Source organism: Alternaria ventricosa (genome assembly GCF_023758065.1).
Source record: "Alternaria ventricosa strain BMP 2768 chromosome Unknown scaffold_35, whole genome shotgun sequence".
Taxonomy (NCBI): Eukaryota; Fungi; Ascomycota; class Dothideomycetes; order Pleosporales; family Pleosporaceae; genus Alternaria; species Alternaria ventricosa.
Genome location: NW_026055715.1, coordinates 5,918 through 66,865, shown reverse-complemented (window position 1 = coordinate 66,865; position 60,948 = coordinate 5,918). Strand labels below are relative to the sequence as shown.

At 38.4% G+C, this 60,948-nt stretch overlaps 13 protein-coding genes across 13 annotated transcripts; 9 read left to right on the top strand and 4 right to left on the bottom strand.

Annotated features, from left to right (window-relative positions):
- Positions 1–332: 332 nt before the first annotated feature.
- Positions 333–2,283, top strand: J4E93_010749 (uncharacterized protein; the record flags this gene model as incomplete). The annotated part of the gene is made up of 2 exons (XM_049348626.1): positions 333–999; positions 1,046–2,283. The coding sequence occupies 2 exons, from the start codon at positions 333–335 to the stop codon at positions 2,281–2,283; spliced, it is 1,905 nt and encodes a 634-aa protein (XP_049194191.1).
- A 3,871-nt stretch (positions 2,284–6,154) lies between these two features.
- On the bottom strand, positions 6,155–8,138 carry J4E93_010748 (uncharacterized protein; the record flags this gene model as incomplete). Its single annotated transcript, XM_049348625.1, has 5 exons — positions 6,155–6,267; positions 6,322–6,438; positions 6,489–6,654; positions 6,702–6,774; positions 6,943–8,138. The coding sequence occupies 5 exons, from the start codon at positions 8,136–8,138 to the stop codon at positions 6,155–6,157; spliced, it is 1,665 nt and encodes a 554-aa protein (XP_049194190.1).
- A 765-nt stretch (positions 8,139–8,903) lies between these two features.
- On the bottom strand, positions 8,904–10,005 carry CHS7 (Chitin synthase, class 7; the record flags this gene model as incomplete). The annotated part of the gene is made up of 3 exons (XM_049348624.1): positions 8,904–9,095; positions 9,146–9,717; positions 9,771–10,005. 3 exons carry the CDS (start codon positions 10,003–10,005, stop codon positions 8,904–8,906), a joined length of 999 nt encoding a protein of 332 aa, XP_049194189.1.
- A 702-nt stretch (positions 10,006–10,707) lies between these two features.
- Positions 10,708–11,796, bottom strand: J4E93_010746 (uncharacterized protein; the record flags this gene model as incomplete). Its single annotated transcript, XM_049348623.1, has 2 exons — positions 10,708–11,323; positions 11,375–11,796. 2 exons carry the CDS (start codon positions 11,794–11,796, stop codon positions 10,708–10,710), a joined length of 1,038 nt encoding a protein of 345 aa, XP_049194188.1.
- Positions 11,797–12,488: 692 nt separating this feature from the next.
- On the top strand, positions 12,489–13,464 carry J4E93_010745 (uncharacterized protein; the record flags this gene model as incomplete). Its single annotated transcript, XM_049348622.1, has 2 exons — positions 12,489–13,095; positions 13,157–13,464. The coding sequence occupies 2 exons, from the start codon at positions 12,489–12,491 to the stop codon at positions 13,462–13,464; spliced, it is 915 nt and encodes a 304-aa protein (XP_049194187.1).
- A 2,518-nt stretch (positions 13,465–15,982) lies between these two features.
- On the top strand, positions 15,983–16,449 carry J4E93_010744 (uncharacterized protein; the record flags this gene model as incomplete). Its single annotated transcript, XM_049348621.1, has 2 exons — positions 15,983–16,085; positions 16,136–16,449. The coding sequence occupies 2 exons, from the start codon at positions 15,983–15,985 to the stop codon at positions 16,447–16,449; spliced, it is 417 nt and encodes a 138-aa protein (XP_049194186.1).
- Positions 16,450–17,015: 566 nt separating this feature from the next.
- On the top strand, positions 17,016–17,648 carry J4E93_010743 (uncharacterized protein; the record flags this gene model as incomplete). Its single annotated transcript, XM_049348620.1, has 2 exons — positions 17,016–17,121; positions 17,170–17,648. 2 exons carry the CDS (start codon positions 17,016–17,018, stop codon positions 17,646–17,648), a joined length of 585 nt encoding a protein of 194 aa, XP_049194185.1.
- Positions 17,649–18,159: 511 nt separating this feature from the next.
- On the top strand, positions 18,160–18,833 carry J4E93_010742 (uncharacterized protein; the record flags this gene model as incomplete). The annotated part of the gene is made up of 2 exons (XM_049348619.1): positions 18,160–18,274; positions 18,325–18,833. The coding sequence occupies 2 exons, from the start codon at positions 18,160–18,162 to the stop codon at positions 18,831–18,833; spliced, it is 624 nt and encodes a 207-aa protein (XP_049194184.1).
- A 1,619-nt stretch (positions 18,834–20,452) lies between these two features.
- J4E93_010741 (uncharacterized protein) lies at positions 20,453–21,480 on the top strand (the record flags this gene model as incomplete). The annotated part of the gene is made up of 7 exons (XM_049348618.1): positions 20,453–20,536; positions 20,589–20,625; positions 20,672–20,725; positions 20,776–20,909; positions 20,962–21,070; positions 21,118–21,203; positions 21,253–21,480. The coding sequence occupies 7 exons, from the start codon at positions 20,453–20,455 to the stop codon at positions 21,478–21,480; spliced, it is 732 nt and encodes a 243-aa protein (XP_049194183.1).
- Positions 21,481–21,868: 388 nt separating this feature from the next.
- Positions 21,869–22,775, top strand: J4E93_010740 (uncharacterized protein; the record flags this gene model as incomplete). Its single annotated transcript, XM_049348617.1, has 3 exons — positions 21,869–22,210; positions 22,294–22,580; positions 22,658–22,775. The coding sequence occupies 3 exons, from the start codon at positions 21,869–21,871 to the stop codon at positions 22,773–22,775; spliced, it is 747 nt and encodes a 248-aa protein (XP_049194182.1).
- Positions 22,776–23,663: 888 nt separating this feature from the next.
- J4E93_010739 (uncharacterized protein) lies at positions 23,664–25,501 on the top strand (the record flags this gene model as incomplete). Its single annotated transcript, XM_049348616.1, has 2 exons — positions 23,664–24,329; positions 24,386–25,501. 2 exons carry the CDS (start codon positions 23,664–23,666, stop codon positions 25,499–25,501), a joined length of 1,782 nt encoding a protein of 593 aa, XP_049194181.1.
- A 151-nt stretch (positions 25,502–25,652) lies between these two features.
- J4E93_010738 (uncharacterized protein) lies at positions 25,653–27,137 on the bottom strand (the record flags this gene model as incomplete). The annotated part of the gene is made up of 2 exons (XM_049348615.1): positions 25,653–26,083; positions 26,135–27,137. 2 exons carry the CDS (start codon positions 27,135–27,137, stop codon positions 25,653–25,655), a joined length of 1,434 nt encoding a protein of 477 aa, XP_049194180.1.
- Positions 27,138–27,340: 203 nt separating this feature from the next.
- Positions 27,341–28,279, top strand: J4E93_010737 (uncharacterized protein; the record flags this gene model as incomplete). Its single annotated transcript, XM_049348614.1, has 1 exon — positions 27,341–28,279. The coding sequence occupies one exon, from the start codon at positions 27,341–27,343 to the stop codon at positions 28,277–28,279; it is 939 nt and encodes a 312-aa protein (XP_049194179.1).
- Positions 28,280–60,948: the final 32,669 nt, after the last annotated feature.

Sequence of the window (60,948 nt, the reverse complement as noted above, 5' to 3'; positions counted from 1 at the left end):
CGCGTATGTTCGGCAACTCGAGAGCAGAGAGCAATCCTTAGACTCCAGGGCGGAGCGAGTGGGTCAGAGATCTTAGCTACTGATGGTTTAGTTCCAGCGGCTCGCCCCAAGTGGGGTACATGTCCATCCCAGTTCTGAATGCATAGTCCGCAGCTTCCTACGGATATGGACAGCCGTTCGAATTCCTACACGAACTCGAGTGTATGAAGGGAAAGCTGTTCCGACGGCACAGCGATACATCTCATCATGGCTTCAAGTCGATATTTGGCTCGCTCAGCGCCTTCTACCCGCCATCCTTATCATACCGACCAACTCCTTGATACTTTTTCAAGATGGCTCCCGCAGTCCGCCGACCCGTCCGCGTGGGCGGTGCCTCAGGCGGCTTCTCCGACCGCGTCCGAGCTATTGCATCCCTAGCCAAAGACGACGTCGATGTCATAGTAGGGGACTGGCTCTCCGAAATGACAATGACCATGCACGGTACCGGAAAGCTAAGAAACAAAGAGCAGATGCTGCAAGCTCGTTCGTTCGAGGAGAAGCTCAACTATGCCATGTTCGCTGAGAACTTTATGGACTGCTTTACTCCTGCAATACAAGACATAGCTACCCGTGGCATCAAAGTCTGTGTTAATGCCGGTGCATCTGATACCGAGCTGCTGGCTCAGCTTGTGGACAAGACGTGCAAGGAAGCTGGGTACCCACTGAAGGTCGCTTGGATTGAGGGTGATGATGTTACGGGAACCGTTAAGAGTATGTTGGATAAAGGCGAGGGCTTCAAGAGTTTGATGCACGACAAGTCGGTATCCGAATGGGGGCTGGAGCCTGTTTGTGCTCAGTGCTATCTTGGTGGTTTGGGTATCGCCAGAGCACTGACGGAAGGCGCTGACATCGTCATCGCCGGTCGTGTCTCGGATGCTTCGCCCATCATTGGTGCCGCTGCATGGTGGCACGAATGGACGAGTGATCAATTTGACGAGCTGGCTGGCTCTCTAGTAATTGGTGAGGCGTTTGCGATCATGTTGATACCTCGGACTGACATTCTCAGGCCATCTCCTGGAGTGTGCCGCGTACGTATCCGGCGGTTACTGCTCTGACTTTCGCAGTCTTCTGGCCCAAGGCAAGCACATCAACATGGGCTTTCCGATCTGCGCAATCGACAACAGAGGCGAGGGGGTGATGTACAAGGAGAAGAATACTGGCGGCTGTATAACAGTCAACTCAGTCACATCCCAGCTTCTCTACGAGATCCAGGGCCCGCTGTATTACAACTGCGACGTCACCGCAGACCTAACCGACATCAAGATCGAACAGATCGGCGAGGACCAAGTCAAAGTCTCTGGCATCAAAGGCCTGCCACCACCCCCAACGACCAAAGTCGGCATCACAGGCTTCGCAGGCTGGCAAGCCGAATACCACATCTACCTCGTCGGCCTGCACATGGAAGAAAAGTGCCAATGGATCGAAGAACAAATCCGATACGAACTGGGCCCAGAGCTGATCAAGAAGTTCGACGTCCTAAGATTCATGCAAAACGGTTCCTCCGTCATCGACGCCCGCAACCAAGACGTCGCCACAGTCGATTTCCGCGTCTTCGCCCAATCCCGCGACAGAGAACTTCTCAACATGCGCAACCCCAAAGGCTTCTTCCGCATCTCCATGGTAAACTTCCTCATGTCGTGTCCAGGTGCGTCACTGGGTAACGACGTGCGTCAAGCGGAGGGGAAACCATACTACGAGTACCATCCCTCGCTTCTCCCGCAATCTGCCGTCAAACAACGCGTTCATTGTATCTGGGACGGTGAAGCAACCAACGGGTTTGGTGACGGCAAGAAAGTGATCGATATGCCCCTCGCACCCGAATTCCGCGAGTACCCGCGCCAACAACCCTCCTACGAAACTACATCACCCATCCCACTCTCCCACTTCGGACCTACAATCCGCCTCCCCCTCGGCTCCATAGTCCTCGGTCGCTCAGGCGACAAGTGCTCCGACGCCAACGTCGGTTTCTTCGTCCGCCACGCCGATGAATGGGAGTGGTTGCGCAGTTTCCTCACCATCGACAAGGTGAAGGAGTTGCTAGGGCCGGAAGAGTACAAAGGCAAGCCGATCGATAGGTTTGAAATGCGGAATGTCAAGGCGGTGCACTTTTTGTTGCATGATCATTTGGATCGTGGGTATGATGCTTGTAGTACGTATGATACGCTGGGCAAGAATTTTTGTGAGTATCTCCGGGCGAGGAGCGTGGATTTGCCGGTTAGGTTTGTGGAGAGGGGGGTGCTGTAGATTGTGGTAGATCGTAGCACGGGGTGCTGATATGTCATCTTGCTTTCAGGGTTTCGATCCAGAGTCGACATAACAAGGCTATGGAAGAATTTTGATGGTGGGAGTGATGGTAGACGTGAGAAGATCGCCATCACTGTCAACTACAAAGCCCGTACATCGCTATCATATCACTTGATTTTAGGTATTTTGTATCGATTTTAAGTCTGGTCCAGACACATGCTATTCGACTCTGGCGCTTTTGAAGTTTGAGAGTCACTTCCCAATCTCTCCAATCACATGCAGCAGTCGTGTTGGCTTTTTTGATATGTGTTGAATAGGTGACCGACGCGCTCACCCCATGAAGTAGTCTGACCATCGTTTTTGTGAAGTCGAGAAAGCAATCTCATAATTCGGAGCGATTGTAAAACTGCAGAAGTCACTCAGACTTTGCTCATTAGATCTTGAGTATGATCTTTTTCGAAAGGGCTATACGTTGACCCGAGTTCATCGTCAAGGGAAGCACGAACGCCATAGCCTGTAGGCGCAAGGATTTTTCGTTTGGGGAAGGGAGGCCACCGGAAACATCAGTCCATTTTGCTGGAAATTTGGAAAGCTAGAGAGCGTGGATGCAGGGAGAGAGTATGTCGCGCGAGAACAGCATTTATACTTGCTGCAGTGGCCCTAGCTTTTGGACACATCGCCGAATACCGGTGTCGCAGTCATGGTGACAGATGTACGCGTTTTGAATAAAAGAGAGCCTCTTCTGAGCTGGCGCAAGCCCGAGAAGACGCCATGTTACGACTGTGTTTAGTTTTGTAGCCACATGAAGAGACATCGTGTGGACTCTGGGGTTTTTGATAGTAGTAAAGATTCCACGACTAGAGGGAAAAGCATGGAAGGTGTTTGTGACGACTTTTGGATATTAGATTGACATCTGCGTCTCAGCGATATCTTTTCGGAGTTCCATGTGCTGTCGTGAAGAACACATGTATAGTATTTGCAGAGAACCATTTGTAGCGATGGAAATGTCTTTGGCATTGCGAGAGGTCTCATGTAAGCTGGTCATTATTCTTTTATTTTGGAGGCAAGGCGCAGAGCGCAGAACACATCTCGCTTTCTCATCGCTTTTTTGTTTCTAACGGCTACATGGATAGTGTCTTTGGACGATCGTGGGTAGCGATAGCAGTGTTTTCGGCAACGCGAGGGAATCTCATGCGTATGGTGTTTGGCGGTTTGGGAAGAAAGAAGCCGACCGCAGCAGATATCATTCCAGCTTGTTTCATTTTTGGTTTTGAGGAGAGAAAAAGTGGTGATGAGGAGACTGGAAGGAAATATGCGAAAGATCTGACTTTATATGAGTGTTCGTGGTGAGGCGCAAGTAGTCCTGGCCAGAAAGCACATCTACGGTCTGAAGCTGCCGCCCACCATCACCCGTGATGCTGTCAAGAGGACATGACTCCCGAAAGATCTTATTTTGTGAATTGAGGGGTTAATTTTGCAATTTTGCTCATGGTTGCTTTCAGGCATGGCGATCGTTCCATGGGGTCACTGGCGCCAGGGCTCGTACAAAAGAGCTTTTGGTAAAGCCATGGAATAGTCGCAAATGTTTTTCGTGGTCACAGATGTGTAGCGAATGCCCAAGCGCAGCGAAAAGATACCAATGCTCGTCAAAGTCGCGAGAGGTACAAAGTAAGTCGTGACGACAATATGACGCGCACATGATGCAAGCGAGGAAAGCGCACCGACCTGCACCATCTACACCATCGTTCCTGGGCCCTCGCCTTTTATTGATGGTAACGAAAAGTCAACCGAGGTTCGTTCCGAGCTCAAGCCACCAAGCACCCTCCAAAGAGGCTGGTGAGCCACGGCAACCCGTGAGAATGGAGCCCATGTCACCGGCACGGTTGTCCCCACCCACACATTACTGTACCCACCAACATCGGCTTTGGAATTCCCATTTGCACGCACAAATCCGATGCCGCCTACCCACTTCTCTCGGCAACGATACCCAGAACCCCTGTCCCGTTGACTCGAGATCGGCACTCGATTCGCACGCGGCTTACTTCGCCGCAGCACCCACTCCACAACACCGAGCATCCTTATATCCGACTACCGCTTTCGGAGCCTTCTTTGTACCAAGCACCTACGGCAGCGGTACTCAACGCCAGCCAATGTATCTTTTGCTGAGAAAGATAGTCGTGGTCGACGGGACGCCTAGCGGGTTTCGAAATGTGCTGTTTGTGGTAGGTGTGGAAAGTAGGAGGATTGCAGCGGAGAGAAAGACCGAGGATGGATTTGCTGCTTTGGGTAGGAAGAGAGAGGGTGTGGAAATTAGGAGGGGCCCGCGGAGGTTGAGGCCGCTTTTGGGTTTCTGGTTGTGGTAGGAAGAGGAGAGGTGTTGAATGTAGTGAAATCGCGGTGTTTTGCTCCATCCAATGGGTTTGGAGACCGTCAATGAGCGATGCGGTTCATGTCATGGTCGGTTCAACGCTCTAAGCGATGGACTTGATCATGTATCTTGGCACAATGCTGTTTTGAAGGCCTTGTGTGCTGTCAATATCATCACCACGTTGCAGGACGATTTTGGAAAAAGGACGCAGCGCTCCCATAAATCGAAGGATGTGCTTTTTCGTGAATAAGGCAACGCTCAAGAATATAGCACAAGAGACATCCTCGAAGCATTTACATAACATGCAAGCAAGCCTTGCACATGAGTTTGCGCATGCCATATTTGTTAGAATGTCTTCGGGAAAAAGCATACATGGAACTTTCATGTAATATTCGTAGATTTTGAAGGCCCTCAGGCGTATACAAGATGATACCGCATATCCAAAGTCGCGATCATGACGGAGGCCAACAGCTCATGACATTTGTATCGAAGACTTTGGAATACCATGGGCTCTTTGACTTCTGCACTCATGCGATTGTAGTGATGTAAATTCGCTCAAAATCTCATGTATCTTTCGAGTACCGACTTTTGAGCACCAGCTCCATTAACCGCCACTGGCGATTCTTTGGAAACAATGAAATGAAGGGCGAAGCTGTCATTCTGGAAGTCATCAGGCTGATATGTAGAAGAATATAAAGTTCGGGCAGCAGAAGAGAACATGACTACCCCATCGTAGGCTTTTGGTAAGGTAACGTGAAGAGTGAAGTTGTGGAAGTTCTGCTTTCCATTTGCGAGATATTTATATTTTCAGAATGCCACTAGCGTTAGAGTGAAGCGACGAGTACAGCTCATGGACAAGGCAGAGGACCGAGAGAACACATAACCTAGTTTTGCGAGATTTTGATAAATATTGCAGCGGTACTCCGCCCACACAACTCATCGAAAGCAGAGGAAACCTTTTCGAGATGGCCAAAGAAGGGCAGAATCACATGCAATCATGAAAGGATGATTTTGGTCTTCATGCGAACATCTCAAGACCACGCAATTTCTCCAAGAGTGGTAAAACATACTCCGAAAAAGACCATATGTGAGCGACTATCTTGTTCCTTTCCCACATGCACTGTGTGAATTTATCTTTTTGCAAGAGCAACATGTGTTCGATGAATGCGGAGTTTTGGACGTTCTCAGAAAGCAGAAGTCATAAAAGCGGTGGCGATGATTTTGAAGTAATGGAAGAAAGGCGAGCTGCCGAGAGACATGTTTAGACGTTCACGAAGTTTTGGAAGATCGAGACTGCTCCATAACTCTCGAGGGAATGAATTTTAGAAAAGACCAGCAGCTCCATACGTTTGTGATGACTATGTTTTTGATAAATGCAAGGTAAAGTGATGGAGGATAACTTGGAGAAAACTTGGAGTAGTATTTGTACTCGCCAGTCCCGGCGACTTCCACGCATTCTAGCTCCGCGACCGGCGCCGGCGAAGCTAATGGCCATCAGGTAGATCATAACTTCGCGGATGCGCCCGCAACCAGTGTGGACGCCTGTTCGACCAAGCAGTCTGCAAAGAAGCCAGCGATGCCGTCGAAGTCGGTCAAGGTCGTGACTTTGGATACATCTACATGTTGTCAGTGGTGTCTCGCAGGTCCACAGTCACGTCACGACTACGTACATTGATCAGGTCTCACAATGATGACTGCGCCCACATCGGGGCTCACACCGTACTTCTCGTAGGCATGTCCGTGACCGGAGTTGTAATGATCATCATCAACGAACGTCTTGTGAAGATCTGTCGCATTGTCAGCGCGATGATAGAAAAGATCTGAGAGGGCAACATACCGCGTATATTCCACTTTCCGCTCTTTGGCCAGAAGTAGTCCGGTATGCTTTCTTGTTCAGTTCCCGCAAATTTGCTGCTCAATATGAGGATTGTCTCGATGACACCGTCGATGTGTTTTCCAGCAGGTGTATATCTGCATGCGATTGCTTCGAGTGCTTTCGCCAACTGCATGATGTTAGGATACGAAGACTATGGGGGCTGGGCGCGCATACCTTGGCCAGTCGCTCGCGATGCTGCGCTTGGTTGACATCCCCTCCAAACACCACGACGCGCCACCTCCCATCACTCCTCAGCACACTCATCAACTGCACAGCCTTACAGTCGCAAAAACGTATAACCTGCGCACTTGGAAAACGCGTCCCCACCGTGACCGCCGTAGCCGCACTCTTCTCTCTGTCCATCCCCTTCGTAATAGCGGTGTCTTCGTACCTCGCCGTGAACCCCGCCATATACCTTCCACTCTTCCTAAAGTAGTCCGCAAACTCGCCTTCATACCGGTCTTTCCTGCTGATCATCTTTGCTAGCTCTTTGTCAAAAGCAATGAGGTCAGCTGCCGTCTTGCTGCGCTCGGTGATGTATGTCGACAGTAGGGAAGGAGGTGAAAGACCAGAAAGAACGGAGCCAAGCTTCCAGCCAATATTGTATCCATCTTGGAGGGACACATTCATCCCCTGACCTGCCTTCGGCGAATGCGTATGACACGCATCGCCCGTCAAAAAGACGCGGTTATGCGCATGAAACACTTCAGCAAGGCGCTGACCAATACTGTATGCACTCCACCAGAAGACATCAACAAAGTCCATGGTATACGGTGCAAAAATTCTACGAGTCTGGTTTTGCAAGTCGGTCAATTTCACTGTCTTGGGCTGCGTGCCGGCGGGAAGCTGGATGTAGAACCGGACTAATTGACCACCCTCGCGGGGAATGATGATGAGGTTCCCGGCGGTGCTGTGTATCGTGCATTTGCGGCGGATGTCGGGGAAGGTTGTAAGTGGGTAGATGTCCATGACGCCCCAAACGGTATCGGAAGAGTCGCCGAGCATGCGGATGTCGAGGGCTTTGCGAATGGTGGAATGCGCGCCATCGCAGCCTAAGACGTATTTCGCTTCCCAGACTTCCTCCTTGCCATCTTTCTCAGCGGTCACTTTGACGCAATGCGCGTTCGGATCATGCTTTCTCTTCTCGTCTATTTCCACGCTCTTGACGGCCCAGCCGTATTCGATCCCGTTGCTCGTACCTTCTCTCCATCTTCCCTGCTCTTTCAAGATGGTCTCCATCTTTCCCAGCATGAGTCCGTTCATGCGCGCTTGGTTCAAGATCACATGCGGTAAATGACTCAGGCCCTTCTCCGTATCGATTGATCTACTCTTCCTCTTGATGCCGCCCTGCTCATTGCCATTGCCATCTTCATCGACACCCCAGAAGCACACTTCCAGGATATGGTATGCCTCACGCAACAAATCCTCCGATAGACCAAATGACTCGTAAATCTCTACTGTGCGCACCTGAACGCCATCTGCTTGACCGATCTTTAGTGGACCAGGACGTCGCTCCAGAATCGTAAATGGGATATTGTAGATTGCCAGCCAAGTTGCTGCGAAGACACCAGCTGAACCGGAACCGGATATGAGAACATCCGTTTTTGGCATCGCGTTAACGTAGTATATCGATTCGTTATCGAATTGCTGGAGTTTGGCGCACTAATGGGTGAACCCGTGGACGGTAAAGATGAGATGAAAGGCGATTGTATGCGATGAATGCGTCGATGCTACTCCCTACAGCGACGCTCAACGATGCAGTAACAGTGAGAGACGACATCGCGAAATGACAGCATTGCGAAGTTTATACTTGCCGAATGAAGCCCCGAGGGTGCATCGGACATGCTGCGGGGATGAACATCGACCCGCGCACTAGCGTATCATCAGTGCAGCGAATCCGGGGAAGGGGCCGGGATAAGGTTCTCCCAAACTTCGAGCGGTGAATGTACGACAATCATGTGAAGACAGTATTCCAAGGTTGTCTGCCGCAATGGTATTCGCATTGCTTGCCAGATGGAGATGGGATGGGTTGTGCTGCTGCGGCGCATTCCACGCAACCCCAGGAAGCCTCGGCTCGGATAAGACGCGTCGACGGGGAGGCACTTCGGTCAAGTTTAGAGAGTTGATATTACTATATAAGCGCTAAATATGTCATGATCTCGTCTGCAAAAGGCGGCAAAAGAGCACATTACCAAGTGCTTTTGCAGGTCCTAGTTCCTCCAAATCCGAAAAGCCACCGTTCACAAGCAGTAGTACAGTGCTGAAGCTGATTGCCGAAACTGATATGCGCCATAAACTCCACCCAATGCCGTAAAATGGTATGCGCAAAACATGTATCGTCGAAGGTAAAAACAAGAGCGAGGGGTTGTCGTGAGCTTAGTGGCCGACGGCTGAGTAGTGCGAGTTGCGCGTGTACGGTTGCTGGTATAGCGATGGAGCGTAGTCGGAGTCCTGGTACATGGTGCCACGCTTCTGGTCCTCCTCGAGGAAAGGCTCCTTGACCTCCCAGTTGTGCTGCTTGACGCCGACGGAGAATTCGAGATCTTCGCGAGTGATGGAGTCCCAGTACTACGAAAAGTTAGTGTTGTTCGATTAGATGTTGGTTGTGACAAGCGTACCTTGTAGACCATCATGACAGCAAGCAAGTTGCAAATAGTTGCGAAGAAGAGGCCATCAATGTAGTGTTGAACCTGGTCGCAGATAGTGTCGCTGAAGACGTATAGAATGACCTGGCCAATGACGAAGAAGAAGATGCCGAATGAGATATCACCAAGCGGCCAGCGGTCTTCTAGTGTTCCAACGACCAGGATGATCTGGCTGACGGTGTATACGAAAAGGCAGATGGCGTTGACGATGTAGGTAACGACAAAGATGCCAACGGGGTTTCCAGGTTCCAGTCCAGCCCAGCCCTTGAACGTCAAGAGGTTCACAGCACCGCCGATTATGAACATGGCGAGCGAAGAGAGACGTAGGAGCCAGACGGAGAGTGTAGTGCCATCTTCGTAGAGCTGGAAACCGACGAAGCCGTTGATAAGCAGACAGGTGCATAGCGCGGAGACGAGGCCGTTCTGGGCGGCAGCGAAGTATGGGTAGGCGGCAGAGCCAGGAGCAGCGACACCGGCATCGAGGACGAGGGATATGATGGTCAAAAGGAGGTAGATGTAGAAGAAGGATGTGATTTCCTTGCGACCTGCTATGCATTAGTGAACTGCCCCGGGTAGGCATGGCAATGCGCAAACGTACCGACAGCTGTGAACTTGGAGCGCACGTGGATAATCATGACGACGGTCATGATCATGGCCAAGATGTGCATAAAGTCGTTCGCCGCCTCGAAAATGAGGGTATTAGCAATCTCAATCGTGCGCGCATAGCACTCTGTCTGGATGCCCACGCCATCGTTGATCTCCTGGTGGCCCACAAGCGCGCATAGTGGTATCGGTGCCTTTTCGCATATCGTCTGGAAGTCGCCGAAGCCCATGTTCGCGAATATGAAAGGTGTGGTGTCGCTCGGGTTGCGGCGGGTCTGGCGCGGTGTACGGCGGTAGCTGGGTGTCGATGACGGTAAGTGAGTGAAGTGTGATAGCGGAGGAAGGTGCGGACGATTAGCGAGTGAATGTCCGCAAGGTAAACAGAAACGAGAGAAGGCGCGGTGGGGTGCGACGAGGGTCAGGGATACTATGGGGGCGGTTGTCAGGAGTGAATGCGCACTGTTGACACTTCCCGAGCCGCACTAGTCCCACCCTGCAGGTCGTATCCACATCCAGGCTAGTCCGTGCTATTTGCGTCTCCACGATTTTCTCCGGGCAACAAAACGATACGACCTTGTGATGCCGCCACTCGCACCAAAGTCGCGATCCTCCTCCTTTGTTCAAAACCTTATGGAACAAAATAACCTCTGTCCATGTCATACCATGTCAATAGAAGGCACCGCAGCGGCTCGTAGTGGCACATAAGAGAGCATGCTCGAGCACCCCTCGGTGAAGTAGATACCCTAGATGTCTACATTGCCTCAGGGTTCTGTCATTTCTTGGTTTTTTCGCTAATGTAGGTTGCAGAGCATGCGATTTGTGCATATGTGGTTTAAGAGCGATAGGACACATCGACAAACCCGCCTGATGGAAGCTGGTACTTGGAAACTAAATTCGTTGCGCCGCTCGGGTCGTAGGGTAATTCACCTCATTCAAGGAAAGTCTAGACACCCTTTGGTCACGAAGTCACAGCCGTTTACTGATCTATTCCTGCAGTAATGCATGTAAAGGGAGACAGGGTTCTTCCCGATACCATTCGGTGCCAGTAGAGAGGTTCCAACATCCGACAGGGTAATAATCCTATGATCGTTGACAGTGTTGATAGTCGAGAATGTAGCCACATGTTTTAATGGCGCCATATTGATGATTTCTTCCCTAGTAGGCTGTCCAGGCTGTACTCCTGCAGGTACCCGGTCGGTTGCAATGAGATCACGATGTCGTATCGCTAGATCAGCGGCGGACCTTATTGCTCCTCTGCTCTCTTGTTCGTCGTCGCTGAACAAGCTATCGCTTGAGCTATCGTTCTCATCACATATGCCGTTGACATCGAAATCGCCAGTGGCGATTTGGGGTACGATGTCCGCAAAGGTTATGTCCTCGTCATTGCCGAGAACGCTGTCGACGTCGCTGTCGTTGTCGAGGCCACCGCTGTTGCCGTATTCGCCAATGGCGCTTTGGTGCAATGGAGACAAGGAGCCGGTCCGCTCATCGAACAACACGCGGGGCATCTCTGCTCGTGCTTTTCGGGCGGCTTGAACCCGATCTATCCTGCTTGCTGGGTTCAGTCCATATTTAGCGCAGTAGTCACCGACCTCTTACTGCGTCGCCTGGACCTTCCGCTTGGCAATAGGCTCCAGTTCATCTGGAGGTGTGTCCATCAAAGGCGTGGTGAATGGGTCGTTGTGCTGATTATATACTCGGGGAGCCCAGAAGTCGCGTTCTTCGGCACCTACATACTTGGACGTCTCATCTCGGTCCAACGAGTGATGTAAATGGCCAAGGTATGACCTTGCTAGACCCTCGTCCCTTGTAGAAGGGATGATATGCCCCAGTCTCGATATGTCTTGTGCGGCGCCTCGTCGCAGATCGTGGGCACGAATAGTGACGGTGATACCAAGCAATGTAGCCGCCTCGACGAGGAAAGGTCCGATTTGAGATGTATTTGCCGGTTTGTCGGGCGTCATGACAGAACCAGAGTACCCAGCAAGAACGGGTCGTTCGGGAAACTTCCACTGGACCATCTTGTCCGCTCGGCTGGCTGCTCTCGCTATCAAATCTTGGATCGTTGCAGTGTCGCGCACGTTGTCGAGGCGAAGAGCCCTAGAAGTCTACATCACCTCAGCGTTCTGTCAACCTTTGACTCTGACACTAGTGTAGACTAAAGCGCACCTGTTGAGCCTTTTACTTATGCAAGGTGCAAGTGAAGGCTTCTTTGCGATCTGTGAACACATGACTGCAGAGAGAAGAAGTACCTGGACAAACCCGCCTGATGATAGCTGGTACTAGGAAATTCGATGGGTTGCCCCGCTCAAGTCTCAGGACAATTCGTAAAACCGTGTCTTGTTGGACCAGGCGTCAACATTCCGCAAGAGGCGCGTTCTATGCCAGGGTAGCTGAACCTTTGGGTATACACCTGGACCATAGTGTAGCATTTCATGATCAGCATGTCAATTGGTTATTCCTATACGGCCAGGCAGTCGTTAGAATGCGTAAGTTCGTTTTCACTCACTTTCACTATCCCTTTGCACCTGAAATCTCTTCTCAGCGAGCGCGACCACGAATTATCACTACCACTAGCATCACCACGCTCACACTTGTTCCCTTCAACCGCTTGCTCTGATGATCTGAGAGCTTTCAAGTCCTGAGTCGCCGCTCTTGACACCCGATGTCCTCTACCAAGAACAAGTTCCATCTCAACTCCATATCACGCGCGATGACCGACCATCCTCCTGACTTCTCCCGCACCGCCAACGACGCAGTGTCGCGACTGCACGACTACCAGGCGCAGAATCCTCTTCGCGTCACGACTGGACCAAGGGGCTACTCAACTTCTCCGTCGCCCGGTCTAGCTTCCCCGTCCATGTCTCCAACCACATCCGTACGCCAGCTATCGCCGCCTTCCCCGAGGGTTCCCAGCTTCCAGCCTTCGCGTATGGCTATACCTCCAACAGCGTACGCTCATTCTCACACCACTGCGCAGCATGCTCTGCCGAAAGGTCCCCCGCCCATTATCGGCACGCAGTCGAAGTCGCCATCCCCGCCGTATGCTCCGCCGACAGTTCACATGCCCATTATTGGTACACAATCGAAGTCGCCATCCCCTACGTTCGCTCCACCGACAGGTCACATGCCCGTCATTGGTACGCAGTCCAAGTCGCCATCCCCAGAGCCATCACCAGGACCGTATGTGCCGCAGATCTATCGCGAGCCGCTCACTTGTCTCACGCGCGAGATGCTCTACGATCGCATATACCTAGTTCTCCGGGATACCTTGACTATCTGGTGGGCGGAGAATCCGGTGGCAATACATCGTCTAGTCTGTAAGTTATCTTTTCCGCTGCACCACATGGTTTTCCCTCCGCTGACTTAGGATATTTCCAGACTATCTGTCCGACTATGTCATCGATCTTGGCGTACACGGTATCTTCGGTCCCAATGGTATACAGTCACTCTGGCAACTCTGCATGACCATAGGACATGAGGGCAGACGTAGCTATGTGTGTCTGGCTGTCCACCCGGAACACGGCCGCACTGGGGGTCCCACGATCGTTCTCAAGGGCAACCTGACCGAAAAGGAGGGGAATGACCCGTTGGTAGACGAGGAGGTCTTCGGATTGGCCAAGGACGGTTTTGAGAAGGCCGCTATGGACTTGCATGCAATGATCCTTGCCAAATCTCCAAGGACTTAGCGATGGGAAAAGATGTTGGAGCAGTTGGGACTCCTCAGACAAGGAAGAACCAGAAAAGAGCGAGGAAGCGTGCAGCCTACGATAGGACAATGAGAAGCAAATGGCAATGCGTAGCGTCGATGTAGGCTCCTAAGTGTTCCGTATTTCCCTTGAATGGCTCCACATCTTGTAAGCTATCTTAGGTAGTTTCGACTCGGTAGCTGGCGTGGGAGCGCGCGGGCATGTACATAACTGTATGTAAGCACGGCCACATCTCCCGTCGATGAAAAGATACAACGCCTCATATGGATGCTGCACTCCTCTTTACGATTGTCGTTGGACGCCTGATGTCAAGCTCGTCAGGCATCTGCGGGTTCGACATCTCATGATTGGTCAGCTCGTAAAAGCACGTGATGCTTCCCGGGCGCTGATGTCATGATTGGCCGTCGCCCGTCCGCCACACTCGCACCGTCGTCGCGTACCCTATCCGACTACACTCACGCGTTTCCATCATGCAGTCACGCTGTACTCTTCCCGCCATCTCTGGCCTGCATTCAGGATGTCTTCGACGAGCGGGGCGTCTTCCCAAGCCCGCAAACGGGCTCCAAAAGTGAAGACAGGCTGCAAAACGTGCAAGTACGCGGTGGACACCGTAGCATGTGACGGAATGCTGACATATCAATTCCAGAGTGCGACGCGTTAAATGTGATGAGAAGAAGCCAGAATGCCTCAAGTAACTATTGACTCACCATTCTCGCGGGTCATGCTTGACTAATGTAGTCAGGTGTACGCGCACTGGTCGCAAATGCGATGGTTAGACCACAAACGACGCAAACTTCCAAGTCCAAGTCTGGAGTTATGGACGAGTTTCCGATCCCCCAAACGCCATCTCTGCCTTCAGTGGTCTTGGAGATAGTGCACGCTATCTGGACTTCTATTATTATTGCGCCTGCCCTGCACTCTCTACCAACTTCGACAAAGAATTCTGGTCGCGCATCGTACTGCAGATGGCCCATTCAGAACCGGCCGTGCGCCATGCCGTGATAGCTCTAGGAGCTCTTTGCCGAACCGAGCCTGGAGATATGAAGCATGCATGCGCGGGCTCCATTGCCAATCACGAGCGCAAGGTCATGTTAACACATTACAACAAGTCCATTGGCTGCTTAGTCAATCGAATGAGCGATGCCACTTACTCACCGGAGCTTGGACTCGTTATCTGTCTTCTTTTTGTTTGCATTGAGTTCCTCCAAGGCAGCTACCACGCCGCCTTCACCCATTTTAGGAACGGCTTCAAACTAATGTACGCGCCCCGCATGGCACTACCGAACTATCGGCACTCATTACAAACTACGTATACCCCCAAGGTAGCATTGGACGGGTCCGGACTTTCGAGAAGCTCAACAGAAGACAAATTGATGTCAATCTTCACCCGCGGCATGGCGCAAGCTTTGCTTTATGGCGCCAGAATTCAGGAAGATTTCGAGATATTGCAAGTGATGCCTGCTTCGTACTCCAAGCAGTCATTTGCGAGTCTCTCCGAGGCGCAACAGGCCTACTTCGAGCTTCGCAATGCGTCCATAACTCACCTCTATATTATGGGAAGAAAATCACTCGTTCGAGAGGATCCTAGTCTTGAACTGTATCGAGAACGGGACAATTTGTTGGCGTGCCATCATTTCTGGTACGAGAACATGCAGCGCTTCGAGAAGTATCATGCGCTCTCGAACGATGAATTAATGGCTGCGAACGCCCTCAAGGTTTCCTATCACACGACGTTTGTTTCCGTATCATGCTCTGCAACAATTATCGAGAAGAGATACGACAACTATCTAGATCACTTCAAGAAAATCCTGCATCATGCCCAAGCAATCATCGATTCGAGGCCGCCCACGAACCCCAACACCGCCCATTTCACTTTCGACATTGCGATAATTCCACAGCTTTACTTTGTCGCAACGCGTTGCCGCTGTCCCGTTACCCGACGAAAGGCAGTAGCGCTTCTAGAACGTAACCCACCGCGCGAGGGTCTGTGGGATGTGGGGCAACATGTGGCGGTGTCCAAACGAGCGATCGAATTGGAAGAAGTCCAGGTAGACCAAGCCACCGGCTGGCCGGTGGAAGAAGCGAGATTATGGAATTGCATAATCAAAGCCGGGATGGATAACGAGGGTGGCTTCTGGGCGACATTTCTACCAGCCACATGGATTGGGGACCTTGATGCGAACGGTAATCAGAAGATGATTCGCGAGTTCTTTGTTCTATGAGTGTGGCGCGCGACTGCATGTGGGTTCCATCGACTATGGCAAACGTCCAGAAGGGTGTCCCCACGGGCAGTGTGACATCGCCTTGATGCCGCGAGATGATACCGCTCCATTGGCGAATTTCTAGTTTCCATTGTTACAGCAGCAAACGATCAACATGCGGAAGACATGAGCAAGGCATCAGACCAAGCGACCCGCCGACCATATAAAAGCCTGGTCCCGCCGAAACATAGCTCGCAACTATCTACACTCCAATCCAACAAGTACAACTTGCAAACATGGCCTTCAACCCAGTACGACACGCCTTCCAAATGATGCTGGCCGACCAGAAGCACCGCGGTCTTCCGCTCCTCACCGCTTTCGACTACAAACCTTTCCTCAGTAGGTCTCACTCTCTCCAATATGTTGATATATCTGCTAACGCATTACAGAGGCCATTGAAGCTCTCCTCACAAACCCTACCTTCATGCACGACCATGCCTGGCAGACAGAATCTCTCGAGCATTCTATCAGCCGCCCCGCCTTCAATGTCAAGAAACGCGAGGACTGCCACGACAAGTTGGATATTCGACGCTACGAGGGCGCGGAGAAGGACTCCCGTGGTGCGACAGTCTTTGAAGGCAGTGTTGTTCTCATTGTCGTTGATGGATATGTGCTGGCCAAGGGAAGGAGTACCTCTTCGCCGGCAGATGCGCTGCTGGATGTGTTCCAGAAGGTTGTTACTTTGGCACGAGAGTATGAGTGAAGTGGCTCACGGCGATCATTGAGGCTGTCTTCATGGCCTGTCTGTATTACTAGTGCCCTGTGCTTCATCTCTTGGCCACGAGGAACTGTTGCTGGCTGTCATTTGCTCAATCATAATGTATACTAGGCTTGTACCTAACTATTAACGGTGCTATCCCATCATTCAAGGCTGCTTGACTCTGAGCGATGCTTGTCGAGAGATTGTGAACATGCAGCTCGATTGCTCGAAGCGGCTTTCGCAAACATGTAGAAAGACGTGATTAGCTAGGCCATTTCGCGCCGCCACAAGGGGTGGCCAGCCTTCGTGTCGCATTCTATAGAACCGTGTTTGAGTTAGAGGTATACGTTACCTTAAGAGGTAGCTACTGATCATGACTTAGCGACTTGTATGCAGCAACGTGCGACACGTGTCTAGCCATCTCGCATGCTGCGAATGGGTAGCAAGCCAGAACGTCGTCCACATCGCTGGAGGAGTTTGATGTCAAACGCATGTATCATATAAGATGCTCATTCCTAGTCAATCCGTAACTTCTTCCGCGTAAAGAATACAGTAAGATTCCAGTGATCATGGACGAAAAGAAATACGACCCGGACTTCAAGAACCGGATCGAATACGTCATAACGGACAAGAAGCTGGGAGTCTTCAGTTCTACAGAGTATCAGCCTTGGTGTAGTAAGTGCCACCTCTTCCATCGGAAGTGGTTGACTAACATAAGTCAAGAGGACATCATCTATCTTCTCGACGTGGGAAGAAAACATCTACGAAACTACACGTGGGAGGGCCCGGTGCATGAAGAAGATGCAGAACTCCATTCCGGTGCAACAACCCTCGTTGATGGCGGCGACTCCAACGATTCACTTGATAGTATGACGCAATCTTTTGATTTCCCAACCCAATTCAATGCGTCAACGATAGAAGGTCAAAAGTCTATTGCGATCAATATCGCGTGGGAGTTGGAACCGGAATCCTGGAATCCCGATGTGGTGCGTGGAGAGGGTTATGTTGCGCGCTTCTTGGTTGGTGAATGGACGCTGGCAAAGGGCCAGTCGGACGTGGGTGAGAGGGAGGCAATGATAGCACTTTTCGACAGGGTGCATATGCTGGCGGAGAGGTTTCGTGAGAAGGATGAAGCGGATCGTGTGAGGGACGAGGAAAGGCGTATAGCGGAGGAGGAGGCTGGAGAGGCGATTGTCGAGTAGCACAAGTTCCCATACCAAGGACGTCGTGGGTGCAATTTGGGGCGGCAGGATGTACAAAGACTCGGTATAGCACTTGCTTTAGATGCGCATTTCTGATGGTGGTCGCTAGCTTCCCAATCTAGTCAATCCATCAAGTCGTCGAGCAACTAACATTCCTAGATTAGTACCTCATTCAACGGAAATCTAAACACCCTGGAGCTTACATTGACGCTGGGTCATCTACTTTGCATGTTTTCATCGTGATGGAGTCTGCAGGCCTGTTCGGTCGTCGCCTTCACTTTGAACGATCGACAGGCCCATGATGACTAACCACTGCGCACGCGGGCTGTTATGGGTTGACGAGTGAGAGACAGTCGGTATCCGGTCTACCGCGATATCATTACTAGTATGGCTCACCATTCGCGACCTTGTGACCTCTCACCCTGCGCGACCTCCGGAAAAATACAGTAGCGCCTAAAGTCCACCACCAATCCAACTACAGACGCGGCACAGTACCCTTCCAAGCATAAAGATGAAGCTAAGGCTCCGCCTTGCGTCGCAGAAAGACAAGCTGCGCAGCCATCTTCAGAGCGCACTTGACGACTCTTTGGGCAAACTTCCGGCGCAGGATCGAACACAACTCCTTGGTATGTAGCCTGGCCAGTATAGCTGCAATCGGACTAATCGCGAGTTTCAGGCGACCTCTGCTTCCTGTTGCGCAGCCCTCTCTTCCTCTACGCCATCGCTTCGCGTATACGCCGCGCGACAGCCACATCGGAGCGCGCTGCAACCGGCCTCATGACGCCCAATTCGCTAGCCGACGAACGCGTGAAGGAAGATGGCCTCGATATATCAGCGCTCAACATGAAAATCGGATGGGATGGCGAGAGCTGGGCGACCCAACTCCTCTACGACAACATCTCGCTCATCGAAGGTCGAGAATACAACACTACGAAAAAGGCCGGCTACGCCCCAAGCTTCCATTGGTTCTGCGAAGAGGCGAGATTCTTGAGCTACGAGTTCCACTCTCGAGAACAAATCGCGATGAGTGCGCCAAACACTGTCGTTGAAGCGGAGCCGAAGGAGGTGGAAGGTCGCCAGACGCGCGCGAAGAGTGCGGGGACGAAGCAGCGTCGCATCGTCAAGTTGAGTATAAGGTACAAGATGGTTCATGGCAAGCCGATGCTTACCAAGAAGGCGAAGTAGTGGAAGAGCATGCGATGTACCAGGGAAGCGCGAATGGATCGGGTTCGCCGAGATGTGGGGGCATTGATGGCTTAGCCGTAGTATTACAGTGGGAGAGACATGGCGTAATCGAGCGTGGAGCACCTCGCGGTATGCATCTGTTCGAGAGGGTGGCGGAGCGTTCTCGTCTTCTACAGGCAGCATTGCTATTCCTGCGCTATCAGCATAGACGGATGTGAATGTGTACGTATGCAAAGATGGTTGTTCTTGACAAGTTGTAAATGGAGTGTTGCCCAGACGTGTACATCACCGTCCTTACATGAGGGGTGCAACTTCAAGCACCACGTATACGCTAACATTGTACGCAACTCGTGATAGTCATGTCACTTCGCGACGCATCTCGTTGCGCTCATGCAACGCCATCCTCAGACGAAGATAATGGCCATCGGGGATGGATCTCGCCGCAGAGTTGATGGCGTATCTTTACAGTGAAAGTGAGTCTGGAAGCCGCTACGCAAAGGAGCACGACGCGTTCGAGCAGGCAAAGGTGATGCGTGATACTGGAGCCTCGAGACTCACCATCACCGGCAATGTTCTACAGGCGCCCGGACGCCGGAGTTCTCCCGGCAGCAGGCAGAAGAGGTACGTGCGACGCTACTGAGACTCACGTGACGTCTAGCGCGCCAAGGCCAGGCCGAGTATATATTACTGCCGTCCCTCTGCCTCCTCTTCTGTTCCTTAGCTCTCTTTGCCTTTTGGCTTAGGTACGTCCACTCCACTATCCAACTTTGACATCCACTAACATCCCCCAGATCAAGTGTAGTATCTGTTCTTTTCAGTTTAATCTCTGAAACTCTCCTACGGGAGAATTCTTGATTATTCCTATTTTTGAAACCAGTCGAGAAGGCTCTGGGCTTGCTCATCTTCCTTGGCACAGTGTCGCCAGTATTTCACTACCTCTGGCAGACGCGACTTTTTCATTGAGACTACTGGCTTGCCAGTCGCTTGAGGAAGAAGGCTGACATTGAGATTGAACTGTGCTGGGTCTCCAAGGACTAATGACGACTGAAGATATAATCATTTGTATGCAACGCCGTTATATGATACTAACTGCTTGAGCGTGATATATCCTCCATTCCTCGTTATCGAGCATCTACTCGCATGATCTGAGGCATCTGTAATCGCCATTTGCATGAAGGTAAAAGCAAGCGCGGTACCGTGTTCATGTCGTGCAATCCTTGGCGGTAATCTACATCTTGTCGCTGAAAGCAAGCATTAGTTAAGGTCATGGCATGACATGAATTATTGTCATGAAGTGTTGTCTACAAGTGCTTGGAGTGAGGTGGTGGTTGCCATGTCACGCAGCATTTGGTGGCGCACGCCTGTTACCTCTCCTTGAATGTGCTGCATGTCGATGGTGACACCTACTTATATGGCCCATTTGACGCGGGCGAACCGTACATGCACATCTCGTACAGATGGTAGCCTGATTTGCGTGGTTGCAGCTTGATAAAAGCAACTTTGCGCGGTGAGTAGTGAGAGACCAAAATTTCGTAGCTTGCCGTGACAAACAATCGTCAACTCAGCCACCAACACGAACTTCCTCGCAACAACGCCTCAATACCATACCACACGTCAAAATGGCAGCGAACTCAGGTATGGTCAACCCGGCCATTTTCCAGGACCTTCAGGCGCGCGTAGACGAAGACACTGCTACCCGGGATGTAAGTGGCGGCCGATGGAGCTGCACGTGATAGCGTACTCACAACGCGACAGGAGCTGCGCGACATCATCCAGGCGCTTGAGAAGCACAGTGAGTATTCTCTACAAGAGCGGCGGACTATACTGACATATTGTAGACCGCAACGTCTCATTCGTGTTGTCTAGAGCCCACTCGACACCTGTCAGCGAGCGTAAGTCGCTCTGCGCAGGTGTGGTTACATCACAACTAAACGAACTACAGTGCCCGACATCCTAAAAGCGGCACAAGAGCCTATCGCAAATGTGATCGACACCGTCGGCAACCTGTCGCAGGCTGCGTCCAAGATGCCGTATTACAAGTTCAACAACATGTGGAGCCGTCAGATGCAGGGCGCAGTAAGCTCATCAACCACACGATATCGCTATCGCAATTCTGACAACACACCAGTGCGAGAGCGCTCTGTTCTGGGGCTGGCTTGGTGGTTACAAGTACGACGGTGGTGAGGTACAATGCGGACGTCTCTTGACCATTGAGGAGCTCGGCGAGATCTTCAAGAGTATGTTCAATTTTAATGTTACACATGCGCATCGCTAACTCTAGCAGTTCCCGTGAACCTCAAGGACCGCGATGAGTTCCATCTCTCGCTCGAAGAGTACCTCCATTCCCTCATGACGCTCGTCGAGGAACTGGTTCGTCCCTCTGCTCGACCCCATTCTCAATCGACGCTAACAACGACAGACACGTCTTGCACGTAACGCCGTCACTCTTGGTGATTACGAGCGTCCCCTTCTCATCAACCAGTTCGTCAAGGACTTGCACGCAGGTTTCCAGATCCTCAACCTCAAGAACGACAGCTTGCGCCGCCGCAGCGACGGACTGAAGTACCGAGTCAAGGATGTGGAGGACGTTGTCTACGATCTGTCTTTGAGGAATCTGTTGCCGAAGAAGGGCGAGCAGAAGCAGTAGATGTCTGCAAGGTGATGCTGAAGGAATGCTACTACCCAGATACATGGCGCACGAGGAACATGCCACGAGACGGATGAAGAAAAGGTCAAGACAGATAAGCACTCAATGAATTTTATCAAAGTTCACATGTGTTTACCACCTCATATGAACCATGGAGGTGCTCGAGTGAGGGTCTGCTGTCTGTCCAATGAGCGAGCAGCACGGACATCATCACGAAACTTTCCGATGCGCGACATCTCTCCGCAGTACCCGCGACCACAGCACACCGATAGGCCAGGCGCCACTTCCGCTCCTTCAGACGCTGCTCACATTACGTCGCCTTGTCAATTGATAGTTCTATCACTTTGCCCTCAGCGCGCGCCATCTTTCCTCCACTTCGTTCGTAAACATGGCCAGCACAACTGTCATCAATGCCAACGCGACGGCAAAGGTTCAACCCTCCACGGCGCCGCCAATTGAGCCATTGAAGAACGATAGTGCGCGACTTTACACACATATACACCCGATACTCGTTCTCTCGGTCTATGCCTTCAAGTTTCCCGCATTGGTCGCGGACCCGGTGCCGACGCTCCTTTCCACTCTGGCGCCACTCGCCGTGCTGCAAATCGCGTTTGTAGCAGTATGCCTTCCGCCAACAGGAGGCACGCCTTCCTTAAAGAACAAGAAGCCTGGTGAGAAGAAAGGGAAGGCACCGGGCAAGCTGGAGCAGGGGCTCAACTCGAAGATTGTTGTACGTCTACACTCCTACTTTTACAGCCTACATCAGGCTTTCGACAGCATACTCGAAAGAAACATCACTAACTACGGATACAGCCGGCATTCTTATCACTCCTCCTTACCACGCTCGCCGCAACACCGCTCCTCACCGCGACCCTCGTTCTCTTCGGCGCGCCTGCCACCACACATCACCTTCATACCCTCCTTGCTGGTGCCCACATCGCGCTGCTCAGCACACTTCCGCTGGTATATGTACACGGTGTAGACGGCGAGACTTGGAGGCAGATCATCGCGCTACTTCTGCCGATGGATGAAGTCTACGGAGGATTGATTGGTACCGTGCTCGGTGCATGGCTAGGTGCTGTACCCATCCCTTTGGACTGGTAAGTACTTGACCGACTTCACCGTTGAGACTGGAGTCGACAACGTATTTGCAATGGGCATAGCTAACGAAACGCAGGGACCGCGAATGGCAGAAGTGGCCCGTCACTATCGTTACCGGCGCTTACATTGGTTACGCAGTAGGCAAACTGCTCGGTGGCACACTGTTGAAGGGCAAGAAGATCATGTTTGACTAGAAGCTCATGTGTGGCTATATGATCATGCTTGACGAGCGGGTCATGGTCCTGATTGGGATCTTTCTTTTCCTGAGTGGATTGTCCGGTTGCTTGTCATGATGTGTGGACACTGGACAACGGAGAGTTGTGGGTGCGACGCTCTGTTCATTTGCAGGTATTGAGAAGCGATCGATCATAGTCCGCTACCTTTTGCGGCGATATCAATACGATCAGCTCGCCTACATGCTCGAAATCGAATTTTGACAGGGTTACACTCGTCTCTTACAAGGTACAAGATTATTCCGCAAGGTCACAAGTTGATATGAACCGCACGGATACTGCAGGTATTACAAGCGTCTCGTCGCGAGACGCCGACCTAATAGCTCTCGGAGCTCCGACCGATGCGAGCTTCCTCCACAAAAGCCAAGCTTCCGCCCGGCATTCCCAAAGCGGCAACCCCGGCGCAAACACGACCCTCTCTCCAGCTTCCTACTGCCCACTTATCTGAATGCAGTATACCCAAGCCTAGCATATCATTCTGACATCGTTTCGGGCTAATTTGAGCGCGTGTTTAGGCTTCTAGACGCGTGTTGAATACCTGGCACCGAAAAATTGAGTTGACGGGGTGCCCACGAGCGGGGTTCATGGTCATGATGCTGATCGTGGCGGGGGATGCGGGGGACTTGTTTAAAAGGCACGATGTCCGGCTGAATTGGCGGTACGCCGCGTGTCTTGATTTCTTGGATTCAATTCTGCTACTTTCGAGCTGTGTATACGTTGGCATACTTGATTGAATTGAGGTATGTTCTACAGCAGTCTCCGGATTCACACTATTGTAGACAAACACATTACAGTCGCTAACAACCTTCAGACTTTTGAATACTACACGAATCCATACCAAGCGTAACAATGTCGAGAAAGCATTTCTTCCCCAACCCGGAGGGCGTGGTCCTACACAACCTCCGCTCCCTATGCACACGCAACTGCCACATGGCGCTCGATGAGGCCAACCGCGTCGTTTACAACCTCTCACACCCTCCGAATCAAGTCACCATCGTTTCTGGCGGCGGCTCAGGACACGAGCCGGCATGGTCCGGCTTCGTCGGCGACGGCATGCTTTCAGCTGCTGTATGCGGTGACATTTTCGCTTCTCCCAGTACCAAGCAGATCATGGCCGGAATACGGAATGTACCAAGTAATGAGGGCGTCATATTGTGTATCACGAACTACACTGGAGACATGCTGCATTTTGGTCTTGCCAGAGAGAAAGGGCAAGCGTTAGGCTACAAAGTCGACGTTGTGTGCATGGCAGAAGACGCCGCCCTGGGTCGCGAGAAGAGCGGCAAGGTGGGAAGAAGAGGACTGGCTGGTAACTTGCTGGTCATCAAGCTCGCTGGTGCTGCATCACAGAAAGGCTGGGCTTTTGAGCGGTGTAGGAAGATTGGCGAGTTGGGTAACTCGCAGCTGGTTACCATTGGCACGAGTCTGGACCATTGCCATGTACCAGGTCGAGAGGCATTCGAGAGTGTGCAGGACGATGCTTGTGTGGTTGGTATGGGAATTCATAACGAGCCTGTAAGTTTCGCTATCTCATCCCCAGCACGCTTAAGGTCGCGAACTAATTTCTCCAGGGTCTACGAACCATCTCCCCAATGCCCAGTCCCGAAGACGTGATCAAAGAGATGCTCCGCTACCTCCTCGACCCCTCCGATTCCGACCGCGCATTCGTCACCTTCAACCCCAATGATAACGTCGTCATGCTCGTCAACAACTTCGGCGGACTGTCAAACTTGGAATTCGACGCCCTAGTGAACCTCGCTCTGATAGCCCTAAAGCGTGACTGGAAGATCGTACCAACACGTATCTACGCCGGCGTGCTCGAGACATCGCTGAATGCCCAGGGCTTCAGCATCACACTAGGCAACATGAGCGGAATGGCAAAGGCCATGAATCTCAAGGATGAAGACGTCATGGAATTGCTAGACGCACCCACAAACGCCCCAGCATGGCCAAAGAACGGCTACCAGCCCCTCAACGTCAACAAGGAAACCGAAGAGCTCCGCAACAAAGCCAACGCCGCCGCAGCAGACAAATCCCTCCTTCACAAGGGCCCCGCCACACCACCGTCCCTCATTCCTGCGCTCCGTCAAGCCTGCAAAGCCGCCCTAGCAGCTGAACCCACAATCACACAATACGATCTCCAAATGGGCGACGGCGACTGCGGCGAAGCCGTAGCCGGCGTCTGCAAGTCCATCCTCGCCAACATCGACGCCGTAGAAAGCAGCCCACCACCCATTCTCGCACTCCTCGAAAGCATAGGCGAAAACGTCGAAGACGTCGGCGGCTCCCTCGGCGCCATCCTCTCCATCCTCGTCACCGCATTCACAAACGCTTTATCAAAAGCCACACTATCCCAGAACGCTCCGCTGGATATCTCTACTCTCGCTTCCTCGGCTTCCGCCGCCCTCGAGAACCTCAAGAACTACACTAGTGCACGGGAGGGTGATAGGACGGTCATGGACGTTCTCATCCCGTTTATCAATACATTGGCTGAGAGCAAGGATCTTGCAAAGAGTGTGGATGTGGCGGAGAAGAAGGCGGATAGCACGAAGGATATGAAGGCCAAGTTTGGGCGTGCGACGTACATTAGTGAGGATGGGAGTGAGAGGAGTAAGATTCCTGATCCGGGTGCGTATGCTGCGGGGATTTGGCTGAGGGGGTTGGAGAAGGGGTTTGGGGGGTCGTAGGGTAGATGGGGATGTAGTGTGGCAGATACGCGATGCGATGTTTGCTTTGTTGAAAGATTGATTGATGATGTTGTACTTGCCGATACTTCTTTGCCTGGCAGTGTTCTGCTTCATTGATATCGTGGAATGCGACCGATAGATGTTATCGTACTTACCACGTAGCCCGCCAACTATTGGAGTCATTCATAGCACAGTGGCTATTCCATCTCTCATGCGACCAGCGACCACTGCCATCGTACAAGTCCTTTGGGTCCACAGACTGGCCCATGTCAAAGTCACACTTGATTATCGAGGAGCCCTTTGATATTTCCTGCAACTCATGCCACGCCAGTCCCCGCGGGTCCCAAAGGTAATCCGAGTAATTGAACCCAAGAGCATGCGTGTTACCTGCGTTTCCGTTCTGCGCTACTTTGTCGAGCGCCATCTGCCAGGCTGCCGCTTCTTGCATAACGTCAACTACCTCTTTAGTGTCTTCAGGCGACGCATCAGAATAAAACTTGAGACTGAAAGCCCCCTTGGGTATAACAAATGCAGCGTGTAGTGCTTTGACCTCGGCGATCCAATCCCAAAGTGTCTTTAGTTCTGTGCGACTGTCAGCCTTTATCTTGAGCGTTAAGCTTCCACAGCACCTACTGTCTGCATGATGCGCGTGCTCCCGATGCCAAGCTGATCTGTCAGGTTGACGAGCTTCTTCGACAATAGTATTCACGAGATTGACGCGACGATTGATACGAAGCTTAGGGTTCTCTTGCCACAATGGGATGAAGCCCTCCGTATGGCACATGGGGAAGAATCTGGAGCGCCTATCCTCGTCGATATCGAATCGTCGGATTTGCATGCGGGTCGTCGGGTCAAGGGCGTTCCAGAATCGTATTGCTACGGCCGCTGCGGAAAAGCAGGATGACGGTTTATCTTCACCCATAACAGGCCTTCCATCGATCCGGCTGAAAACGATTTCGAAAGGGTTCGTTTTCCTCTGGAATTCCCAACAGGGCGCTTGCTGCTCCGGACCGGTGTTCAATAGCGACAACAAATGTAGACGGCTTAGAGCACTGTATAGTGATCCGGGGATATCCAAGCGCTCATCCATTATCTTCACGGCACGGGAGACGAATCTCTGCTCCGTAGACCAGGCCTCTGTAGCTGTGGGAGGAGTGCAGCGCATGTATTTCCTACCTGGCCCCTCCCTATTTCTGTTTGCAATCAACTCCTGCAGCGCGTCCCTATACTGAGGGAACCCTTCCAGGATCTCATCGGCTACACCTGGGGTAATGCATCTAGAGAGCTGCACCAGAGCCCTGTGATCATCGAAGGAATCCCCCTTTGTTACTCTTAACGAGTGGTAAGCTGCCCATATGAAGCGCTTCTCTTCGGTAGTTGTGGCGTGGATGGTGTTGTATTGGAGCGCCAACCCTTCCGTCTCTTTCGCGATGGCGTGGCATGTTAATCTCAATGACAGATTGATGGGCTTTCCATCCACTGCACGCAAGGTGTTCGTGGTGGGATCGATGAGATAGCCTCCACGCGTCGTGAAGTAATGCTTGTAAACCTCGTCTCGCAACTCCTGTGGTAGCCTGCCGAGGTAGCTGTTGGAGAGCGAATCAGACGCTTTGACACCATCGTCTGTATCAGACATGTTTTTTTGCTGTGGACCCAGTAACTTTTGGACCGAAATTGGGTGAGGAGCCCGCTCCCCAACCTCGTTAAAGGCCACCGTAGCGTCCCGCTAGTGATGAGATACGACCCCACATCAATGATCGCATCTTGCCGAGCTGCCTCGCCTCTCCGCAACTTCACCATCGCAACGCATTCTCCGACCCTCCACGATCCACAACCACAATGGCTCACGAACTCAATCACGTTTCAGTGCTAGCAAAGCAGGGCATTGTTGGCCTGCCCGCAGAACTCCGAGAAGAGATTTATGGATACTATTTCAGGCTTGAACATGGCTACACTTATAACCCAGCGACCAACAAGTTTGTCGCATCGCATCAAGAAAAGCACGCAATGGCACTCCGGAGAGTAAATAAGCTCATCGCGCAAGAAACGCGCGGTTGCGTGGTCAAATACAACGAGTTACATTTCACCACGGTTGCGGTACCTTTGACGAAGCCCAGTTACTCGCAGATCCGTCACCTCCTCACCGAGCTATCCAATACGCAAGACAGGGCTTTACGAAGGCTGCTCACGATGTCAGATTGGTACGACAACGCTGCTCGCTCCTACGTTCGAACAAACCACGCCCAGTTCTTACCTCTCCTTGATCACGCAAAGACATTGCGTGACACGGATGTCGACAGGTACAGAGAACAGTGGAAGGAAGTCCCTTCTATCACCCGCGATTTCATTGCATCAACACTGGATACCATAAGGCCGCGGTTCTGCCCAGGCTCGGCTACAGACCCGCCGGAAATGCCGCACATCTATCTGAAAAGCCTTTTGAAAACTTCACAAGGCCCAGCAGTCGAGCCGTGGCTGATTCCTACCGACGACGAACTCGACGAGCTGCAAAGGAATGCAGACGAGCTGCGGCCATATGCCCGCTCTGCATACGGCATGAACGAGTTCTTCGCAGAAGACAAGAACCGGTTCTCAGCTGCTGCCGTTGCTATCGGATTTATGAAGCGTCTTCGCCCAGAAGCGAGGAAGAAGATACGATGTATTGTACTGGACGAAGACGACGACTCTATCGCATGGCCTGAGTGTCACGCTCGAGGGCTCATACCTTTCTGCCGAGAGAACGGACATTTGCGCATTAATCGCCGAATTGATATATAGAAGAGTTAAGCAGAGCCTACAAATAGTACTTAGTCTAAGATCTTAACCTGTGTAGAAGTCTTGCGAAAGTAAAGCTGCTTTGCTTCGCGGTCCTAGCTCTCCTTCTATATTTCTAACACTACCCTCTTGCTCTGTACTAAACTTAAAACTCTATCTACTAGTTCTTGCTAAGTTGTGTACTATTAATTAGCTTTGCTGCTATATTTACTATATCTACTTCTTAGAATACTATTTCTCTATTCTTGTCTTAAAGCTAGGTTATTAACAAGCTTCTTTACACGCTCTATGTTTATAACTATAAGCGTGTATTTAGTTTTCTTTTAGTAGTAGAAGAGAAGAAAAGTAGTAGCTATATAACTCTAGTAGTTTGTTAGTAGGTCTAGTATGTTAAGCTAGAGATATTAGTTACTAAAGCGTACTAGTAGCTTCTTATATGCAGGTTTAGTTAGCTTTAGATTAAAGAAGACGCGTAAGACTTCTTATTTACTACTATATTATTAGAAGTAGCGTAAAACTTAGTTACTATAGCACTTACTCTTAAATACGCATACCTTATAGACTATATAGATACTAACGCTTAATAATAGTAAGACTCTTCTACCTAGTTAAGTTATTCTAGGTAAACTAGAATACGTATATTATGCTATACTATTAGTCTTTTACAAAGAACTATAGGTATCTATCTAGAGTCTAATTAGCTTGTATTAGGTTTTACTAAGGCAAATTAATAAACTTACAACTTATCTTTATACTACACTAAAAGTTATTTAGACTTATTACTATTATTCTAGCTTTATAAATAGAGTAAATATTACTAAACTTTATACTCTCTTATAGCTGTTTTAGCGCTATCTATAGCGTAAGAAGTTTTTAGTCTTCTAGTATCTTATCTCTATTCTTATTTTCTGTATATAAACTACTAGTGTAGTGTAGAATATTATTATTATAATTCTTAACTTCTGTAATAAAGGTACTATTATATAGCATTTAGTAATTAATAAATAGAGTAAAAGTAAGATACTAGTCTTTAGAATTCTATTTTAAAATAGTTATCTTTATAGTTTTCTCTTACGTAGACTATATCTTTATCTTATTCTTATTAGGTAGTTCTAGCGTTTCTAAAGTATTATAGTAGAGAGATTAGTAGTATCTCTATTAGAATAGGTACTTAATATAAATTAATTATATTATATATTTATGTATATGTAGTTCTTGTCTAAACACTATTTAGACCTAGCTTTCTCTAGCGCACTAACCTCTTAAGCTTAATAGCTATTTAGCCTTTTATTATATTACTAGTTTTACTACTATATCTCTTCTATACTTAAGAAGAAGGCTTTCTCTTCTTCTTAAGTTTAAGAGAGAGAATAGCTCTTAGATATCTTCTTCTACCTATTATATTACTAGGTTTTATCTACTTACCTCTAAATATACTATACACTAAACTTCTATCTAGAAATTTAAATATAAAATTCCTTTAGCCTATAATAGACTACGTCTAGAAAAGTTCTTAGCTAGAAACCTTAGAAACCTAGTCTAGTTTTAGCTAAGTTTAAAAAACTCTTCTAAAGTATATAGCTATCTAGAAAGCTCTTCTTTTTAGGCTATTAAATTTATCTATTACTTTTCTAGTACCTACTCTTAGAGTTAGCCTCTTATAATTAAATTTAATTAATACTCTAAGAAAGTTTATAGAAACTCTCTTATTATAGATATAATCTTATATACTTTAGTAGAGAATATAGTTTAGTATACTATTACTCTAGTAAAATAGAGTAATAGCTAAGAGTATATTACTTAGTAACTCTAGTCTATATTAGATGTAGAGATAGACGCTAATAAGAGATAGACTAAACTTTAGCTAGTTAAAGAGATGCTAAAAATATAGATTAAATAGACTTTAGTCTTTCTCTTCTTAGATATATCTAATACTAACTAACTTATAGAGAATAATACTACTTCTCTAGAACTATCTATAAAACTAGTAATTACTTAAGAAATACTAAACCTTCTCTATTATAGAATTACGTAACTTAAAAATAATATATAATATAACTCTCTTTCTCTAAATATACCTACCTTCTTTTTCTCTTCTACTCTAACTAATATATACGCTATAAAAGCTAAATAAGCTAAAGCTAAACTTTTTAGGCTATAAAATGCCTAAGCTAACTTATTATAATCTATTAAGATTCTAGACTTCTACTCTTTTACTAGAGACTAAAGTAACTACTAAAGGTTTAAACTCTAAATAGTAAATAAGCTATAATATAATAAAAAGAGGCTAGAAAGCTAACTAGAGTATATCTTCTTTAGGTTAATAGATAGAGTAGTAAGTATTACGCTATTTTAAATAAGTTATTTTAAGAAGTCTAGTAATATAAATACATTTTAGAAGTTTTTAGACTAGTAGTTCTTAGATAATATATTAAAGAAGAGATTATAAAGAAAGTTAATAATATTTAAGTAAAGTAGTAAGGCACGCTTAGATAAATTTAACGCAGCTTTTATAAAGCTTACTTTTAATACTAAAGAATTCTATAATAAGCACTTAAAGATATAGTACTTTAGTGCCTTAAGACTAGACCTTAGGTAGCTTATAATACTTATAGTTATTCTAGATAACTAGACTATTACGTAACTAATAGATTACGTAAAAATTATTAAGAAAAACTAGTACTACGTAAAGCTAGAGTAAAACTTTAATAAGTTCTAAACTAGATAGTTAATAAGTAGAGGTAATACTATAGATTAGAAGCTTACTAAGGCGTATATAGAAAGAGTTAGTAGAAACTCTTTAGATAAATCGCGCGTAAAATAAATAACTAATAAGAAGTAAATACGCTAAAGAAAGAAGCGCTTATATATACGCTATAGTAAGAATAAGTATTATACTATATAATATCTCTTACTACTAGCTATAAACCTCTTAAGCTCTACTTATATTAAGATAGTAAGCGCGCTATACGCTAAAGTAGAAGAGAATAGTAGTAATAAAGAAGTTTCTAACTTAGAAAACTAGATCTTCTTACCTAAAATTATAGGTAAAAGAATAAGAAGTTAGAAAAAGTAGAGAGACTAGTAGAGTTTTAAAGAAAATAGTCTAATAAAACTCTAATAATAATATACTTACTAATTAATACTACTAAGGTTATATATACTATAATTAATACTAGTTATTTTATATTTAGAATAGTCTCTACTAAGTTTATAAAGTAAGCTAACTTAATATATATAGAAGTTCTCTAACGTTCTATAATTAGAATTAGAGGTAAAGTAAAATAGATAACTTATATAGCGTAAGTATCTATAGATATTAATAAGTATAAGAAAGATACTTAGTTATAGAAGATTAAGAGCAAGAATAAATATAATATTATTTTTAGTTACCTCTAGATAGACAGAAATAACGTAGTTCTAGCTCTAGCTAAGAAATTATTTTTTATATACTTAAGTAGTACTTAAGTTTATAGTAAGAAAGAAAGAAAACTATATAATATATTTTTTCTTATTTCTACTAGTACCTTTATAGTATAGATATAGAGATTAAGAAAGAATAAAGTAGTATAAGTATAGGCAGCCTTACTAGCTAACATATAGAAGGCTCTAAATAGAAAACTAAAAGAGAACTCTAGAGATAAGCTACCTAATTACTTATAATTAAAGTTCTATATATTTATAAAGAAAAAAGTAGATAAGCTAGCGCTCTTATATAGGCTCTCTATTAATTATATAATTAAGATTATAGAGAAAGATAGAAGAATAGTAGAGATTCTATAGAGTATACTATATAGTATAAGTAGAGAGAAACTTCTTATTTTAAGAAAGAAGTTAACTATATACTTAAACTAGAGGTTTATTAGAGTAAGTAGATCTAGCGCTACTACTCTAGTATTATTTATAAAGAAGCTAGAAGAAGGCCTTTACTTTTACGTAGATTATTATACACTTAACGTAATAATAAAGAAGAACTAATATTCTCTTCTCTTAATCTATAAAACGCTCTTTTAGATCTTAGAAGCTAAATAGTTTATAAAGGTAGATATTATTTAGGTCTTCTATAAAATCTGTATAGCTAAAAGTAATAAATAGAAAATAGCCTTTTATATAAGATTTAGCCTTTATAAATAGCTAGTAATACTATTTAAACTTATAAACGCGCTAAGTATCTTCTAGAAATATATTAACTATACGCTAAGAGAGTACCTAGATAAATAGTACTCCGCGTACTTAGATAACATACTAATATAGTCTTCTAGTTCAAGAAAGAACTATAAGTAGAAGGTAAAGATTATTATCTAGAAACTAGGCGCTACTAGTTTATACCTAGATATAGACAAGAGCAAGTTTAGCGTAAATAAGACTAAGTACTTAGAATTTATTATTAAAGTAGGTAAAGGTATTAGTATAGACCTTAAAAAGATTAAAGCTATTAAGAATTAGGCGCTATCTATATTAATAAAAAGAATCTAGAGCTTTATAAGTTTTATAAACTTCTATTAATAGTTTATTAAGAACTTTTTCTTAATTATAGCTCTGCTTACTAAGCTTACTAGAAAAGAAAGCACGTTCTAATAGAAACTAAAATAATAAGAGGTATTTAAAAAACTTAAGACCTTATTTATTATTAACTTAGCGCTAGTAAACTTTAATAAAAACTTAAAGATAGTGCTAGAGTGCAACACTTCTAGATTTGTAGTAGAAAGAGTACTTTTTTAGTACTATTCTAATAAAGTACTTTAAGTAGTAGAATACTTCTCTACTAAGTATACTACTATAAAGTCTAATTATATAATCTATAATAAGAAACTACTAGTAGTTATAAAGTATCTTAAATACTTTAATATAGATTTAAAGAAGGCTAAGGCCTTTATAGTAATTATAGACTATAAGAACTTAGAGTACTTCTATAAAATAAGACTTCTATTAGAGAGATATGTCTACTAAGTAGAAATCTTAAGTAAGTATAACTTAATCTTTAAGTACTACTCTAGAGTAGTTAATAGTAGAGTAGACGCATTATTAAGAAAGAATAAAAATACTCTAGTAGGTATAGTAGATAAAAGAGAAGTCTTAAAGCGTTTCTAACTACTTTAACTTATTAACTCTACTAGTAACGCTCTTTCTAATAAGAAGAAGGTAGAAGTAGAAGTATTATAGTGCTTTAATACTTAAGGTCTAAAGGTAATTTCTTTTAATAGAAGATCTACTACTACCTCTAAACCTAAGAAAAGTTAATATAGTTAGCTACTACTAGAGCTAGCTACCTCTAAGCTAAAGAAGTAATATAGTTAGCTACTACTAAAGTTAAATAACTTAGATCTAAATAAGTAGTTATAAAGCGCGTAAGTAAATAACAGTAGTTCTTCTCTAAGAGAGTTACTATTACTATAACCTAAATATAACTAGTCTAGTAAAACGTAGTAGTAGAGATATAAATATAGTAGAAGAGAAGTCTACTTCTCTTTATAGATAAATAACTCTATAAATACTAAGAAAAAGCTACTTAAAACTTAGAGACTGCTATAACTAGCTATAATTTACTTAGCCTTTACTAGAGATAATAAGAAAAGAGAAGACATAGTAGCTAAAAGAGAAGAAGAAGAAGAAGCCTTATTAAAGAATAAATAGAAAGTAGCTACTTATAAAAATAAAATCTACTATATTATATATAAAGCTATTATAAGTAGTTAATATAAGTTCTCTTTAAACCTAAACTTAAAAGTTTTTCTAGCAGAATACTTTATAGATAAGAAAGAGCTTCTCTAATACTAAAAGAGAAAATAAGTACTAGAAGACTTTTTTCTTTATATAAGACTTATCTTAGAAGTCTATAAATCTCTAGTAAGTAGCTATCTAGATTAGAAGATTATCTACTCTATACTTATGCGTAATTACTTCTAGCTAAAAATATCTACTAACGTATAAATATATATCTAGAATTATACTTAATATAGCTATATAAAGCTCTAGAAAGAGATAAAATAAAGCCTTCTCTATTTATTACTACTATCTAATAGAATCTAGAAGAAAGTCTTTATAAATTTTATTATAAGTCTACCTAAAAGTAATAGCTATACTAATCTTATAGTTATTACTAACTACCTAAGTAAAGATATTATTCTTATTCTACTTAAAAATATTAGTATAGAAACTATCTTCTAAGCGTATATTAAGAGAGTAGTTATATACTATTAGCTTCTAAGCGCTATAGTTTCTAACTAAGGTAGCTAGTTTATTAGTAGATTCTAGATAATAATATACGCAAAACTAGAGATTAAATATAGAATTTTAATAGCTTACTACCTCTAAACTAATAGCTTAATAGAGCGTATAAATAGTACTATTAAAACGTATCTTAGAATATATATTAACTAGAACTAGAATAACTAGGTAAAGCTATGTCTAATTACATAGATCGCGATTAAGAGAAGAAATACTACCTTTATAGAAGTAAGCCTCTTCTTTCTATAATATAGGTATAACGTAGACCTAATCTAGAAGAATAACTCTAATAAGCTAGCTTATAGTATGCTAGCTTTTAAAGCATCTACTATTACTATAACTAATAAGTTTAAGAAAGTATTTAAATACATCTAGGCTAGAATAGCTAAAGTATAGTAGAAATAGAAGAGATAGACTAACTACTATAGATAAGAAGCGCCGCAGCTATAAGTAGAAGATAGAGTATAGCTCTAATATAGGCTTAACTTTATAAATAGATATTCTAGCATAAAGCTAAACTAGAAGAATAGCTAGTATAAAGTTATAGAAGTAATCTTACTATTTAATATAAAGCTTAATATACTATCTAGAATATATTCTATCTTCTATATTAGCTAGTTAAGACTTAACCTGCAGAACCTACTACTTAGATAAGTAGTAGATAATCTATAGCTAGAAGCTCTAATAGAAGTAGTAGATAGAGAGCTATAGACTATATACTATATTAATAAGATTATTAGTAAGAGATAGAGAAGAGTAGAATAAGAAATAAAGCTAGAATACTTTATAAGATAGACTAAGTACTATAAGCTCTTATAGAAACTAGCTATAGCTATAAGTAAGATAGTTACTCTAATAGATTAGAAAACCTTCTTAGCGTATACTAGAAAGGTAGATAAATCTCTTCTAATAGACTTTAGAAAAGAAAACTCTAAAAAACTATACTACTAAAAGTAGTATAACTAAAATTTATTATTAATAAGATAATAGAGTATATACTCTTAGTAAGAAGAATAGTATACTAAAGAGAAGAGGTAACATTACAAAGGTAGAGAAATAAAAATAAGAAAGAAATAAGAAATTATTTATTACCTAAAAGTAGAGAGTATTATAATAGAATAAAACTCTATAGAAAGATAAAACCTATAGTAAGATAACTAATAGACAAAACACTAACCTAGATAACTAACTAAAGACGCTAATAATACTTTAATTACTAAACTTATAATTATTAAAGCTCTAACTTAGACTATTAAAACTTAACTACTTATTATAACGCGTCTAAGCCTTCTTCTTCTTAGTATTATTATACTTCTTCTTAAAAGTATAAGACCTCTTAAAGATAGTATAGAACTTCTACTACTCTAAAGACTTAGCAAATATAGAGATATTATAGTACTTATTCTCTAGATTATAATTCTTATATAGATACTTACTTAGAGTTATTATTATAACGCACTTAGAGGCGCAAATAATATTATAGAGATAATTAGTGTTAAGAATAGAGAAGAAAGTAATTACGTAGAGCTAGACACTAGATATATTAGTAAAGATTTTAAAGGCAAGAAGCTATATATAAGTTAGTAAGAAAAACGCTAAGAAGAGAGTAAAGAAACTTACTAAAGATTCTATAAGCTGCGTATTCTTCTTAAATAAAGCCTAGATAGACTTTATAATAGAAATAAGCTTAGTAAGAAGAGTCTTAGTTAAGACTAGAAAGAGCTTATTAATATAGCTCTACTTTAAACTCTTAAATAGCTTCTTTAGGTACTTATTAAGAAGAGATAAAAAAAGGTTATAGACTAGGTTTCTTATAAAATATAAAAGTATAGAATTATTATACACTAATTAATAAAACTAGTAGATAGCGTTCTTAAGCTTAGAAGGTATCTTAAAAAGTTAGCTATACCTAAGAAAGGTAAAGAAAGAAAAGACTTACTATAGTATATTAGAGCTACTTTATCTTACACTAATTATAGGTCTTATTATTAGACTTATTAAAAACGCAGACTATATACTTATTATTCTCTTCTTTAAAGAGATAAACGCAGTAAATATAGATTTTAGAAACTATTAGCTTCTTACTAATATTCTCTAGATTACTATTAGTATTAAGTAGTATAACTTTATTAATAGAGAAGTTATAACGCAGACGCTTTACTAACTTAGTAAACTATTATATAAGTTAGTAAAGCTTATAAGTAAAAGTAAAAGAGTAGAGAGACTTACTAATACGCTAGAGAATTTACTAACTTTACTAGCGCTATAATATAAGTAGTAGAGCGTAATAGTAGTATTAAGTCTAAAAGGTATAGTAGAGGTAGAGTAAGTAAGAAAGAGAGTAATAAAGATAGTAACGCGTAAAGAATAGATATAGAAAGTATTATAGGTAAAGTTACTAATTTTATACGTAATAGAGATAGAGAATAAATATAATAGGTAGATTCTTATTATAGTATAGCTTACTTAATTTTCTAGCTAAGGCGCTAGAACGCAGCGCTTAGATAGAAGATTTTATAGTATCTATACTTAGAAAATTATATAACTATAGATTTTATAGCTACGTAATATAACGCTTAGAAGAGAAAAGAGCTATTATAATAGGCTACGCCTAGAAAGGTTCTTAGCTAGAAACCTTAGAAACCTAGTTTAGTTTTAGCTAAGCTTAGAAAACTCTTCTAAAGTATATAGCTATCTAGAAAGCTTTTCTTTCTAGGCTATTAAATTTATCTATTACTTTTCTAGTACCTACTCTTAGAGTTAGCCTCTTACATAGCCTATTTCTACTCTAGTATACTTTCTCTAATCTTCTTCTTATCTAATTTAATCTCTTTTACCTACCTATAGCCTATTTCTTAGCTTCTCTAGTATCTTCTATTACTTATCTTAACTACTTTTAACATTAGTAGCTAAAGATCTTCTAGGTTTAAACTTATATCTTTTTTAAGTTTAACTTTTACTTTTCTATAGTAGCTACTTATTAAGCTCTTAACTCTCTATAATATTAACTCTTTCTTTAATAGCTAGTCTACTATCTCTATTATATTACTAAAGTATTTATAGAGTATTTTAAAAGTTTATATATACTATACTACTATTAGACTCTATACGCTAGTAGCTCTACTTTTTTACCTAAGAGCTTTTTAGCGCTTAGTAACTAGGCTATTAAAATAATAATATTATAACTTTTTTTCTTAAGTATTATAATTACTAGCTTTAACTTTACTCTTACGCTTATTACTTTCTACTATTCTTTCTCTACTTTATTCTTTTCTTCTCTTCTACCTTTACCTAACTTTATCTACTCTAGTTACTCTTTATAATAACTTTACTAGCGTACTCTAAAATTAAATTAGCTACTACGCTTATTATAAAGTTTACTACTAATAAGTAGGCTACTACTATTACTTTATAAGCTCTTACTATTACTAAGTAAGTATCTACTACTTAAGTAACTACTAAGCCTAAAGTTATTAATAGTTCTATATCTATTACTGCTTAGCTTATAGCTATAGATACTAGTAATAGTACTATACTATTACTCTAACCTTCTTATAAGCCTAAGTAGTTATTAGCTAATTCTACTCTACCTACTTTACTTAAGGTTAAGCCTCTAATTAAGACTAAGACTAGCGCTAGGCTTAAGCTAGCTAATACTATTATAACTAACGCGCTTAATACTACTATACTACTCTTTTTTATCTATAACACTAACTTTTCTAGCTTTTCTTAGCCTAATTTACCTTCTAAGTTAAGTATAAAGCTCTCTTAGAAGCCTACTTCTTATTCTTCTAAAAAGAAGAAGAGCTAGAATAAGTTAATACGCGTTTTTATTCTCTTTCTAACTAAAGCTATTAAGAATAGAGAGTAAGGTATAATTATAGTTCTACTATATAAGTATAATAGTTCTAACTCTAGCTATAAATAGTATATTAACTAGCGTAAGTCTCTTCTTTTCTCTAGAGTCTTCTATCTAAATATTATTCTAATATCTCTAGCCTTATTAGTTAAGACTTAGAAGTTCTTTACTATTAGTCTTCTTTTTACTAAGAAGCTATAAGAAATTCTCTATAACTTCTAAGGTATTAAGCGTATACTTAGCCTAACTCTCTCTATTCTATATACTAACTAGAAGAGCTTTTAGTTAGATATATAGATTAATATAAAGAGTAGCTTTTATATAGCTAATCTAGAGATAATAGTTACTAAGTTCTTTTATTTAGATAATAATTCTGCGTGCTAAGTATTTAACTCTAATCTTAAGGCTCTTATCTTATTATACTACTTTAGAGCTAAACTAGTTAGTAAGATTAACCTCTTCTCTAAAGACTCTTCTATTAAGATTATAGTTTATAGTTACTACGCTTTACTAAATTATAAGAAGATATTTAGTTAGTATATCTAGGTATATTTTAATAGTAAGTTAATAAAGAGAGGTATATACACTAACTACTTAAAGTATAGTAATTATTAGGTCTACTTATTTTACTATAAGTTACTAACTATCTTTTAGACACTTACTTCTCTACTTCTAGTTACTTTACTAATATATTTATTTAGAAACTAGTATAGTAAGGCGTAGTCTTAACTCTACTATAGCTACTAAATCTATAGTTACCTTTAATATAATTACTAGTCTCTCTAAGAGTGTTTTTACTTATCTTAAAGCTAGTAAGAAGCTAACTACTATATCTAAAGAGAGTAATAAAGCTTTATTTACCTAGGCTAGTAATAGTCTAGCTACTTAGTATAGATACTATTTAAGTAACATTAACGCTAGTTATAACTTCTCTTTCTAACTAAGCCTAAAAGATCTTAGTTATAATTTACCTAAAAAGGCTTCTAATACTAAGGCTACTTCTACTTCTACTAGCTTACCTTATATTTAGTTATTATTACTACGCTTAAAGATTTATAGTAAGAGTAATAGTATATCTACGTTAACTATTACTAAGCGTTAGAGCTAATCTAAGAATTCTAATCTACCTACTAGCTTATTTACTTAGAACGCTGCGCTTTCTATTAAACTTAATAGTAGTTTAGCTACTAGTGTTCTTAAGTCTATTATACTAACTAGAAGACCTTATCTTTATATTTACTATATTTCTTACTAAGCTACTTCTTCTACTATCTAGATTTCTAAGAGTTATAGTTAGCCTTATAAGTAGACTACGCCTAAGAAGACTATAGCTTCTAAGATAGATTTTATTAGTAATAATATTATTAAGTCTAAGGCTTCTACTATTACTACTTCTATTACTACTTCTACTAGAACTACTAAGCCTGTTTCTTTTTTAACTTCTACTAATTCTATAACTTCTAGCTCTACTAGCTCTTCTATACGTAGGTAGTTCTTTAGTTTCTTTTCTCTCTAATTAACTCTTAAGTCTATCTACTCTACTCTATACTTATAGTAAATAAAATTATAATATACTTTTAAGTCTTCTCTTATTATTCTATATTCTTTTACTTATAATATTATAATACCTAAATCTATATTACTTCTCTTCTCTACTTAAAAGAAAGAAAGTCTTTTCTTCTTTAGCTTTAGAGCCTAAATATTATTTAGATATACTTTTTCTAATATAATATTCTAATCTTCTTATTACTAATTATAATAATACTAGGTCTTAAGCTAAGATTAAGAAGCTATAATAGTAGTAGCTTTTACTACTTTTCTTATAGTGTAGATAGCTACTAAGTATATTCTTAGAATAATATAATTCTTCTCTAAAATAGACTTCTCTTTCTAAGCTTCTTAAAGCTATTCTATAGTCTATTTAAGAGTTTTTTTTTCTTAGTAAGCTCTAATCTTAGAAGCTACTTAAGATATCTAGCTAGAGTTTTACTATTACTCTAGTAGAGTAGTCTTTAGTTAAACTCTAGACCTTTTAAAATGTATTATATTTCTTAGGCTAGTAATCTACTATTCTTACTATATTACTACTATATTTTATAAGTATTATTATATACTAGTTAGCTTTAAAATTCTAGTATTATAATCTAGTGTTGCGTAGCAGCTCTTATAAGAAAAGTAGGTCTATTACTATAAGCTTAATAGCTTTTTAGATAGTAAATATATCTAGAAAACTTCTCTATAATATTCTTAATACTACTTATAACTCTTTCTATACTTTATCTACTATATACTTTTTTTTACGCGCTTCTACCTCTTCTCTTTCTCTACCTTAACGTAACTACTCTAGCTCTACGCACTCTTACTATATCTTTTAAGGCTATTAATACTATACTTAAAAAAAAGACTATTAAACTACTTATTATTAAAAGCGCTAGTATAATCTCTACTAGCTTTACTAACGTATAACTAACTACTCTATAAGCTCTTCTACGCGCTATACTTAAGAAAGCGCCTACTACTATATTATAAAAAGCTACTATAGCTAAGCTAACTTCTGCTACTAAGGTAACTACTAAGCCTAAGCCTAAAGATAATTTAGCAGCTACTAGCGCTTAGCTTATAGCTTCTAGTACTAGTAAGTCTAATATAATAAAGCTTATAGAGAAACCTAACTATAACTTTAATATTAAGAGGTCTATTAAGAGTCTTTAAGAGTAGATTAATTTAGAGACTTTACTAAGTATTAAGTAAATAAATTCTAACTATAAGCACGTATAGAATACCTTTTAAGTACTTAATAATATTAAAAGTATAAATAACTCTTACGCTACTCTCTTATCTAACTTCTAAGAGACTACCTCTAATAGTAAGAAGTTTAGTTTTACTAATAAGTATTCTACTCTCTTAGAGTCTAAGGTTCTTTCTACTTTACTAGTAAAAAAGTAACTAGTACCTAGAGTAGCTAGTAATTAAAAGATAGAGTTATATAATCTACTAAAGTAAAAGTCTATATCTAACCTTATTATAGAATAGAGTAAGTTTATACTCTTCTTTTTCTACTTTCTAAAAGATATTCTACTAACATTATATCTTTTTATAGTAAAGACTATAGTATATAATAGCTTTAACTATAAATAGATTAAAAATCTTTATAGATATATTAAGAGCCTTAAAAAGTTAGAGACTCTAGCTAGTTCTATTCTTATAGCTACCTACTATCTAATCTTTAATAATAGGCCTAATATACTTTATAAGATTATGCCTAGGCCTCTAGATATCTTTAATAAGTATTTAATATTTTTTAAGTTCTTTTCTCTTAGTACTATTTATAAGCGAATAGTCTTTAAGTCTCTAGTTACTACTCTTATTTACTACTACCTTATAGAAGCGCTTTCTTATAAGTTATATCTTAGTAAAGATACTAAGCTTAATAGTAATAATAAAATATATAGCTATTATAAATATAGATCTAAGCTACTATTTAAGTTATATTAGTTAGTTATATTAAATAGTTACGTAATACTATAGAGTATTTGTATAAACTACTATACTAAGAGTAATAGCTTTTAATACTTATTTAACTATAAGTGCCTAACTACTCTTTAGACACACTCTTTCTTAGTACTAGTATAATAGCTAACTTTTTCTTAGAGCGTCTAGAATCTCTAGATAAGAAAGTTCTTTTTACTAAGCCTATTAATCTAGATAAGCTATCTATTACCTTCTATCTCTTTTCTTACGTGTCTTATTTAACTCTCTCTTTTAATAGCTCTAATAGTCTAACTACTCTTTAGTTATATAGAAAGAATTCTACTATTTAGTCTACACTTACTTCTAAAGAGCTAATTAGTAATAGTAATTATAACTTAGCTAAGTAGCTATAAGACTTAGATATTAGTAACTATAGCTAGAGTATTTCTAAGAAGAAGTGTAAAGTAAAGCGCACTTAGCTTAAGGTAGCTATAGCTATACTAATAGATCTTCTAGCTCTACTATCTTTTAAGTATAAGTATATTCTCTTTAAAAGTAATATACTATCTACTTCTACTAAAAAGGTTAAGAAGTCTATATCTATTTCTATTTTTATATACTCTTTTTACGCTTATAAAGCTACTATATCTACTACTAAGAAGATAGATATTAATAATAATAATAGTAATAAGTTTCTTAGTAGGTCTAAGTCTAATAGCTTTTTAGTCTAGAAGACCTCTAGTAAGAAGCTAAATAAAGATAGAAAGTAGCTTAAGAGACTTAGTTATAGGCTATAAAGCTAGTAGCTATTCTACGTATATATATATAAGCGTAGCTTAGAGCTTAACTATAGTATTTAATATATATATATCTAAAACTACTTAAAATAATACTTATAACGTATATACCTAATACTTATTTCTATTAAAATCTAGTTTCTTTATAAAAATAACTACTAGTAAGCGCTAAAGTCTTAATAATACTTACTCTATATTCTATTTCTTCTCTATATTAACTAGTAGATTATCTAGTTAAGCTCTTAGCTATAGGTTTCTTTAAACTTTAGTTAACTCTAGAGTATCTAGAATATCTTAGCTATACGTAGGCTATTTAGACGTCTTATTATTATTATTACTACTTACTTTTTAATCTATATTATTAGTTTTATTAGTAGAGAATATAGCTATAGTATAGTCTAGTCTATTAATCTTAGTAAGGTTAGCTACTATATGCTAGTAAAAGGCTTTTAGATAGTTTTCTAGCGTATAACTTTAGAAGAAGGTACTATTAAGCTTTTTTAACTAATACTAACCTTTTTTATTAATATTATAAATGTAAAATAGCCTCTTCTACTTAGATAGAAACTTAGTAAGCGTAGATTAGTTATTTTTATAGAAGAAGTCTCTTAATAGAATAAGATTATTTAGAGAAAGTTTACTTAGCTAAAGAACTCTTAACTAATTAAAATAGTTCTTATTCTTATATCTAAGACGTATAGTGTAGTTAATAGACTTCTTAAATTATTTATCTCTTTAGTTAAATTAGTAAGCTTATATTATAAGTAGAGTAAGTATATTCTAAATATTATTCTATAGAAGCGTTTGCTAAGTTAGAATAGATAGCTTAATAGGTAGAATATACTACTAGCCTAAGACTAAGTAAGCTAGTATCTTATTTATAGATTACTTAATAGTTATATAGTTAGCCTATAGAACGCTAGGTAAGTTATCTACCTAGTTACTAGAAAGCTTCTTTAGAGTAGCTATAATAGGCGCGTACTCTTACTTAATAAGTTCTTATCTCTAAGAGTAGTAGGCGCTTAAAATAACTCTATTAATTCTCTATTACTTTTAAAGCTCTTCTATAAAGCTCTTATTCTTAGAACCTCTATTAGCTAATATCTTAAGTAGAATACTCTATTAATAAAAGATATTATATAGTAGAAAATTCTAAACACTTTTTAAGTTATTTTTAGCTAAGGCTTTAGCTTCTACTTATTACAAAAGGTAGTCTTAGGCAATAATAAGAAACTTCTTACTATTATAGCTAGGCAGTATATAAATAACGTTAATAGTAATCTATATAAATAGTATTATTAGTAGCTCTATAAGCTAAAGCTCTTCTTAAACTATTACTAATATATATAATTAGTACTTAGAGTAGAACTATATATAGCGTTTAACTTAATTATACTATTTTTTCTAATAGTAGCGCGTCTACACCTTACACTAAGTACTTTTCTTACTTTAGTAGCTAGACTTATTATAGAGAGATCTAATAATCTTATACTACTTATCTATTAAGTTAACTACTCTTTATAGAGGCTAGCCTTCTAAAGAGATTATAAAGAGATACTATTCTCTAATAGTTATTTAGAGCGCCTTCTTTTTAAACTTATAAAACTTAGTAGTAGATATATACTTAGGTCTTCTATAGAATAGAAGCTAGCCTATAATTACTTATAACTTATTACTATAGCTGTCTACTAGTAGTTAATTATTAAAAGAAAGATCTACCTAGCACATTCTATATACGTGCGCTAGAGCTTTACTAAAAATAAGCTAAACTAAATTTAAGTACGCATTAATAAAGTCTTCTATATCTTTCTTAGGTTTATTAGATAGCTTCTAGCTATCTAGCTTAGGTATTCTTAAAAGAGTATTAGCTATAACGTTCTTCTTACTAGCTATATAGATAATATTAAACTTCTATATATTAAGAAGTGTAAGCTACTAAGTAATTAGAGCTCTAAAAAGATCTATTATACTTTATTAGAGCTATATAATAAGTATTTTTATATCTATCTTAACTTAGAAGTTTACTCTATAGATATAGAACTAAAACTTCTTTAGAGTAAGTAGAAGAGCTTTATATTTATACTTACTTAAATTCTAATTTCTCTTAGTAGTAGACTAAACTCTACTCTTAAAGCATACTAGGTAATAATAGCTATTTAGGTTAAGCTGTATAATAACTATACTCTAACTCTTCTTACTACTATTAACTATAAGAATAATCTTTTAAATAGGCTTAGTATAATTAATAGAAACTAGCGCTAAAGTAGTTATTAGAGCTGCCTTAAGATATTCTATTATCTACTTCTACTCTAGGCTCTATTTAAATAGTATATTCTTATAGAGAAGCTTAAATAAAAAGGCTATAATAATAGTAAAATCTAGTATCTATACTCTATAGTAAACATAGATTCTAAGAAATATTTAGACTTTCTTAGTGTTACAATAATCTAGCTAACGCGTAATCTTATTAATCTTCTTCTTATTAGAGTAGTAGCTATACTTATTAATTTAATAGCTAACAATAATTATAAAGAAGTAGTAGAAGTTAGACTTATAGCTTAATATTATTACGCCTACGCACTTAATATCTATAAGTACTTTATTGATTTTTAAAAGGTATTTAGTAATAAACTACCTTACTTCTAGTTCTACTTTCTAGTTACTATAGCGCTTCTTTAGCCTCTTAATACATACGTTATTAAAGTATAGTATATACTTACTAGAGATATAGTCTTTGTAGATCTTTATTATAATATATATAAACTCTACTAGAAAGTTTATTATATCTATTAGAAGCGTATATTATTATATAAGTTCTAATAGTGTTAAAAAAGCTATTATATCTCTTAAGTCTTTATATAGCTCTACTTAGTTATATTCTAAAAAGAAGTCTAATAGACTTATAATAACGTAGCTAGTAAACTTCTCTAAAAACTTATTAGAATTAGGTAGTAGATTAGCGTCGCGAATTATAACTTTATTAAGCTTTTAAGCGTTATTAATTAGGTAATACCTTTTATTTTTCTTAGTAACTAAAAACTATAGGTTATAATACTAGCTCTTATATAACTCTAAGGTACCTCTATTAATATAGTTCTAAATTATATTAATTATAACCTACTAAAGCTTTCTTAGAATAGAGAATTAGTTAACTCTCTAGACTTAATGTAGTACTATATTAATAATAACTAGAGAAATAATATCTCTACTAACTCTTTCTAATTTTCTAAAGTTTTAGGCTAGTACTACTTCTTATTAGTAGAGAACCTCTAAGAGTATATCTTTCTCTATTAGTAATAACTATTACAGCTGCCTAGCTGTAGACTACTCTAGACCTCTCTAGACCTCTCTAGACTACGCTAGTCTACGTAAGAGTAGGCTCTACTAGCGTAGGAACCTAGAGAGCTCTCTTATAAGTAGTAGCTCTACCTAGATTATCTAGTAGAGGTTCGCGTTTATATAATTCTATATTAATTTATTCTACTTTTATAATATAAACTTCTACCTATAACTATTAGTAATACTATAAACATAGTTTAGTTATAAGCACGCAGCGCAGTAGAGAACGTAGTGTTCTAGACTTAGCCTAAGCTAGCTAATACTCTATTAGCTATAACTACTACTAAAGAGAAGCTATAAGTTCTAATATCTACTAAGAAGACACCTTTAGTTAAGAAAAAGGCACCTATTAAAGAGCTAATACTACTAACCCTCTAACAGAAACTTAAATAGAAAAAACAGCTTTTATTAGAGGTAGAATAGCGCGTAAAGATTACTACTTTACGTATCTAATATAAAGCTCTTAAGGCTGCAATTACTAGTAGTAACTTTTATACTCTATCTCTACCTATACTAATACTAGCTTTAATTACGCCTATTAAGAGTAATCTATACTAAACTAAGTCTCTTAAAATTCTACTTCTAAAGTCTAACTCTCTAACTTATTTTAAAAGTAAGAATAGAGTATAACTTAATAGCTAGGCTAGAGCCTATAAACGCTTCTTTAAAAGTAACTCTACTCTAGCTAATCTAGTTGCGTAGATTAATTTCGCGATTAGATAGCTTAAAGACTACTAACTTAACTACTAGAAGAGAATAGCTAGAGCTATTATAGTTAACCTAGAGGCGCTAGTTCTAACCTAGGCTACTCTAAAGTTAGCTATACTTAAATCTTTTAGTTCTCTCTTTAAACGTAAGTAGATAGCTAGAAAGAAGATTAAAAACGTAAGGTAGCGCTATTATACTTCTACTAAGCTTCTTAACTATTTTAAGATATAGTAGAAGAAGCTTAACGCCTAGGCTACTCTTAATAATACTAATAAGAACTATATCTATAACTTCTACTCTACTCTTAATCTAAAGATACGCAAATAACTAGATAATATTAAGTAGAAGTAGTATAGTCTAGTAGCGCTAGAGGCTAAGGCTAACTAGTAATATAGAGCTCTAGAGTCTACACTCTAAGTTAGATAAGTCTAGATAAGTATAAATAACACTAGAAGAGACTAGTTACTCTTTAAGTAGATATAGTATAACGCTAACTAGCGTAGTCTACTTAGCTAAAAAGTAAGACTACGCGCGCTACTTAAGAGAGAACTTATAATAACTCTAGTAGCCTAAATAAGTATAAGAAATATTAGCTAAGTTAAATACTATAACTACTACTATAAAGAATACTATAAGAGAGAATATTCTAACTCTACTAGTACCTAAGAGAGAAAAGCGCACTCTTAGACTACCTAACTCTATAGCCTAAAAAACTTATTATATACTCTAAGAGTCTTATTACTACTATAAGTAGTAAATATAAGACTAGACTAGAGATAGTAAGCTTATCTCTAATTACTATAGAGAGTATAGTTTTATATAAGTCTAGACCTATCTATATCTAGGCGCTTCTTAATAGTAGCGCTAAGGCTAACTTTATTAGCTAGACTATAGCTAATAAGGCTAGATACATTTTATACTATAATAGTATAACCTAGTTCTATAGCTTTAATAGCTAAGAACTAGCTATATTAGATTAGGTAGATATAAAGTACACTATAACTAATAGCTATAACACTACTTAAGAAGAATAAGAAGAATTCTATCTAGAGAATCTTAAGAGTTTTAATATAATCTTAGGTATACTATAGCTAGAGTAGTAGTAGCCTACTCTAAACTTTATCTTAAAGTTTATATAATTTGCAAAGTAGGCTAAATACTATAAGATTACTCTAGAAACCTCTAAGTAGTTTATAGCTACACTTCTTAATAAGAATAATAATAGATTTCTACTAGTAGTAGGCTAAGTAGGTCTTAATAATAGTACTCTACTCTATTAGTACTATAGTGTCTAGGCTAAAGCCTTTTCTAAGAAAGATACTACTATTCTTACTAAATATAGACTCTATAAGATATCTATTAATCTAAAGAAAGAGAAGAACCTACTCTATAAGCTACTCTATAGCTTATTAGTAACTAAAGCTAAGATATTATATAAATATATTAATAAGAACCTTACTAGAGAATAAATTAAGTAGTCTACCTCTAAGATAGAGGCGCTAATTCTATTTATAAAGAAGAAGAACAGCTCGCTCTAACTATACGTAGACTACTATAGTCTTAACACTATTACTATAAAGAACTACTACCTACTACTACTTATAGAAGAATCTCTTAACTAACTTAGATCTATATTAATCTACACTAAACTAGACCTAAGAGACGCTTACTACTACATTTGCATTAAGAAAGGTAATAAATAAAAGATAGCTTTCTATACTAGGTATAGCTACTTTAAATATACTATAATACTATTTAGCCTTACTAATACTCTTATAGTATTTTAGAATTATATTAACTTAATTTTATTAAACCTACTAGATATCTACTATATTATCTACTTTAATAATATTCTTATCTACTTATAGAATAAGAAGAAGTATATTAGCTAAGTCTAAGAGGTACTATCTAGACTTATTTAGTATAGGCTGTACGCAAAACTCTCTAAGTATAAGTTCTATACCTAGAGAGTAAGTTACTTAGGTTTTATAGTTACTCTCTAAGAGGTAGAAATAGAGACTAATTACGTTAATACTATTTAATTTTAGCTTATACCTACCTTAGTTAGAGACGTCTAGATTTTTCTAAGCTTTACTAACTACTACTAGCGCTTTATTAAAGAGTTTTCTAGAATAGTAGCTCTTCTACACTAGATTACCTAAAGGCTACCTAAGGTAAGTAAGAGCAGCTACTACTAATAATAGAAAGAATTACGCCTAATTAAGCTAGAATCTAATACTATTAAAGCCTTTAAGATTCTTAAAGAAAGATTTACTATAGGCTCTATACTAGTCTATTTTAACTCTAGCCTACTTTATAGAGTAGAGACTAACGCCTTAAGCTTTACTATCTCTAGAATCTTAAACTAATCTAGGCTAGAACCTAATAGTAAGAACTTATAGTATCTAATTACGTACTATTTATATAAAATAACCTCTACTAAGCGTAATTATAATATATATAATAGAGAGCTTCTTATAGTAGTAGAGACTTTTAAATACTAAAAGTATTATCTTAAAAGCGTAGCTTATAATATTACTCTCTATATAAACTACTATAATCTATAAGAGTTTATATCTACTAAGATACTATTACGTAGGTAAGCTAGATAGGTAGAGTAGCTAGTAGCTTTCTACTTTACTATAGTCTACTACTCTAGGCAGACTAACTCTACTAATAGACTATCTAGACGCCTAGATTATAAATTAGGTAAGAACGTAGTAGAGTTAGCTAGTAGTAATAAGAAATTACTAATAGAGCTCTAGCGTAAGCTATAGTTAACTAATAAAGATAGCTCTAAAAAGCGCGTAGTTACTCTAGAAGAGGTAAGAGAACTCTAAATTAGAGTAGTTATAGGCATAACTAGAGCTGTAGCTCTAGATTAACTATTATTACTTACTAACTAGACTAGGCTACTATACCTAATACACAACGCTATTAGAGAAGGTATACTTAGTAATAAGTATATAGGCCTTACTAGAGAAGTACTATTAATACTAAATAACACTTAACTATAGTAGGCAGGCTATTAGAGTATAAAACTAAACAACACACTTCTATATAAGAGAAGACTTTACGTTCTAGAAGTAGCTTATATTAGAGTCTTATAAGCTTACTATAATAATTCTTTAGCTAGTTACTTTAGGTTTATCTAAATCTTAGATCTTATAATAAGAGAATTCTAGTAGCTAGGCGTCTAATAGATAGTTAAGAACTACTACTAGTTCTATATAACCTGTGCAAGAATAAAACCTACTAGGTATACTAGATATAGAGAACTATAGTTACTATCTATACTAGCTAATATCTAAAAAGATATTATAATAGACTTTATTACTAAGTTACCTCTAAGTACTCTAGAGAGGTAAGAGTATAATAGTATACTTATAGTTATATACTACTTCTCTAAAATAGTATACTTTATACTATCTAGAGGTAACTTAGACGCGCTAGAACTAGCTAAAACCTTCTATTAGAAGGTTGTACGCCTCTATAGCTTACTAAAGTTAGTAGTTACTAATAGAGAAGTACTATTTACGTTAGTATACTAGAGTATCTTTACTTAATACCTAGAAACTAAACAACTACTATTAATAGCCTTTTACCTCTAGACTAATAGCTAGATAGAGCGTATAAACTAAGTTCTAGAGTAATACCTTAGAGCCTATATAAACTATAAGTAGAATAACTAAATAACTTTACTAGCTAACACAGAATTCGCGTATAATAACTCTAAGTATAACTCTACTAGTATTGCCTTCTTTAAACTAGTATATAGCCGCATAATTCTATCTATACTAGAGTTAACTAGTTTAGATTTAACTAGACTATCTAAGCGCGCTTTATAAAACTAGAAACTATATAAGAAAGTGTATAAAACTATATAATAAAACTTAGTAAGAGTTTAAGAATACTAATAGAAGGTATATAATAAAACCTATAAGTCTAAGAAGTTTAAGGTTAGTAATTAGATTATACTAGATATATATAATATCTAGATAATAAAGCTAAAGAAGAAACTAGACTATAAGTACTAGAGCCTACTTAAAGTAATAGAATAGATTAAAAAGTAAGCCTACTAACTAGACCTCTTTAAAGATAGTAGAATATACCTAGTCTTCTATATTAGCCTACTAGAAAACGCCTCTAACACTAATCTAGTCTAAAGAGACTAGAATCTACTTTATTATATTACTTTATAGGTAGATAATAATATATATAAAGTAGATAGAATACTTAAGAAGTAAAGAGTAGAAGACTTCTAGATATACTTAGTTAAGTAGATAAGTTACTTAGACTTTAATAATTAGTAGTTACCTTTAGAGAAAATCTCTCTTAGCGTAATAAGAGCGTTTAAGAGGTTCTAAGAACACTCTAATAAGAGGTAAATACGCTAAAGTAGGCCTAGAAAAGGCTAGATAGGCCTAGATTAACCTAGTCTAGTATTCTAAGAGAGTAGGCTATAGAGAGAATTAGATTATAAATTACTAATAAATTTTCTAAGTATAAAAGATTCTAAAATTACTTAAATCTTAAATTATAAGTATAGAGAAATTAATAATTATATTTCTAAGGCTAAGGCTAACTTATACTAATCTAGACCTATTAGAGCTAGATAATACCTAAAGGCTATATAAAGAAGAAGATAAAGTAGATTAGAACTAGAGAAGGCTCTAAAGAGCCTAACTTAGACTAATCTACACTAGAGTATACTAAACGCTAAACTCTATAACTAGATAACTCTAAACTAGAATAAAATAACCTAAGAGAATCTAGAGACAACCTAGATAGACTTAGACTAAACTAGACTAATCTAGAAGAGAGTAGAATAATTATCTCTAAAGCTATCTCTAGTAGCCTTAGATAGCTTACCTCTAATCGCGAATAGTAACTCTATAAGAGCCTTAACTTTAGCCTCTAGGCGCTTAACCTTCTTATCTAGAGTGTCTATAATCTTCTTTTTCTAGACTAGATTAGATAGGTCTAGACTAGAATAGATAGAAATATACTTACTTACTTAGATAGAGTCTTAGAAGTAACGTTACCTCTATAGCTAGGCTTAGACTTCTAAGTAATACTAAGAATTTTAGTATTAAAGAAGATATACTTACTAAAGTAAAGTAGAGTCTACTTATTATTAACGTACTAAATAGTATTTCTATCTAGATTAGTATAGATAGGTATAGATAAGCCTAGATTACTTATATAGTAAACTTAGTAGTCTAGACCTTAACTATCTTCTTTAAAGCTACTTTATTATTCTTAGAGAAGCCTAAAACGTTATAAACTATAGCGTTTAAAGCTACTCTAGAATATATTATATAAATCTTAGTCTAGATTACTAGAATTATAAAGATAAAGTACTAGAGAAGCTAGATAGGCTTAGATTAGCCTAGATTGCACTAGAGTAGTACTATATACCTAAAAGCAATCTTAGCTAACTAAATTATAGTTATAGTAGTATAGAAGAGTTTTAGCCTTATCTTTATTAATTTTATAGACTAGTATAACTACTATTTTACTCTATAAAGTCTAGGTTAGTATAGAATAGTTTAGATAGCTCTAAAGAGAAACACTAACTTATATCTTATAGTTCTTATCTCTTAGATAGTAGTAAGGCGCTAGAGAAGATAGTTAACTATTCTTAATAGTAGTATACAAAGTATTACTATATTAAATATAGCTATTAGAGTTAAACTTAGTAGTAGTATAAGTAGCCTTAAGACTCTAGGCCTAGAGGTCTTATATTATAGCTAGATTAGTATAGATAAGACTAGGTTAAGAAGTACTAGACTAGATAGGTCTTAGAAACTACTAGTTATTACTAGAAAGCTCTAGATAGCGTAAGAAGAGTATAGATAGTATAAGAAAGTACTAGATTACGCTAGATTATATTAATTAATAGGCTTCTATCTTTATTAGTAAAAGAAGAGAAAAGGTAGAGCTAGGCTACGCTAAGCTAACCTAGATCTACTCTAATCTAGAGTAGTCTAGACTAATCTTAATATACAGAGAATTTAGAAATACTTACTAAATAATAAGTAGAAGTAAGAAGTCTAAGTAGGTAGCTTAAAAAGAAATTCTCTAATATTAACGTATAGGCTATATTTTAGCTAGAGCTTAGCGCTTATATAATTTTCTAAATTTTTTTAATCTTCTATCTTATATAGAACGCACTTCTAGATAGAAGAAAGACTTTGTTATAGCTGCCTAGCTATAGACTACTCTAGACCTTTCTAGACCTCTCTAGACTACGCTAGCCTACGTAAGAGTAGGCTCTACTAGCGCAGAAACCTAGAGAGCTCTCTTATAAGTAGTAGCTCTACCTAGATTATCTAGTAGAGGTTTGTGTTTATATAATTCTGTATTAATCTATTCTACTTTTATAATAACTCTAATAAGATTTTTATCTCTAAAATACGTTTAGGTATTATTTAAGTACCTTCGAGAAATATAGCGTTTTATAGCTTAAAATACTTAGTAAATAGAGCTAATTAGCTATTAGTATTAGGTACTTGCTTTGCTAACGCTCTCTTCTTCTAGTCTAACTACTTCTTAATAAGTTACATTAGTTAGCTAGAGTTATTAATAGATTTAATCTTAACGTCTTTACGCTTATAGGCTCTATTAATCTAAGCGTTATTTAGCTATCTTACTATATACTTAGTAGGTAGGCGCTTAGGTTTACGTAATACTATAACTATATTAACTTTTAATATAAGGCCTTTATCTACCTTAGCTAGATTCTTTATCTAGAAGAATACTTTACTTTACCTTATAGTGTCTTTGTTATTAATACTATCTATAATATTACTTAGAAGTTAGGCTAAAAGCTCTTTAATATCTTCTATTCTAAAGATATATAAGCTTTTATTATCTCTTATTAGTAGACTTCTATTAGGCCTAAGACCTATTAACTTACTATTTAATCTTAATAAGTACGCTATTAGATCTTTTCTAGAAGCTCTACACTTCTTCTATAGAATTTATTTACTAATAAGTTATATAAGTATCTAACTACTACTTAGTCTACTACTCTTAGTCTTTTCTACTACTACTTCTACTACCTCTATATGCGCGCACACTATACTATCTACTAGCTCTTTAGTTACGTGCTAGAGTATAGTACTAGCTACTATACTTCTATATCTTTTTCTACTATAGGTTTAGTATAAAGACTAGAAGCTATAAGCTTATTACTTCTAGTATATATAAATCTTATATTAGCTTAGCTATCTACGCTAAAGATATAATAGTATATTAATCTATTAGTTATATATTTAATACGCGCCTAAGCGTCTATTAGAAAAGAGTTACTTAGAATAATTAGATTAGTATAGAACTATAAGAGTTGCATAGAGATTAGATAATAATATTATATTAAATTATAATGTTATTATAGTAAGGCTTAGAAGAAGCACTTAGAGGTTAATATATATAGTATAGATTATTAGCCTAAGGTAGGCCTAACGCCTAAGAAACTAAACTATTATACGTTCTCTAGCTAAAACGCTTAAAGTTCTAACTAAGTAGATAATATAGAAAAGAGATTATAGCCTTAGTTAATATTCTTAATACGCGTTAATAATATAATTATAGATTATATAGCATTATAAGTAAGTAGAAGAGGTAGCGTTAGTTAAGCGTATAGTAGTAATAGAGATAGTAATAAAGAAAAGAGTAATAAAGAAGAGAGTAAAGTAGACTATAGTATAGACTTATAGATCTAGAATAGCTAGAGTACCTATATAGAGAATGCTATTCTAGGTATAGATATAAGGTTATAAGTAGAGTAGTTAGAATTAACTATCTTAGAGCTAGAGATGTCTATAGATATCTTAGTTAGGCAGAGACGTGCGCTATAATTAGCTTAATAGGCTTTAGAAGTAATATAGTTAAAAGAGTTTATAGATAACTAGCTAGTCTATTCTAAGCTCTTATCTAATAGGTAGAGTAAAGCTACTATAAGCTCTTTATAGTTATTATACGCGTAGAATATATTATAAGGTTCTAGCTTACTAAGATTATAGTTATAGAAGTTCTAGACTAACTTCTTACTACTATAAAGATTAAAGTATAGCTACTAATATTAAGACTAATTATCTTCTACCTACTTAACTTTATATTAAAGACACTCTTAGCGTTTAGTATAGAGATTATTTATTATATTACGTATACATAAATTAAGAACCTAGGTAATAGTATACTTAAAGTCTCTATTATTATTAAGGTATACCTCTAGCAGCGCGTAGTTACCTACTTATAGTTAGCCTAGTAGAGTATTATTCTTATATAGCTAGAGTAGCTAAGAGTAGAAGGTAGAGAATAGATTCTTAAGACTATTAGAGAGATCTAGTTTATAAGCTATATTATTAATAATACGCGTAATCTAATAGAGCTCTATATTCTTATAATCTAATAACTTTACTAGTTATTTAGTACGTATATACTTTGTATTAAGTAGCACCTAGTCTCTAACTATAAATTAAGGTATAGAGTAATAGTAAACGTTAGTAAAGTCTTTTATCTTAGATTATAACTAGGTAATCTTATTACGTAGGTACTAACGTATTATATTAATATATTTAATAAGAGTATTAGCAGCGCGCTGCTAGAGCGTAATATTATTATTAGTAATAGCGTAGGCTAGTTCTAAACTAGAGTAGAGATTATAGCTCTTTATAGCCTAGAATAGAGAAACCTCTATTACTAAGCTAATAGCTAAGTTAGCTTTAAACTTAGCTAGTAGTAATAGGTAAGCTTAGTTATTCTATAGATAGTTAATGTATAAGCGTAAGTATTACTTAAGATCTATATTTATATTCTCTATCTATTTATTAGTTTTAGAGTAATAGGTAGTAGAGAGCTTAGACTAGGTTTCTACTCTATTATAGAGTTAGCGCTAGAAGTAGAATATAAACTACTAGCTATAGTTAGACACTAGCGTTTTAGAGTAGCTCTCTTCTCTCTAGATATACTCTAAGAACTTATTAATAACTATTAGTACCTTTATATTCTTTATAGTAATAAACTTCTTCTTCTTAGAAAGCTAGTCTACAACAACTATAATGTAGTAGAAGAACTAACTATACTAGGTAGACACTAGCAATAGTGTAATAAAGTTAATAGAAAGATCTTTCTAGTAACACTTAGAAATAGAGAGTAGGTATAGTAGACTATATTTAGCTTAGTAGTTAACTTTAGAACGCTAATAAGTAGTATAGTTATTTATAAACTATGCAACTATATTAGTTATTTCTTACTAGTAGTACTATTAACTAACTTACTAATATATTATAGTTTAACTACTATAACCTTCTAGAAGAGAGTTATAGATATTCTTAATAATTTATATTCTTAGCTTCTTACTAAAGAGAACTAGAAGATAGTTATTATCTAGAAAGAGCTTACTATTATTACTAGACTCTAGGTTACTTAGTTCTAACTATACGCCTTCTATAATAAGGTAGTGTAGAATATATTAGTTACTATTATTAAGCGTATTATAGATAGTAGATAGTTAAGTGTTTTTAGAATATAGCTAGTCTATAATCTTTTAAGTTAAGAGAGCTTTTACGTCTACTAGAGAGTTATAGAGATCTAGTTCTCTCTATAGAGATAGTTATAATAGGCTAATTATAGTAACGCTAGAATAAAAGAAACTATTATTATAGTCTAGCTCTTTACTAGCCTTATATATAAAAGTAAAAATAGAAAGTAAGTTATACGTAGACTCTTAGAGATAAAGGCCTACTAGTTATACTACGTTATAACTTCTACTATTCTAATAGTAATTACTAAGAATAATCTAATACTAATACTATATATAGCTATTAGTAATATACTCTAGAAGATCTCTAGTACACTATATTAAGCTATTAGACTTTATACCTTACTTCTCTAGACAGTATTTAACTTTAAAGTTAAACTTCTTTAGAAACTTAGCCTATTAGACTTAATAATAGTTAAGATAGCGTTTTAAGTAGAAGTACTCTAGACTCTAATAATCTATTAAGACTTCTATAGTGTTAGTAGCACTTATAAGCTTAGAACGCTACTCTTTAAAGGCTCTAATAATAGTAAGAAGCTCTTTATTATAGATTTTATAGTTACACTCTATTAGTGTTATCTTTTTTAATAGGTAGGCTATAGACTAGATAGTATTATTAGCTTATATCTATAATAATACTACTATATATATATAGTTAGAAGCGTCTATTTTAAAAATATATTTAAAGTTAGAGTTAAAGTAGGCTAGTATAACTTTACTATAGAATACCTATTTTAGTCTTTAAAACGCACGTATAGCTTTAGGCGTTATTTAGAAAAGCTTAGAGTTACTATAGATAAGATAAGTAAGAGGTTTAGTAATATTAGAGAAGCTATAAATAAACTATTAATAGAAATTAGTAAATCTAAAGAATATCTAAACGTTTTTAAGAGTTCTAGAGAGTTACTATTCTTAGATAGCTTAGGTCTTAACTAGATCTATCTTAATTCTATTAGATATAATAATAAGTTCTAAGAACTTTACTTTCTATTAGAGAAACTTAGACTTTAAGATATCTATAAGTAGACCTATATCTATAAGGTAGGTAACTACTTATAAGAGATAGTTATTATAATCTTTACGCGTCTTACTAAATATAATAATATTATTAAGGTACGCTATATAGAACTTGTCTAAATACTTATAGAGAATATTATTAATATATACTTAGAATATTCTAGAACTATTATATATACTAAATAGTATAACTATATATTAATATAGTCTATAGAGTATAATAAATATAGAGAGGTATTTATATTCTTCTATAATATAGATTTTATTAAAAGCTATAATTACATTAATCTTAGAGAAGTATTAAGTCTTTAATAACTTTATAAGTATATTGTAAATAAGTAGTAGTGTATTATAGTTCTTAATAGTATATATATTAAGACTATAGTAGTTAACGTAAATATAAATACTACCTTCTAGTTTCTTAATAATAAGAAGAGGCGCAGCCTATTTAGAAGTACTATATTTAATATAACTCTTATAGAGTATATTATTAATATATAACTTTACTACGTAAGCTTTATCTTATAATAAGAGACGCAGGCGCTATAATAATAGCTTAGGTAGTCTATCTATCTCTAGGTTAGGCTATATATTAATAGTATAATTAAGCTTATTATAGTAAGAAGAGACTTTATCTACCTTACGCAGGTTAAACCTATAATAGAGAGAGTAAAGTACTTTAGAGAGCTTTACTAGAATCTTATCTTTAGTTAGAAGAGGCTACTCTATATAGTTGCGGAACTTCTTAAAGTCTTCTAGTAAGACTTTTAATTCTACTATCTATAGAAGTTAGGTATTAGTCTATTCTTAGTTGCTTATATTATATAAGCGCTCTACTTTCTCTATTAATATAATATAGACTTTATTATTACCTTAAAAGATAGAGATAGTAGCTATATAGCTTATAATAAAGCTAATATCTACTAGAGAAGAAGCCTTAGAATAATAAGCCTTCTTAAGTTTATAAGCTAGAGGCCTAGAGTATTTATAATAATAGCTGCTAGCTATTATATAAGGTTAGTGTCTATAGAGATAGTTATAAATATAATAGTTAGAGTTAAACGTTATTAATATAGTCTTCTAGTTTACTTAGAGGTTATATAACTAGAACTATAGAGTTCTAAGAATTATCTAGACTCTACTAAGCTTAGTAACGTAGGTAAGAACTTATTTATTATAGTTATTAAACGTAACGTTTACTCTAGTTATATAAGTAACGTTACTAATAAGAGAGCTATCTATAAGTTTAAGAATAGTAGAGTCTTAGAGTAAGATAAGATTATAATTATATACGCAAGCGTAAGATTTATTAATAAAGATTAAAGTATAACTAGAGTTACCTATAAGTTTAATATAGGTAGATAGTTATAGAGAAAAAGATATAATTTCTTTAAAGACTAGCTATTAACCTATAAGAGGCTTATATATATTACTACGTATAGTAGTAGCTATAATAGTAGATATATAGACTTTAGAAACTATAGAGCGTTTAAGAGTCTTAATCTAATCTAGAATAGCTTATAGTGTAGAGTCTAGGTTTTTATTATTATAGACTTTAATAGAAGAAGAGAGAGAATATAGTATAGGTATAGTAGTCTTTATTATTTCTTTATTATATTTCTTAGACTTAGAAGGTTTCTAGAGGTAACTATTACTAGAGACTACTTATTTTCCGCATATATATTAGTAGTAGTAACTAACACTAGTAGAGTAGAACCTTATATAGAGTTAATCTAGATAGTAGCTTTAGAAATAGAAATTCCTGCAGCCTTACGCGCTTTATTAAGAGTAGCTAGTACTTTCTTAAAGTAATCTATAGATATAACTATGTTCTAACTTTTGTAGAGAGCGTTATTAGCGTTAGACTTATAGTTTTATTAGTAGTACTTAAAGCAGCAGCTTATGTCTATAAGAACTTAAGTTTCTATTAGATTATAGTTTTTATAGAGCTTATTAATAATAAAGTAGAAAGTACTAGTGCCTCTAGTAGTAGTAGTGCTAGTGCTGTTATAGAAATAGTTATTACCTTCTCTACTTTTACTACTACCTCTACTACTACTACTAGTATTCTTAGACTAGGTCTAGGTAGGCTAGATAGTAGAGTAGAGTTACTCTAGGCAGTAAAGCTTCTAGCTAAAGGTAGTAAAGTTACTAGTGTATTACTTATTATTAAGAAAAGGCTTAATATAAGTACGCTAATGCGCAGAGACCTTCTTATAGATTTAGAGAATCTTTTCTTTATTATTCTAATAAAGAGGCGCAACGCTAGCTTAGAAGTAGACTAAGAAAGAACTAATATTCTTTTCTACCTTTATAGTTTCTTTCTTATTATAAAAGTTATAGGCGTTGTAACGTATATTAAGATAACTATAGTAAGTATTAAAAATATTTTAAGCCTGCTTCGCCTATGTAAATTTCTTATTAGAGATATACTATCTAATAGAAATACTCTACTAGGTAGTACTACTAGTCTTTATATAAATAAAGTTAAGCTACTTAGTATTATTATCTTTAAAGGTAGAAGTATAAGCGTAGAACTAACTTATTATATCTAGCTTCTACTTCTAGTATATATCTACTATAGTACTAATAGAGCTATTAAACTTCTTAGATTTAGGCTGCTTAGAATAATAGGTATTATAGATTAGTATAGGTAGAGAGAATTAAGCTAGAAGCTCTAATTAATTAGTTACTTAGAAGTAGTAACCTAGTTATAGAGTACTTATAGAACTGTTAGAGTCTTCTAAATTAGAATTATTAGAATTATTAGTAGAGGTAGTAGAAATGTCTTTAATTAGAGTTTTAAGATAGAAGATCTTAGTGTACGCTTTAGTGCGAGTAGTATATTTCTTCTTATAGGCTTATTTATAGGTGTTCTTACACTTATATACTTAACTAACCTATTATTTAGTAGTAATAAGGCGCTTCTTAAGCTTTACTATTATAGTATAAGTGTTACCTTATATAGTCTATAGCTACTCTTATAGAGTTATAACCTTACTATTAGAGTTAATAAGCTATTATTAGAGGATACTTAATAATTTCTAGCCTTTATTAATCTTAAGGCAGAGGTAGTAAGTAATATTACGCTTATTAGTAAGATTCTCTTAGGTCTCTATTAGTTACTCTTAGTATACTACTATATTATTATTAAAGTAGAAGATAGTATTAAAGAAAAGCTTATAGAGCTTTACTCTATCTTTAAATATAAGAGTAGAGCTACCTTTAAAGAAGATCTTGTCTAGTTTACTAATATATTCTACTTATCTCTAGGCGTTAATCTTATAGATAGCTAGAATAGAATAGCTATCTAGAGAGAGGTTAGGCTTTAGAATAATATAGCTAGTAATATTATAGTTATTTAGAACGTATAATAATATCTTATAATAAGAGAGCTCTAGCTCTAGTAATAAAAGTAGTAAATAGAGCTTTAGTAACTTAACACTATAAGAGACCTTAGGCTAAGTAGGCTAAGCAGTCTTAGAGTTATAGATAAGAGTAGCGTAGTTAGCGCTACGCTGCGCGTTGCGTTTAGTATTATAGTTATTATAGTAATTATCTAGAGTAGTATTACTATAAGTAACTAGAGAAACGTTACGTAAGACGTTAGTCTTAACTATATAAGAAGTGTTAGACTTATTAGAATGTTTAAATAGGTCTAGGTAGTAGGCACTACTATAAATAATATAACTAAGCAGGTTAC